Below are 72,089 nucleotides of genomic sequence, written 5' to 3'. Positions count from 1 at the left end.
TGTGTTGACATTCTCTAACTATGATGCTGATGCAACTGAGCTACTCGAGTTTTTAGGGTGGAAAAATCTTGCACGCCAGCAGGAAATCCATAAAGCCACCATGATGTTTAGATGTCTGCACGGGCTAGCTCCAAGGTATCTATATTCAAAGTTTACGTGGCGTGACTCTGCTTATGACCTCAGGGACTCTGAAAATAAGCTTAATGTTCCACTACCGCGCACTAATTATTACAGAAAAAGCTTTAGCTACAATGGCGCCACATTATGGAACAGTTTACCACGCGATATAAGGAACACAGAGTCTCTGGGGTTATTTAAACGTAAGATCAATGACATTTTTTAAGTCTAACGCACGGCATTCACGGAAAACAGCTTGAGTGTTATAGTATGTAGTTTTAATTTTAAATATCTTAGCGTATGTGATATGTATTTTTATAGGCTAATGAATTGATCGTGTCTAAATAAAGATTACAATACAATTTAACGAGTTTTTAAAACAAACCTTGTTTTAACACGGTTTTATATAGCATACATTTGTTATATTCTGATATATGTACAGAGAGTGTCGAAAAATATTTCACGATTGAGGGAAGCGAACAAGTGAAATATATTTCAACACGAGATGAGAAACTTCGTATGTCCAAGCAGCCATGTAATATTCAATTTACTATATAAACAACTATGAGAAACTCCACCATTTCACTTTCCCTACCTGAAGGTGCGATTTATTAAATCACCATAAGAATATTATCTTCAGGTGTGATAAAATATTATTTTCACGCGCGAAGATATCACATGTTTGCGCGAAAGCTTGCTAGGTGTTTCATGGCTGTTTAAATAAAAGATGTTGTTTTTTCCTCTGTTGTATTTGATAATCACATAGTTTACTGAAAAGCCTTTTTGGGAGTGTGCATTAAAGTCCAATTCAATTTAATTTTATCATACTTGCCGCGGGCCATTGTATTTTTCATTACGCCATTAAAATTTCCAATCTAAGCCTGCCGGAAAGACAATGAAAGACACTTGGAGACTCCTTAGAATACTAAGAATGACCCCATTTTCTCCAAGACTATTTTAAGGCCGAGGGCAATTTTGAGCCCAATTGGAGCCAAATATTTAAAACATATAAACTTTTGATTTTACTATATCAGCAAATTAGCATCTTGCTACATCCCAAGAAGAATGTTTTCAGATTCGTGCCACTGTTCGTTAAATTCATCGTATCAAGAAATGGTCTATTGTTCCGGCTCAAATTCACACTTAAGTAGTAAACAATAGTCCTTTTTTTTTTGTTGCGCTGAGGGACTTTGGCCGAAGCGACGAGAAAAAGTTCGTGACTAATCGGAAAAAAATTTTTGGCATCACAATTTAGCTATTTTGGAAGAGTAGGTAGCGCATATTTGCACACGACAGATAAATTGTCACCGGAGTACCCAAAGGCAAAATTAAACGCTGATTTAGCCGCTTCGGGGAAGTGGGTAGCGTAAATTTGTCTGATACAATGTTTATATGAAGTTCATATTTTTTGAACTGCGGTATTAGATACGTATGATGCACGATCCTCCTGCGAGGATCGTGCATCATACGTATGTAAATTTGTCTCGTCGAGTCAACTCTCAATGGTCTACCCCAGGAAAAAAATTGACCGCTAATGTGGCAATGCACACATCGAGAATTCAAAATACGTTATTTGCCTCATTCAGACCACCTCTCCCCGTATAAATCTTTCTCCAGAAACTGTAATAGTTCTAAACTAAAGTCGTCATAGTTCTAAACTAAAGTCTAGTCTTTCCGAGCGTTAAAATTTCCCGCTGGTATGCTAATCGGAAGCTTCGACAAATCCCTCGTGTGTTCTGAAGCTGTTGCGCCATTGTTCGAAAATGGCCATATAAGGTCATTTTTCGCCTGTCTAACAAAGCCTATTGTTATGAAATAAATTCTATATGTTTTCTATTGCTGTCCAGCCTTATCCTGACCGCCTTTGTCACACCAAAGGTTAGTTTCACCATCACTCCTCTGTGAGGGAAGAAAACTGGGAAGTTTGATCTTTTATAATTCCATTTAGTCAAAATAACTGATATTTTTTTAAGGCATATGTCTTATCAGTTTTTTCATCTTCAGTATCCATACTAACTCTTTCAGCTGCGTCTTAGCATGGCAACCGTCATTTTGAACGGCCAGCTCTTTAAACCTCTTAACCAAGTCAATTATAGTTGGACGGATGTTTAGACGAAGTGAAGGTTTTGCAGTAATAGACTAAAATGGAATGTTACATTTTGCAGTTAAATTACGTGTGTTTTCCTGTTTTTCATACCACGCTTTTGTCATCTATCCTATCTTCTGTAGTATGTTTTGGATTCGTTTGGATTTGTTCACGATGAAGGTTCCTATTTGTGAATGTTGTCACTTGAATTAATGCATGGACTCATCCTTTTGTTGCACCACTTGTCTTTTGTGTGTCCACTGTATCGGTTGACCCGCTGGTGAATTCTCACCTGTATTTCAGATAATAACCTCGTTCTTCGACAAAAAGTCACTAAAACTTTCATGGTCAAGGGAAAAGCACAAACTATCAACATCATTAACAATCAATAACATTTTAATCAAAGATGTGTAGCACGTTTTTTCAGAAAAATTCGCGATTATATCATCAAATTCCTCCTCTTGTGGCAGCATATATTAGCGACTGCGAGTTGACCTAACGGGGGGTGACAACTCTAACAAACGCTGTTTCAGGACAAAGCCAAAATTGTTCCGGGAAACACGCGATAATTCCGGGACATTGCAGAAAAAAATCGGGACTTCGAAGGAATTTTTATTTCACGTTGTTATTTACGTTAAACCCAGTAATTTAGGCATGAAATCTTCTGTAAATGAAAACATTCAAACAGCGAGTACAGCGCCGCGACTTGTGCTACACAAACCAATCGGAAACGCACCCTACTGGGTGGGCACACAGTTGGGTTCCACACTCCATTCAACCACGTGCAACCTTCACAGCAATCACGTCCAGATCCGTTACAGGTATAAACGCATCAAACAAGGTTCCTTGTATGGTTAGCGACGCTTTTTAATTTATTCCTCGCTTTGTGAGCATCAGTGAAGTCCATTTAAGAAACAAGTTTGGATTCTACAGGGGAAAAGAGCAAGCTTAGGCTATAGCGACCAAGGCACGACCAATAAAATGTAAGTAAAACGGTTTGAAATAAATATCCTAATGTTATCCGGAAGCTTTCCAACTTTACTTGTATCACTGTTGTAATGCTTAGCAAAAGTGCTGTTTTTGCTTTTTATATCAGTTGGGAAGTCATTTGAGAAATGGGAAGTCGAGGATATATGCGCATGGCTAACGCAAAACATTTTAGAGGAACATTGTTGATGTTTCAGGGAAAATAAATTGCATGGGAGCACACTGCTTTCGTCGCTAAAAGATGGAACTCTAAAAACGGACCTCAAAGACATCGGAGTAAAGGTTCTTGGTAAGAGTTCGCATTTTATAATTTAAATCTTCTCAGAAAAAACAGACGGGCGACGAGGAAAGGTGATGTCAGCAATCACATTGCTGAACACCATCGACTTACCAACCACAGCATTGACTGGGACTCTGCGCAATGCCTAACCTACAACACTGACTATTTTCAACGACTGACTCTGGAAAGCTGGTGTACTAACTTAGAACAGTCTCCCCTAAACAGATGTCAACAACTACCCGCTCCATACAAACGACTCATTCACGACATAAACATCACAAACGACCGAAAAAGAACGACCTAACTTTACCGACAGATCGAAACAGACCAATCACGACCGACTTACGTCACTTGAGTCTTACAGCCAATAACATCACGGCAAAACCAACCGATCATTTCACACGAACTGGTATAAGAACATTCTACTGACAACAATCATTCACTTGACTCTGATGATGACTTCCGCACAGGTTGTCGAAACGTCAGTCACTACCACCGACAACAGTCCTTCTCAGGACTACACTCACCCGGACGATCAGACTACACCTTCACATGTTACCCCCGGGTTCAAACCATTTACTGCAGAAAAAACAGTTATTCTGCAAAACGTTGCTGATAATAGGCCTTATCACGGTTTTCGACGCCATCTTGACGGGTAGGCAAAGCGGTCAGAAATTACAGTGTCTGTATGAGAATCCCGTGGCAAATAACTTTTTGGATGTTACAAAAACTGTAATGGGGAACGGGGAACGGGTGTACAGCGGTAACCCACCTGAGAATTCAAAATGGCGGAGTAAACGATGTTGACAAACACTGATTTTATCGCTAGGTCGCCGCTTGCAGCGAAATTAGACGACTCGCTTTTATTTAACTATTGCCCAGGCGAAGCCACGAAGCCTAGAATTCCGACGCGAGAATTCGAAGTCAACGTTTCTGCAAAGGTTGCCACCATTTGTTCTGACGTCTCTCTTCGTTTTCCTTCCTGAAATCTGCATCTTTTGGAAGAGTTTGGGTACGTTGGTTGTTTGCATTGCCCAACAGCATTTTTGGCAGATAAGTAGCAAGGAGGTAATATCTTAGATTAACAGAAATGGTGATCCAAATTCAATCTAATCTTTCATACCCTGAGGTCCAAACACGACTGTCATCCACTAAGCACGATTGGTGAGCTCCTCAGGCAACCAGTTTTGCTTTAAAAAAAAAATCATATAAATATAATACAGATTTATCAACTTATGCAAATATGCCTCATTAATATGCAAATTACCATTGTTATTGTGCTCATTACAGGTCTTCCTTTTCTTTCGTGCAACGAAATTTTCGAACTTCAAAGGCAACTCACTATAGCTATTATCAATACATTTGTTGAAATCGAGGTGTAAGAATGACAAAACTATAATACAGTCGACCCCTCCACAAAGCAAGGAAACAAAACGGCAACCAAAGAGGTTCCATCTCTCCCTAAGTTGAATGCTATCATATATATATTATTGATGAATACAACAGGGAAACTCCCTTTCAGATATTAATGAGTGTGTTGAGGGATCATACAGCTGCAGTGTTGACGCTGTGTGTAACAATACCAATGGATCGTACAAATATACATGTAAACCACAATACTATGGAGATAACATGACTTGCGAAGGTATAATATTCAAAGTATCAATGATATTAAGACATAGCTTGTACGCTGATCTTATCAGATCCAATTGAGCCAGCATGGAGTTTATCAATCAAAACTGTCTCTATAACCAGGAATGAGAGTTCTGTAAGAATACCATCCCGAGATTTTCACTATTGATTCATTCATTCGTTTTAAGTAATAAGTTAATTAATAATTTTAGTAAACTTGTTAAGATAGCTTCTCAAGCAACCAGCTCTACTCCCAATTGCAATCAAATAGGTGACATTTGCTGAGTAACTGCTCTTTGTCAGTTTTGAACTTATTGTACTTATCCTGCGCCGTATGCACATCAAGGCATCTGCATCATCAGACTAGGGTGTGTGTTTATACAAACATAGCTCAAAAATATACTTAAATGACCACTTTCAAAAATGGCTGCCGGATTAGTATTCTTTTGTTTACATTTAAATTAGCCTTTCTGGTCTCGCTTGAGATAATGTATTCTTTTGAATTTTGTACTGGAGAACGAGGCCAGAAAGGCTAATTTAAATTTAAACAAAAGAATATTAATCCGGCAGCCATTTATGAAAGTGGTCAATACATTTTCAATTTTGTACTTCACCTCATTACAGGTCCTTTCCTTCATTCGTGTAAAGAAATTTACAAAAGTAAAAGGTAAATCAAAATTGTTCACTAATTTAAGCCTAAGGTTAGGGGTAGGTTTAAAAACCCTGGACAATGATATAATATTGCATCTGTTTTTCCAAAAAAAAAAGATCAATTTTGTCTTGGAGAATATTTCGCTGACGTTAAGAAGAAAATATTGCGAAACAGAACAAAGAGGCCATGTTATACGTTTCGTTAGAATCATTTACGACAGCCATGATATATTTTCTTGCCGGTTAGCTAGATGAATCTGTCAAAGTTCCCTGCACGAGCCCTTTTTTCTACTTTGCCAATTTATTCATCATTTTACAGATATCAGGTTATCCACAGCTATAATTAACCTTTGCTATGTAATAAGTATACTTTGCTATATGAAAGTATTTCAAATATAAACCATAACTCGGGCCAGAAAAAGCCGCACAGCCCAGCACGCTTCGATTTTATTAAAAAAAAAAGGAAGAAAGAACGAAGGCCTCGATCCAGTCTAACGCGGCTTCTCTGCCGTTCGCGTTGTCAAGAACGTCTGGTGCTTAAGCTCTCTAACCTTTCTCAACGGCAACCAAGACTGTGATAGGTCAGTATTCAAAGATAAACACTCCACCTATGAACGTTTGCTGCAGAAAGCTAATATACCATCGCTATTAAACAGACGCTTACAGGATATATGCATTTTAATGTCCAAAGTTAAACACAACCTTAGCCCTTTGAATATTTGTAATACAGTAAAAACACGCGTGTAAGAACCTAGTAATCAAGAACCTTCTCAATGGCAGAAATTTTGGATTTTAATACCCAAAACTATAAGAACGCGTTTACCCGGCAAAACCTGCAGGGTTCTTATATGAAAAGTCATTCTGGATAATGAAACAATGTTGTAGCAAAATATGTCTGTAACTATAAAATAAATGTTTTCTATACATTTGATACTTCCATAAAACATGTCACAATACAGTTTCCTCACTGTATTTATGGCTCCCAGTCATGTATTAAAGCAAGTTCAAGAAAATATACTCCTGGGTATAAACTTCTAAACTGTATAATTAAGTACATTGTTCAGTACACAGCGTATTGTATATGGCGTCCCATCGGGGCCAAAATTCAACATTGCGATTTGACATTGTACTTTTAGTATTCATTCTTATTTCGCGATTGGACTTCCAAGTTTTTATTCCTTATGAAACTTTTTCCGATTCAACATTGTCTTTATTACAATTAAACTTCCAAGTTTCGAGTATTTTAAAAACATTGTTCTTCTGGTAATTCCACTTTGTAGTTGTGGATATGCAGTACTTCGCGCTATTCAACATTCAACTTTCCATCATCCAACCGCAACCCAGCTTTTAACGAAGGAGCGCAGGCTCACTAAGGTCAAGTAGCTCATGTAAGCCTCATAACTTCGTACGAGGTTATCTTGTGAGATGAAAAATGGACGATATCTCGTATTTGCTTGACTGTGTTCATAATATCCTAGCTTAAACAATAGTATGTACCTGACACACTTAGTCCATATGACATCATTCTATTAAGAACCTGTTTTGCCTAAGTTGTCAGTAAATACCCCTGATCATAACAACCTATTTTTCCAGACATAAAAAAACTAGGTTCGTACACGTGGGTTTTTACTGTATCTTTCAGAAACACAACTCTTCCTATAATTTAAGACAGGCCAACTTTTCTATTCCTATATACAACACAATAACTTACGGCAAACATTCACTACGCTATTTAGGACCTAAATTATGGAGTAAACTGACAACTCATGACAGATCAGCCACAACATTAGCTAGTTTCAAAAGCCGCATACGTAAGCGTGAACTCAGCTCTCTATTCGATGATGGCTGCAGGGGCTGTGCTCTATGTCATTCTTAATTCATTTAACTTTTTTTTTCATGCATGATATGACTTAATTTTATTCTTAAGTAAGTAATACTCTTTGTAAATAATGTTTATCCATTTTATTTGTGTCCCCACATTAGTATAGGATATCTCCCAAACTAGAAGGCTGTTTGACACGTTAACAAAGTTTCTCTCTATCCATCTATCTATCTATCAGTTTAAAATGGGTAAATGACTTCGACTTTTGTCTCCTCATTGTCACGTACTTAATGTTTTTCCCTCTTTGACTCGTATGCTCTGTTCTCTGTTCAAGGAATTCTTTTTAAAATATTCCTTGGACAGAGAACAGATCAAAACTTTTCAGCAACGCATAGTAAACAGCTTTTGATCTCAACCTACTTTAGCACAGCAATCCAGTTTCAGCTTGATCTCCTTTCCTATTTCACAGTTTAACAACACTCAGTGACGATGATATTGATTTGTCTACTTTAATAGCGCTACTATAAGACCCCGGCCTGTTCTGTTCTCTTGCGGTATCTTAAATGTATTAATGTAGTTGTAATTTGTCTAGAATTTTGAAGCTCTTGCTCTGTAAATCTTTTTTTTTTTATGTAATATACGTATTCAACCCTGCCCGCCTCGACTAGCCTTTGCTAACTGTGGACAATGCATATATTTTTTTGTAATATTGTAATATATTGTAATATATTGCAATTCATTAAAGACTAAACACCACAAGAGTGAGTTGCATTAATGTGAGCATTCTTAGATATAATTATTATACAAAAGATGACGCCTTGATAAGAAAGAACAATCTTTATGTATACTTTTAAAACCTTTTCGTAGAGGGTCGCTGTAACATATAGTTCATATTTTTTTCTTTTTGTCCCAGTCTTCATCTGCCTCTGCTTGATCTCTCTTCCATTATTTCACAGATTGCTAATGATTACCGGCATTCATTAAAGCATTTTTAGATACAATTATCATCCAAATGATGATGTCCAGATTACAAAAAGCCAGCCTCCCTATCTATAATGTTTAAAAATTTTCGTAAAGAATCACTTTGTTAAAAGAGTAACACAACGGTAAAAAGATAACAGTATTTATTAGTAATATGATAGTAACAATGACAATTTTGCAGCATTAGCTAAACAGGAAAAATATCTCACTTTCAGACGTAAATGACATTGATTAAAATATTCCCTTCGTTAAAACTGGTCAATGATACTTCATGGAATTTCAAAATCGCAAAATGCCCGCAATGCAGGTTTTTGCAACCCCATAGGGGAATATCAACAATATTCACTTCGCCTTCGGCAAGTTACCTTTGTTATTCTGTACTTTATCTCATTTCAGTTCTCTCTTTTCTTTCGCGTAGGGAATTTCTGAGAGTCAAGGCGAGGTCATTATTGATCGTTGTTATCGAAATGACAAAACACAACGACGACCGAGGAAGTTCCACCTCTTCCTGTGGTGCCACGATAAAGTCATAAGCTAGCTTTACATTTAGAGCTAAAGGACTGTCATACAATGCCTTGAGTGGCGTCCTTTGAATTCTTCCTATGTAAAACTTTGATATATTCAGTAAAAGAAAAGATGTCCAAGCTAACATTTATCACCTGACTTTTCTTGTCTTCTTACAAAATTAAGAAATTTATTTTTCAGCCAAAAGTTCAATTTTGGGAGATTCTCGGTTACAAGGTAATTCTATAGCAGTCTTTATGACTACTTTCGTTCCAAAAACGAAAATAAATAACACAAAGTGAAAACGGTCTTTTCATCAGATCACGAGTGTATAAGGCTTACTTACTTCAACTAAATCATGAGAGGGTCCACGTTTATTGTTGCATGCCTGATGACCTTGAGGCCTGCAGGGTGCGGTGGATGGACGCTTTTCATGAAAATCGATGGTAGTAAGGTAATTTTAAGCATTTCTTAATGTACCCATCATGCAAAACGCGCACAGTTCAAAACTTTCAATAACATTATCACTTCACTATTACCACTTCACTAATTCGTCCACTACATTGTAAGATACATTAGCCAAACGGGATCTAACACCAAAGTTAAATAAGGGGAATGGCACATACAAAATCGTTGAGATAACTATCAAAAATTCTCCAGCGTACAGCTCCAATCACTCAGAGATCCAATGGAAGTACAAGAATAGAAAGCAAAATTCTGAAAAGCATCGATAACGATACTCGATTCGACCATGACCACCGTGAATCAACTTCTATTAATAAAAACGTGCGAGCTGCCCTTTGTGATACGCCTTTAAGGTTTTCTCTCCAGTCGCGCGCAATGACATTACCAGCTCACCTGGATATTCGTGTTTACTGTCACATGACTGATGGCCTTGTGTGGTGCGGGGGCGGTTTGTTTACTTACCAGTATACGTCTGTTTCCTTCTACTAATGTATATTAGTGTGTGTAGATTACTGTACACATAGTGCAATGAGACCTTGTATGCGTCGACAAAGTCAATTCAAATCACTGCTTATTTCATGATGTAAATAAAGAAAAATGTCTCAGAGAAATCATTTGTTCGTTTCATTTTTTTAGTTACAGTTTCTCATTTCGACAACTTTACCAGCTTAACTTGAAACACTAAACTAGTAAATTCCAAAGTATGCGAAGTACAATTAGTAACTGTGTGCTCGGTGCATTGCAGTTCGAACCAGATGAATATTCGGGACATTATCTCTTTTCAGTGGTTGGGTGTCATTTCGGATGACGTGAAGGTATCAATTACGGATCTCTACGCTTCTTTACGGATTGCGTGAAGGTATCATTTAAACATCCCTACGTTTCTCTGCGGATTACCTAAATGTATCATTTCCGCATGTCCGCGCTTCTTTGCTGATGGTGTAAAGGTATCGTTTAGGCATCTCTGCGTTTCTTTATGGATTGTGCAAATGTATCATTTACATGTCTCTACGCTTCTTTACAGTTTGCGTAGAGAAGGGTATTAGAAGCCTTAAGATCGAGGCTTGGCCATCTTGCCGCAAACGGCAAACTGCGGTTTGCCGTTAGCAGTTTCACGTTAGCCGTCTGCCCATATTCGGGACTTAAGATTCACGGATGGTAGCACTGATGAATTATGTAAAATTAGTACAAAAACAAGATGGCTGCTGCCCAAAGGTGAGTTGTGGATAAGGAGAGGAGAACACTAACGCATGATCCTCTATAAAATTAGGCAAGACTACAAAGATCCGCTGGACATTATGCAGCTGGATTATAGTAGTTCTGAAGGCTCGTCGTCGAACGATAAAGATCTCTATTTCTTATTTCTTGAAGCAGCTTTGTATGCTTGGCCATCTGAACGGAGCCATCTAGGAAACAAATTAAACATTCATGCATTCACATATCATCAGAAATTGGCTTTTTTTTTACCTCAAAGTAATCTGACTGGCAAAACAGTTTTAATAACAAATAGCCGGCCGCCATGCTTGTTTTCATTAATTCGTTCACTTCTATTTTAGCTGACAAATCCTCTTCAAAATTACATTTCTAAGAATAAGAATTCGACAATTAATAGGCGAAAGAGTTCTAAAAAGTAGTATTTCCTTTTAAACGTGAGATTGTGATGTTTTAGGGTGCAAAAAACCTTGTGGTAATCACATACCTCTAGAGCTAGGTTCGGCCATACAACCGTAAACCTCAAACTGCAAACGTGACAAGACACTGGTCAAGTGACTTCTTGACATTCGCGGTTCGTAGGAAATGCCAAAAAACCTCCATCGTAAGCTCCCTATTATCTCTATATACTTACGTATTGAGACCACGCGTTCACGGTGTTCGAAAAACCGTTTGCGCTTCTAAAAACAACCATCTTAAACCGCTATCTTCTTCCCGTAACTCTTCACTACTTTCCATTTTTCTCGTTCTAAGTTACAACCAACGTGATTTCTCGAATCTTGAAGTTCGAAGTATTCCTAATTCCCCTTGACAACCTGGCAAAAGCTTGGTTACATGGCTGATGCACGTTATGAATTATGAATGATATTTCCTCAATTTAGAAACTTGTTAAAGTTGCCAGAGGTAGCCTTTTCCTTTCTCTCCTATTAATTAACATATCCTTGTAACCTGCTATTTCCCAACGCCACGCTGATTAACTGACTTCACTTTCTTCTTTTTACAAAATAGTCTAGCCATAGTCACGTACCTAATGTTTTTCCTCTTGTTGACTCTTTCGTTCTGTACTCTATCCGAGAAATCTTAAAGTTTGAAATATTTCTGTAAGACTTGGTTAAGATTTTTTTCTTTAGTCAGTCTTCTTAAGCACAGAAATTCATTGACATCCCTTCCTATCCCATTATTTGGTAGCTTATCAGGAGTTAGAGGCATTCTTGAAAGTATTCTTAAATATAATTATAATGCAAAAGAACAGAAAGAGCCAGCTGCTTAGAAAGAGCCTGCTAGCTTCTCTCTATTTGACGAGTTTTTAAAACAATACTGGTTGTTACACAGTTTTATACAACAAACATTTGTTATATTACGATGTACATACAAAGAGTGTTAAAAAATATTTCACGAGTGAGCGAAGCGAACAAGTGAAATATCATGGCTCAACACGAGATGAGAAATTTCGTATATCCAAGCGGCCCTGTAATATTCAATCTCCTATGTAAACAACTATGAGAGATCGGTTCCACCATTTCACTTTCCCTACCAAGAGGTGCGATTTATTGAATCATCATAGTAATGGTATTACCTTCATATGTGATGATATATTGTTTTCACGTGTGAAGATACCACACAATTGCGCGAAAACTCACCTGGTGTTTCATTGCTCTTTCTATATTAGACATCGTGTTTTTGCTCTATTGTATTTGATGATCGCATAGTTTGCTAAAGAAAAACTTTTTTCGGGAGTGTGCATTAAAGTCCAATTCAATTAAATTTTATCATACCTGCCGCTGCGTATTGTATTTTTTAATTACGCCATTACAACTTTCAATATAAGCCTGCTGGAAGAACAATATAAGCCACTTGGAGACTCCGTAGGATGCCTTTAATGATCCAATTTTCTCCAAGTTCATTTCAAGGCTGAGGGCAATTTTGAGCCCAATTGGAGCCAAATGCTTTATAAAAATTTCGACTTTATAATTTGCTATATCCTATATCAGTAAATCAAAGTTTAATTTCTTTCGTTTAGTATCTTGCTACATCCCAAGAAGAATGTTTTCAGACTAATGCCACTGTTCGTTAAACTCATTCATTAATCATGAATTGTTTTTTAAAGGAGATTAGCGAGGTAGTTTGAATAATTTAGTCCTATCCTTTGAATTAAATTCTTGTTATCCCAATTGACAAATAAAATTTTTATACAAAGAAGTAAACAAGGCAATGTCATCCAAGTTTCATTGGTTAGAAGGGGCTCAGGAAGTTTTGATTAAGGAGAAGTTTAAAGTCTAGTGTAGATAATTAACATAAGTTCTCACATCTCTGGGGCATTTATGCTGGGAAAGTGATCTCCGCCATGGATAATTCAAATTCTATATGTTTTTTTTTGCTGTTCAGCTTTATCATGACCGCCTTTGTCACATCAAAAGGTTAGTTTCACCATCACTCCTCTGTGAGTGAAGGAAACTGTTCGGAAGTTTGATCTTTCGTGATCGCATTTAGCCTAAGTAACTGATATTTTTTTGAGGGATATATCCTGTTAGTTTTTGCATCTTCAGTATCCATACAAACTCTTTAAACTCCTTAACCAAGTCAATTATATTTGGACGGATGTTTAGACGGAGAGACGGTTCTGTATCAGTAAACTTACTTGGAATGTTAGGTTTTGTAGTTAAATTGCGTGTGTTTTAATGTTTTTCATACCACTCCTTATTCATCTAGCCTATCTTCTTTAATATATTTTGGATTCTTTTGGATTTGTTCACGATGAAGGTTCCTATTTGTGAATGTTGTCATCTGAATTAATGCATGGACTCATCCTCTTGTTGCACCACTTGTCTTTTGTGTGTCCACTGTATCGGTTGACCCGCTGGTGAATTCTTACCTGTATTTCAGATAATAACCCCGTTCTTCGACAAAAAGTCGATAAAACTTTCATGCCCAAGGGAAAAGCACAAATTACCGACATTATTATTAACAATGGCAGCATATATTAGCAACTGCGAGTTGACTATATCAGTTGGAATTGTTAAATGATCAGAAATGCTGAAGACTAAGAAATGGACCACAAACCAGTTTATGGATCTACATGTAGCCTTTGAGCAGTTGTCTGATCAGCTGTAGGAAATGATGACTTCCAGTCTAGTAAAGCTCTTCTGTAATGGTCCATGGGTAGCTTAGCCTTTCCCCTCTACAGCCCTAAATGCAGGTTTAAGCCGAGAGTTTACTAAGATAGGACACTTTCTACCTAAAAAAAAAAAACAAAGCGAAACAGTAGCTTGCGTAATCTGTTAAAAAAATAGAAGGAAGTTTAACACGTATGGATGATCACTTGTTTAGAAATTGTGGCGATCCTAGTCACTATGTCATCTCTTTGTAGTTACTTCTGAAGAATGCCTTTTAGAGGGTTCCTTATTCGGTTTCTTGCTCAAGTGGTTCTTCTGTGATCTCTTCTTAAATTCAGTCCTCTTTACTAAAGTAAGAGCTTGCTCCCTGACTGAGTAAAATAAATACTTCTCCTTTTTGACTTCTTCTACTCTATTGACATTTATATTTTCGGTTAAACAATGAAGTATTGGGATAAAATCGCATCATTTCCGATCTTAAACTTCTTAGCTAAAGATACCCACTTCTCTTTGGAAGAATGGAAGCTTCCTGCTAATGCTGTTGGCAGTATAGGTCAATGCGAATTGTATATTTAAAAAAAAAGGGAAAAAAACCCTTATCTCACATATCCTTTTTCGATTTATTTATTTATTTGTTTTTATTTGAAGACTTCTCTGAAGCAGATCAATGTCGTACTTTGGGCTTCACGTCTGAAAAAGCATTTAATGGTAAACGCCTCGTAAACCACGTGATTCACATCGTTGAAGTCAAGGTGAAGAAGTTTTGCGAAGCTTTGTGTTTCATGGAACCCGATTGCGTCAGCATTAATCTTGATAACAGAGTGAGAAGAAACGGAAAGTACAAATGTGAATTAAATAATGTTACTCATGAAGGACACGAACGCGAGCTGATAAAGGAGGAAAATTATTTTTATCATGCGGCTGAGGTCAGTGTTATTTTATGCAATGGTTCCAGTAATGTAATTACGATCCCGATTATATTTATCATTTATTATATTTATTACCACAGTTATCATTTCTGGCTTATTCTCTACGTTTACATCAAGTTAGCAACGCATCAGTTTCTGATGAGATTCTTTCATTTTCTCTCAGTTTAAAATGAGAGACAAACTTGTGCGTAATTCAATGGTTCAACTAGAAAAGCTATTATTTTAGCGGTTTTCAATTTTTCTCTTTTCGGCTTCAGAACGCTTGCGTTCAAAACTTCTGCAAGAATAACGCCACTTGCCAAAGCGGTTTTACCGACAAAGGATACCGCTGTTTGTGTACTGCTGGATTCAAAGGTCAAAACTGTGACGAAGGTAAACTTAGTAAAATAGTTAGTCAAAAGTTACAAATCAACACAGGCAACTGTGGGCTCATAATGTAAACGATGGCCTCCATTTGCCTCAAAAATAAGCTCGCAAAATTTCCCGCATTTTTTTTTTTTAAATATTTGAGCATATTTTCAAGCTAAATAACGGCTGCTGTGTCTATTAATATTGATATACATTTCCAAGGTGCAGAACAAAACAGTAACAAGCAGCTTGCGGTCCACCTTTAAGTTGAGATATATTGTTCGCTCTGCTATGAAAACAACAAAACACTATCCCATAGTGGATCAACTTTCAGGAAAATACTACTGGAGAGGGACTTAGGTGCGAAAGATTGGAGTAAATATACACCAGTGGAATAATGCTGAATCGAGGAGGCTTCAAAGTAGACATTTCGCAACCAAAAAAGGAGGTGATACGAACTGCGTTCAACGACTGCAGCCCTGAAAATTATACATGATTAATGGTGATCCAAATTCAATCTCTTTCATACCGTGAGGTCCAAACACGACTATCATCCAGTAAGCATGCTTTGTGAGCTCCTCAGGCAACCATCTTCGCTATATAAAAAATTCATATAAATATAATACAGCTTTATCGATTTATGCAAACATGCTTCATTCATACGCAAATTACTATTCTTATTCTGCTTATCACAGGCCTTCCTTTTCTTTGGTGTAACGAAATTTTCGAAATTCATAGACAACTTATCATGGCGGTTGGAGGCGCTCTATTAGTTCTTCAGCTGTATTTCATTTTATGCTCTTTTACTGTGCCCTCATGCTTTGGCACCGTTTCTAGTTTATTCGGTCTAAAAACTTGTGAAATCTCTACTGAGTTTGTCTGGCAACCAAGTGTAGTTATGCGACAAGAAGTTTTGATGAGGCTTGTTCGCATCGATTAGTTGGTGAAGCAAAGTTGCAATTCAAAGGCTTCATCAATACATCATGGTATTTCTTTGAACAAGTATCTGATAACCACAACCCGTTTCCTATCTAACGATGTTGAAGTAAACCCTGGTCCTTCTATACACTTTTTTCAATCAGAAATGGAACAGTGATGGATGGTAATTTAAATTCTGCCGCCATTGACAGCCCATTGAAGCGTGTAAAGGGCCTTAAAATGGTTCATTTAAATGTCAGAAGTCTCCTGAGAAACATCGATGAACTTCGCCTTTGCGTTTGTGCTAACGGACCTGACATCATAACTTTATCCGAGTCTTGGCTAGATTGCTCGATTTTAAAGGAAAAAATTATCATTGAAAATTATAGTTTGGAGCGTCATGACAGAAATAGAAATGGAGGTGGAACAGTAAGTCACATTCATAAGCGCTTTTCATCCAATCGTACTTCATTATGCAATCAACTTGACATGGTTCTTTGTACTCTGAAATTACAACGTTCTTGTCCTCTTATAATTCGCAGTATTTATCGTCCACCAAGTGACTCCAATTTCTATTCCAATTTCAAGAATCTCTTGGATAAAGTAGACTTCGTGAACTCACAATTATATCCGCTGGGAGACTTCAACTGTCCAATTAAATCAGCCTAGGGAAAGGAATTTATCAAATCTATGAGTGATATCGGTTTAAATCAAGTGATCAAAGAATACACTAGGGTCACATCAGCATCTTCTAGCCTGATTGATATGATTTTCACCAATTCTCATCATCGTGTTACAGAGTCAGGTCTAATTAAATTGTCCTTTAGTGACCATTACATGATATAATGCTATTATTGGTCCTGTAAACTGCCTAGATCTAAACCGAAGGTCCTGAATGTACGCAGTTTTAAAAACTTTGACCCTTTGGCATTTGTTTCTGACCTCCGAAATTTACCCTGGGACATAATTTATTTATTTGATTCCCCGGAGGATGCTTGGTTTGCAATGCAAAATTTGCTAAAGGATATTAGCAACAAACATACCTCTTTGCGTTCTATCCGTGTACGTGGCTCGTAACCTCCCTGGATGAATGGTGAAATACGCCGGACGATGAAATCGCGCGATGCAATGAAACGCAAAGCCGTCAAGACGAAATCAGACAACGTCTGGAACGCTTTTAAACGTTTAAGGAACACTGTTTCAAGATTAATCGAGGAAGCCAAGCGTGATTATTTTAACAACTTATTAACTAATAACACTAAGGATACCTCGAACATATGGACTACTATAAAGAAATTGTTACTGAAAAAAAAGAAAGTGTCAGTTCAAGAAATCACTCTCGATAACATCAGTTACACAGGGAATGGCGACTATCCTTAACAAGCTTTTCACTACAGTGGTCGAACGTCTCAAGTCTACGCAACCCAATCAAGTCCATCTAAAGAATGTTTCCGATGCACCTAATTTGGTTTCAGTAAAGAACTTTGAATCTAAGGACATCTCAGTTGACTTTGTGCGTAAGGAATTATCTTCTTTGAAAGCTAACAAGTCTTCAGGCCTCAAAGATATTCATACTTGTTTTCTAAAAACTGGAGCTGACGTCATTGCCGCACCTTTAACTTACATCTTGAACTTGTCACTGTATTCTGCTATCATACGCTGGTCATGGATATCTGCCACAGTGACACCTCTTCATACAGATGGTTCTGTCTCTGATCCTAATAATTGCAGACCCATATTCGTCTTACCAGTGGTGACGATTTTCGAACAAGCAGTTCACAGTCAGATATATCAGCATTTATCATCAAACAAGCTGCTATCCTCCCATCAATCAGGCTTTAGACCTGGCCACTCTACGACGACTTGCCTCTTAGATGTATCTGATTTTATATTGAAGAATATGGATCAAGGCTGCCTTACTGGTGGTTTGTTCTTGGACTTGAGCAAGGCGTTCGATTTGATTGACCATTCCATCTTGAAAACTAAACTTGCTCACGTTGGTATAACTGCACACGCTTTACACTGGTTTGATAATTATCTGTCTGGTAGAACTCAGTCTGTCTGCGTCAATGAAACCACCTCTGAGCCCATGGATTTGAACTCTGGTGTACCACAAGGATCCGTTTTAGGACCATTGTTATTCGTTATCTTTATCAACGATCTTCCAAAGTGTGTCAAGCAAAGCAAGGTTGTTTTATATGCGGATGGCACAGCACTGTTCTTCGCCAACAAGAGATCATCGAACGTGTCCTTCAAGAAGAGCTTAGCTCCTTGAGCAATTGGTTCCGTGATAATGGTCTGATAGTTAACTGCTCCAAGACATATATCAGGGTGTTTGGCACAAGTCAGTGTCTGGCTAAAGCTAGTAGGCCTGTCTTAAAAATCTCAGAATCCTTTCTTCCGGTAAAAGATTTTTCTAAATACTTAGGAGTCATTTTTGATTCGAACTTGGACTGGCATGGACATATTGATACTATAGCTTTGAAATTTTCTTGTAGACTTGGACTCTTGAGTAGAATTAGAAAATATATTACCATTGATGTTTGTAAGCAATTGCACAATTCAATTGTTCAACCATTATACGAGTATTGCGATATTGTATGGTCTAATTCAAATAAAACATATTTGGATAGGCTGTTAAGATTACAAAAACGAGGTGCTCGTATTATCCTTAAGCGCAAGGTTGGAGAAGTAAGCTCTGAACAGCTCTTTAAGGAGTTAGGTTGGTTACCAGAGACTGAGAGATGGACTTTCCACAAATTTAGAAGCTAAAACACTTTAAATCCGTCAGGGACACAAATAAAATTCGAACGCGTACCAATCTTCTTTTATTCCACGGTGATTTACTCGAAGGATTACACGGTTCCTAAAAGGTAAAAGGAATTTGAAACAAAAGATGCAATGGAGAAAGGAAACGCTGAATTAAAAATGAACCAAACAATAGGAATAGTACTTACAAAATACGTTTTTCCCCGATAAAACGTAGAACACACTAAGAAACTTGAACTAACTCGACTTACTCAGAGTCGTCACTAAAAATGGCGAGCATAACATGTGTGGCTTAGTGGCGGCGGGCTGGGCCCTAAACTAGCGCGTGAAAACTGCCGAGCGCAACGACAAACTTGAGCTTACACAAATTTCTACAAGTTTTCCACTGCATAAATGGTTTCTGTCCATCCTACTTATCGAATTGTTTTTCTCGTAATTTGGATATACATAATTATAATACTAGGCGACGTAGTAATATTCATTTCAATAGGATTTCATCTAAATCAGGAAGTAGATCATTTTCTTATACAGCTGCTGAGCTTTTTAATGATTTACCAAATCATGTAAAGAATTCTGAATCGATAAGGAGTTTTACCTCAGACCATTGGTTTGCGAAATGATTGTATGTAATTTTAGTTGTATATATATTTAGCCTTCATACTTATTTATCTATTTAATTAATTTGATTTATTTATATGTATATTATAATTTATTCTGTTCACTGAGCTTCAATGTAGATTAGTGTCAACTTTTTTAATTCTATGTATAATAAATTTATCATTATTATTATTATTATTATTACTATTATTATTAACTTATTATAGTTATTATCATTACATTTGCTAAAATCGTAGTGTAAGAATGACCCCCTCCACGAAGCAATGAAACACAACGGCAACCAAAGAGGTTCCATCTCTCCCTACGTTGAATGCCATTACATATGTTATTGATCATTACAACAGGGAATCTTCCTTTCAGATATTGATGAGTGTGTTGAGGGATCACACAGCTGCAGTGTTGATGCTGTGTGTAACAATACTAAGGGATCGTACAAATGCACATGTCAACCACGATACCATGGAGATGGATTGACGTGCGAAGGTATAACATTCAAAGTATGAATAATATGAAAACATAGCTCGTGCGCTGATCCTGTCTGATCCAATTGAGCCAGCATGGAGATTATCAATCAAAACTGTCTCTACAACCAGGAGTGAGAGTTCAGTAAGAATTCCATTCCGAGATTTTGAATGGTGTTTTGTTCACTGTACACCTCTCTCCGTCCGACTTTGTTTTAAGTGATAAGTTAAGTAATAATATTAATAAACTTATTAAAATAGCTTCTCAAGCAACCAGCTCTTCTCCAAACTCCAATCAAATAGGTGACATATGCTGAGTAACTGCTCTTTGTCAGTTTTGAACTAATTGTACTTATCCTGGGCAGTATGCGCATCGAGGCATCTACGTATACATCATCAGACTAGGGTGTGTGGTTATATAAATAGAGCTCAGAAATTTAATTAATACCTTTGTAATTTTGTACTTCATCTTATTACAGGTCCTTTCCTTCATTCGTGTAAAGAAATTTACAAAAGTAAAAGGTAAATCAGAATTGATAACTCATTTATGCCCAAGGTGTGGGCTAGGTTTAAAATATAAACCATAATTCGGGCCAGAGAAAGCCGCACAGCCCAGCACGCTGTGAGTTCATTGAGAAAAGGGAGAAAAACTTGAGAAAAAGTGACGGCTCGGCTCGTGCGCCATGATCTCCAGCCAAATGTATTCCCATCTGGTCCTATCAACAAGTTTATAGGAACACAGTTATCACGCTACGTAATCAAAAGTAAATCAGTAAATATATGAAACAAATGATTAACAAGTACAAAAAAAACTGCTTTATCGTAAATGTTTTTGTTCTTGGGCCATCGTAATTTGATCAAAAATAAGAAAACGACGGCTTCACGATAGAAAAACCGAACATTTTAAGGCCCTTGCTAAAAATGAAAATACTTCAGCCATTGCCGACCACGTCAAGGCCACTGGACATAATATCAAGTGGGATCATTTTGATATTTTGGCAAAACAGAGGCAAAACAGACTACCTTTGTAAAATCAAAGGCAAAGAAAGGCAAAACAGACTACCATTGTAAAATCAAAGAGTCCTTACTTATTCAAGAACTTGAGCCAGCTTTCAACGTGAACGTCGTAAGTGAAAAGCTGTTGCTTTGTTAATCTGCACTAGTGTTATTGTTTATTGTTAAGTTTTTTGCTTAATCTTGGTTACAGTCCCCTAACCTTAGTTATATAAACATTGCTGTTTTCAATTTCAACGGTTACTTTTGAAAATGTATGTGGAGTACATACGAAACGTCAAGTCATAATCAAAATGTGCAAGTTTAATATGTTTATCACTGCTGTTTGTGTCTTATTTTTGATCAAAACTGTTTTACTTTAGGTCAAAGGAAAATAGAGCTTATCAACTTCTAGTGGATCATGGGAAGGTCAACGTTTACTGTCACATGACAGATGACCTTGAGGGCTGCGGGGGCGGTGGATGGACGATGGTAATGAAAATGGACGGCAGCAAGGTATCTTGTCTTTCGTCACTATTACTCGTGAGTCGAATGTTTTACTTAAAAGGGAAAATTTGACATGTGACTTCTTGACGAAAGGAGATATCATCTTTATGCGCTACATGTGGGGAATCTATCTCCTAATATGGTCATTATACCCACAAAGTGCAGTATTCAAAATTTCCATAACTTTTACCACCTCCATAACTGAACCTTCTACATTACGTCGCCCTAAAAAGATCATCATCGTCAGACGAGAGATTAAAGAGGATGAAGATACCTGTAAAATCGTAAAAAAAAAACTCTTTCAAGCTCTAAGTGGAAAGACCTAGAAAACGATCGAAATATCTTTGACATTATTTAAAACGTCAATGTGATAAAAATTTATTGAGCTACGGGTTGGTTCACAATATTCCCATTATCCATTATTCTAAAACTATTATGTATATTGTACTTCTTCTCCCTTCTGTCCTTGGATAATAACTTTTGGCAGGAATCCGTTTCCGCTCTTTTTTTCATGCATCGAGACTTTCTTTAATTTCCCTTCTAATAACATCTTGGACGACAGCAAATTTATGACTAAAATATTTACCATGCAGAAACCACTACTTCATGGATGGCACGTTGCTTTTTTTAATCTTCCATGCAAAGGCTGGCGTGAACTGAAGGCGGATGCCCCAAAGATTGGCTGCGTGAACTAAGTGTAGACTTGCAAAGTCATAAAGAACAAAGTCATAATCGATCTCAGACGATTTTTATTCCAACTCGGCTATACCTTTAACCTTTATATCTAACAACCTGAAAGAACGATCCAAAATAAGCAGTCGTGAAAAAGATGTTAGAGACTCAATGCCGAGGGCTTCTAATTCTCGTAAACTAAACAAATCACGTTCCCCAGTCTCGCTGTAGAATATTTCGAACCATTCTCCTCGTTTTAGTTGTTATCTGCATATGAATTAAATTATCATTCAACTCATTTCAACTTTTTCATCTACATAGTCAACCTTTCACTTCGATTCGCAACTCTGGAGTAACATGAGTGACTTCAATCCTCAAGGAGGGGAGACTGGGCTTGACTTTCAAGAGACCAAGCTACCGACCTACTGGAACACATCCTTCTCCAAGATCTGTCTAGGGATGAAGATTGGTAATCTGCCCAGGTTCATTCTCGTCAAAAAACAAGCCAGCTGTTTGTACTCACTGATCGCTGACGGACAATATCGTGACACGTCACTGGGTCGTAACACGTGGAAGTTCCTGATTGGCTCCGAGGCATCCTTGCAATTACATTGTAACAAGGAAGGGTTCAATCCCACTTCTAAGAAGAAAGGAAATGCCAAAGCTAGAATCGGTATCATTGCTAACGACAATAGCGGTTGCAAAACTTGTGATTCCAGAATTGGCTTTGGCACAGGTGGGTATGGAGACGACTCCAACAAGTGTGGGAACGAAGCAAAGCACAATTCAGATAATGAAGACAAACACATCAAAGCCATGGGGTACATCTTGGTTCAATGACAAGGAAATCGTTCTAATCTTCAATAAATAAACAAGAAGCCAGCCCTAAAGGACTTGTATATAAGTAGATGTAGCAAAAGAGGTCTGAAAAAGAAATTAAACACCGAGTCTGAACCTATCTAGTTTCGTCCTGGTAGGATTTCCACCTCCTTCTCCCCCAAAAAGTACAATTTTAGGCAGCTAAAAGCGCTTCGTTGTTAGTCCTGCAAGGAGGGGGGATAGGAAGATAAAAGAGGGGGTGGGAGAACAAAAGCCCTAATGGTAATTGAATAGATAGTGGCTTATACCTACTGTAATACACTCAGATATATCAGACCAATGGAATACGTATAAGTGGTGAACAGTCCACTATTTCGTGTGAAAAGGGGAAAAACTAATAGAATATCTTGCTGCGTTTGGTCCTTCAAGAATTTTTCTTTTATACTCTTTCCTTTCTTTAGAAATTTCTGAAAGTTGCCGAAGAAGCTTCTCCTTCTTTTCCTGGTTTACCCATCACACATCTTTGTTAGATAATCTTTCTCAAAGGCAGTCAGTTTAAAAAGAGTAAACGACTTTAACTTTTGTCTCCTTATATTCAAGTACTTAATGTTTTTCCCTCTTTGACTCGTTTGTTCTGTTCTCTGTCCAAGGAACCTTTTAAGAGATTCCTTGGACGGAGAACAGAACAAAACTTTTCAGCAACACGTAGTGAACAGCTATTGATCTCAGCAGTACTTTAAGCACAGTAGTCCAGTTTCAGCTTGAAAACCTTTCCTATTTCACAATTCAACAATACTTAGTTGTATTTAAGCATTCTTAGATATAATTATTATACAAAAGATGACGCCCTGATAAGTAAGAACGATCCTTATATATAATTGTAAAACCTTTTCGTAGAAGGTCACTATAACACTTAGTTAATATCTTTTTTCTTTTTGTCTAAGTATTCATCTGTTTCAAGGCTGAAAGTTTCTAAAGTAGCTTTGGTGCTGCGTCGGTGGGGGTAACAAGGTGATTTGGTTATGTCAACTAAGTTGAGATTGTAAATTGGCCACCGAAACGAAAAATAAGCTGACGTCTCGAGCGTTAGCCCTTTGTCAGTGCGAATGAAGGAATTATGGGTTATATGTGGGTTTATATGCAGAAAGCGGAGCTACGCCATTGGTGGGAACATGGCAATGAGAAAAACAAGAGCAAATTAGTGGAATGAAAAGCGTTCGTTGATACCTGTGGGATTAAGAGTGCCGATTTCAAAGATTAACTTTTGTTCAAGAGTTTTACGGCTTTCCGTGTGACTAAATGTAAGGTAGAACCGCAGATTCCCATATGTTGTTTAGAATGATTAGACAAATTAAAGTGTGTAGTGACTGATTTTGATGCGTCATTGTCATTCCTTTCTACGTCTCGAAGGTGTTCTCGGAATTGGTCACCTAGTCATCTTCCTGTTTCGCCGTTGTATAATTTTTTTTGCAATAAGTGCAAGTTATGCAATAGATTACGTTGGCGGTGAAGCACATGAAATGATCGGTGATCTTAATGGTTCGCTTGGGTCCCGATATTTTCTCGGCGTTGTGAATGAAGGGACAAGTTTTGTATCGTGCGCGAGCGCATTTAAAAGTGCCAGGTTGGTCATTAGTTTGGAAAGAACTTCTGACCAAAAAATTGCCTATGTTTTTTTCGCGTTTGAATGAAATAAGTGGAGGTTGCGAAAAGATAGCGCCAGTATCTGGATCGTTTTGAAGTAATTTAAAGTTTTTAAGAATAATGGATTTAACTGAGTGGTTGTGAGGGTGAAACGTGAGAGTGGACAGAATACGGTCGGAATTTTCCTTCTGTGACATTTGTAGTGCTGACTGTCAATTAATAAGTTGGTCGTGGTGGTGATCCGCTTGAACGACAGAAACAGGGTAACCACGTTTTTCGAGAAACTGGTACATTGACTCGGATTTGTGGGAAAAATCAGAGTCATCACACCTTGTATGGCACTTTGTTTAAAATATCAGCAATAGTGGTACTATTGTCATCTCCAACATATGTACTGAATTGGGTTCCACTGTCAAGGGCATTAGTCCAAAGATCAACTGCTACATCTTTCTCCATGGACTTCGTGGACCTTACCTGGTTTTTTCTACAGTCGAGTGTTTTGGCAACTTTTCCTGATTTTTTTGTGGATTCACATACTCTGCAGGCTATTCATCTCGTTGCATACGACAGAACCCTTTCGGCTTTTAAACCCATTGATGCTCCGTGACCATTGTGTGAGTTTTGCCATTTACCCCTTTTCGTCCAACCCATGTTGTATGATACTGCAATTCCCAGCATATTATCTCCCTGATTGTTACATTTTCTGCATTTTCCTTTTCTTGTTCCAAATACACGTCAAAACTTGCTTTTGCTATCTTTTCAATGCTTTTACCTATTTCCCTTTCTCGCATTTTGAGCAGTTGGCTATTCATTGTTGGAATGTTTGAAGTAGCCAGAAAATTGTTCAGTTGTGTTTGTCCAACTCCAACGTGATGGGAGCCAAGAACTGCTCTAGAATTAATGTCACTGGCTTTTGGCCCTCTGCTACCTGTTCTGTGATGATTAGATGTATGAATATTGTTTATTTTCCACACTTGGAACATTGAATGTTGAAAACACTACTTCGGCCACTTCTTATTTCAACAAACAAGTTGTTCAAAGACAGTGGACCCGGAAACCAAATTTGTTTGTTTATCATTTGACTTTCTTTTGCTTTAATTAGTTTTACTGGAGGCGGGATAAAACAGCAGACTGGTTCAGACTGGTTAATAAATCTGATTTAATTAACAAATCTTAACTAAATTACTTGATCAGCAGGGATTTGCTAAAGCAAAGGCATAGAAAAAACCAGGAAAGATTTATTACTCGACGTTTCGGGGTCATCGTGACTCCATTATCAAGAGACTAGTTTAAAAACATGCAAATAAGGAAAGGTACAAGAATAGCATAAATTAGACTTAACGGCTTAAACAAACACCTTGGCGCGGATGGAATCCGTTTGCACGTTCAGTGTTGGCTTACGCATGCGAATATACAACATTTCATTAACAAGGCAATCAAATTTGCCGTTACATTTCGTGATGACATATTGACATATTGTGCTGTACAAACACTACCACCTCCAGCACAATAGTGAAATGCCTGAACGCTTGATCGAGCAATTCAACGTCATCACGAAATGTAACGGCAAATTTGATTGCCTTGTTAATGAAATGTTGTATATTCGCATGCGTAAGCCAACACTGAACGTGCAAACGGATTCCATCCGCGCCAAGGTGTTTGTTTAAGCCGTTAAGTCTAATTTATGCTATTCTTGTACCTTTCCTTATTTGCATGTTTTTAAACTAGTCTCTTGATAATGGAGTCACGATGACCCCGAAACGTCGAGTAATAAATCTTTCCTGGTTTTAACTAAATTAAAAATGAATAAAGGTAACGAAATAATTTGGATATATCAACAAAATTGAAATGGTAAATTGGCCACCGTAATGATTACAAAAGCTGACGTTTCGAGCGTTAGCCCTTCGTCGGAGCGAATAGAGGAATTGGGGGTTTTGTGTGCTTTTAAAGGCAGAAAATGGAGCTACGTTATTGGTGGGAGCATGGCAACGAGAAAAACACGAATAAATTAGTGGAATGAAAAGCGTTCGTTGATCCCTGTGGGTAACCACGTTTATCGAAAAACTGGCACATTGACTCTGATTTGTGGTGGAAATCAGAGTCATCACTACATAAACGACGAAGTCTTAGAAAATGAGAAAAAGGAATGGAATTAACGTGAGATGGATGCGAAGACGAATATAACAAGTAATTATGCGAGTCTGTAGGTTTGTAATACACACTAGTGCATAAACCGTTACCTTCAATTGAAACTTTGATGTCTAAAAAAGATAAAGAATTGTCAGAAATTTCCCAGGTATATTTCAGGGCCGGGTGAAAAGAATCGACTGCGGTTATGAATTGAGCGCCGATACAGTCGTCGATGTAGCGACCGTAGAGTTCAGGTTTGGACCCGTTGTATTGGCTGAAAAATTGATGTTCGACAAAACTTACAAAAAGATTGGCATAGCTAGGTCCCATTTTGGTGCCCATGGCTACACCATTGGTTTGTTTGAAGAAGTTGTTTCCGAATGAAAAACAATTGAGTGTGAGAACTAGTTCGGCTAAGCGTAGTAGTGTTTCAGATGTAGGTTCCTTATCAGTACGTTGATCAAAATAATGTTTAAGGGCCAGAAGGCCTTCGCCATTAGGAATGACAGTGTAAAGAGACGTAATATCCCTGGTGAAAAGAAGTTTCTTTTGGCAAAGGAAATTAAAGTGTCGAAAAATGTGAAGAGCGTGTTGGCTGTCTTTAATATATGATGGTAAAGTTTTGACGATGGGAGCCATAATTTTGTCTAGATAGCTGGAGATAAGTTCGGTAGGGCAACTGCAAGCCGAGACAATGGGCCGACCCGGGTTGTTAGTTTTGTGAAATTTAGGTAAAAAGTAAATACGAGAAGTTGTAGGAGTGGTTATGATGAGATTTTTTGCTGTGGCCGGCAATTCTTGTTTAGTTATGAGTTGCTTGATCATATTCTTGACGGAGTTTTGATTTCTGGCAGTGAGGTCTTTGTCGGTTAAAGATATAGCCGGGCTAGAGTAAAAATCGTCTGAGATCCATCATGACTTTGCACCTTAAAACTTTGCTGGTCCGCACTTAGTTCACCTAGCCAATGTTTGGGGTATCCGCCTTGTTCACGTTACCCTTTGCAGGGAAGATTAAAAAAGAAGAAGTGTCCTCTATGTAGTAGTTGTTTCTGCATGGTAAATGTGTTTGTCAAGAATTTTCTGTCGTCCAAGATGGTGGTATTAGAACGGGTAATTATAGAAAGTCTCCATGCATTAAAAAAAGAATAAGCGGAAACGGATCCCTGCCAAACGTTATTAAACCAAGGAAAGAAGAGGGAAGAAGCAAAATATACACAATAGTTTGAAAAGAATGGATATAGGGAATATTCTGAACTAACCCGTAGCTAAATAAGTTTTCGTCACATTGACGTTTTATATAATCTCAAAGACATTTCGATCATTTTCTAGGTCTTTCCACTTAGAGCTCGAATGACTTTCTTTTACGATTCTTTAATCTCTCGTCTGACACTGATGATCTCTTTAGGGCGACGTAATATAGAAGGTTCAACTATGGGGGTAGTAAAAGCCATGGAAAATTAAAATAAAGCAGTTTGGGAGTATGATGACTGTATTAGGAGAGAGTTTCCCCACATGTAGCTCATAACGATGATAACTCCTTTCATCAACAAGTCACATGTCAAATTTTCCCTTTTAAGAACGTGTCTCTGTAAGAATCAAACATCTTGGGAAATGAAAATTTTCAAACCGTCTTTAAATTTTACATGTAAACTTGGATACCATGGATATGGAGTGACCTGCGAAGGTAAGTAAAGTAAGAGTAAACAAGTTCAGGGTAGACTTTTTTTCAGTAGACTTTTATATCCTAAGGATGCGGGTTAGGGTTAGGGTTAGGGCTTGGTTGGATTTTACGACTTTTATATCCTAGGGATGAAAGGGGCTGAGGAAAAGCAGTGAAAAAGAAAAAAATAAAGAAAATTAAACAATCGTGAAGTTGGAAGCTATTACACATATCATTGATAAATAAAACAAGCAATATTATTTTCAGATATTAATGAGCGTGTCGCGGAATCACACAGCTGCAGGGTTGATGCAGTGTGTAAAAATACTAAGGGATCTTACAAATGCACATGTAAACCTGGATACCATGGATTGACGTGCGAAGGTAAAATTTTCATAGTATGAGTAATCTGATGAGATAGCTCGAGCGCTGATCCAATTGATCCAGCATGGAGGCCATTAATCAAAAATGTCTCCACAACCAAGAGTGATGGTTCTACCATATGAATACCACTCCGAGATTTTGTCTGGTTTTTTCGTTCACTGCACGCCAGGATGTTGTCCTTTTCTGCTTCTTTCGTTTCGCCTCAATTTTCTGTTTTTATGTAAAAAGATTTATGTTACAGATTTTTATCAATTTATTAAAAGCGTGAACATCGTCAAATTAGGCTGTGTATTATACAGATATACCTCAAAAATATGCTTAATACCTTTGTAATTTTGTACTTTATCTTAGTACAGGTCCGTTTCATTTGTGTGCAGAAATTTACAATAGTCAAAGGTACATCAATATTGATAATTTTTTTTAAAGGTTGGTTAGTCTCTGGGTGTAAATGTAGAAATACAACAACACAGTAGAAATAAGGTCTCTTGGGCACAGAAAAAACTGGTGATTTTAAAGCAGAGGTCGTCATAGGAGGATGGTTGTTTAAGATTACATTTTTCTTTTTTTACAAAAAAGGGTCATTTTTGTCTTGCAAAACATCATGAGGGTTGCCACTAAGAGCGCATATTCTTATTTTGCAACATGTTTATCAATTCTGCAGTATTAGGTGTACTAACGAGACTTTGAAGAGCTGTGTTGTGTAATAAGTAAACTTACTGTGTGAAAAAATTTCATATAAAATCCCCGTATAACTCTGACAGGAAAAAACCTCACGCCCCAGACCACAGACACAGACACAGACCTGATCACATCGGCACAGACCTGATCGCAGAAATGAAGAAAAAGAAAGAGCAACGCTCGGTTCGTACGTCATAATCTCAAGTCGAATATTCTTAACCTTACCAACTAGTTAATTGGAGTATAGTTATTACTCTAGGTGGTCAAAAGTAAATCAACAAAGATATGAACAATTAATTAACACGTAGAAAAATACGGCTTTACTTCATGTCACAGGAAAACAGAGCTTATTCACTTAGGGTGGATCATAGAAAGGTCATGGTTTACTGTCTCATGACTCCTGACCTTGAGGGCTGCGGGGGCGGTGGATGGACAATGGTAATGAAAATGGACGGCACAAAAGTCTGTTGTCTCTCTCGTTCTCTCATTCTATTCGTTTTAGTTCTTATCTGCATATGAATTCAATCATCGTTCAACTCATTTCAACTCTGAACCCATGTATATAGTCAAGCTTCCACTATGATTCGAATCTCTGGAGTAACATGGATGACTTCAATCCTCAAGGAGGCGAGACTGGTTTTTTACTTACCAGAGACCAAACTACCGACCTACTGGAACACATCCTTCTCCAAGATCTGTCTGGGGATGAAACTCGGCAGTCTCCTCAGGTTCATTCTCATCAAAGAGCAAGCCAACTCTTTGTTCCTACTGATCGCTGACGGGCAATATCGTAAAACGTCACGGGCTCTTGACACGTGGAAGTCGCTGATTGCCTCTGAGGCATCCTTACAAAAAAATTGTAACAAGGAAGGGTTTAATGTTGTGGGAAGCAGATCTCATTCCAAAGCAAGAATCCGTATCATTGCTAACAACGCGGAAAACGATTGCAACAGTTGTAATTCTATAATTGGCTTTGGCACAGGTGGGTATGGTAAATACACGTATGGGAACGAAGCAAAGCACGATCCATATAATGAAGACAAACACATCAAAGCCATGGGGGTACATCTTGGTTCAGTAACAAGGAAATCAATCTAATCTTAAAGAAATGGACCAGAAACTAACCCAAAAGACTTGTAAATAAGTAGCTGTAGCAAAACAGGTCTTAAAAAGAAATTAGACACTGAGTCTGAACTTATCTTGTTTGTCTTTCGCTTCGTTCATTGTAGTCCAGAGAGGAGGGCAATGTGGGGAGATGGGAGAACAAAAGCTCCTGAGGTAATGGAATGGATAGCGACGCATACCTACTGTAGTCCACTTAAATACATCAGACTGATGAAGCACGTATAACTAGTTAACATTCGAGTATTTCATGTAAAAAGGGGAAAAACTAATATAATGTAATGCTGTGTTTGGTCCTTCTAGAATGTTTTCTTTTGTAATCTTTGCTTTCTGAAAATTGCCAGAAGAATGTTCTCCTTCTTCGCCCCCTTTACTCATCACACATCCTTGTAACATAAACTTTCCCAACGGTAATCAGTTTGAAATGAGTAAACGACTTCACCTTTTGTTTTCACATTCTCAAGTACTTAATACTCTTCTCACTTTGAATCGTTTCCTCTTGCTCTGTACAAGGCATTCATTAAAGCACCCTCAGATATAATTCTTATCCCAACGATGATGCCCTGATTACGAAGAGTAAGCCTCCTTAAATCGTGTCTAATTTTTAAAACTTTTCGTATAGAGTCTCTATGTTAAAATATACGCAACACAAGAGTGGAAAAACAATAATGGTATAAATAAAAATCAGAATTAACTCTTTTTTTCTAGAAACCGATGGAATAACCATGGCCTATGTAAAAAAAAAAAAAAAAAAAACAAAGAAAAAAAGGAAAACAGTCACCAATATTACTATGTATTAATAGGGACATTTAGCTGTCAGGACGGCAACGCCAAGAACTTTTGAAGAATGAATTTCTTCTTTGATTAGAACTTCGAAAATGGCTGCATGTGTTTGCTGTCTCATACGGCGCCACACCCCAACTTCAGCATAACGTATGAAAGTAGCGTTGAGTTCCGAATGGAAATTAAAATAATATGCCGTTGAAGTCTCCGTTCGCAGACAACGCAACGTTTGGCGATTTCACGTTGTTGTTTTGCAAAAGACGGTTGAGAAATGTACAAAGTTTTAAAACGCACGTGCTAAGCTATTGTTCTGCCGGTTAGATCCTTTGTCTTTTCACGTCCTCGTTACCGTCGCCGCCGTAGTTTGCTTAAGGTCTCTATTATCACAATTTTTACTCAGGTAAATAAATACATAACAAAAAATCTTAAAAATACGCAGAATATTACATTAAAGCTGTGGCAAATATATTGTTGAGCTCTATAGAAGAAAAAAAGAGCCCGAATTTTTGTACTGATACCTGACAATCAATCTACCAAAGGAAACTTCTCTTGTAAATTAGATTTTTGCTAATTCTAGGGAAATAGATTGTTTGACTTGTGTTGCTGTTAGGCAAATATTGTTATTAATCTACTCCTCAAGATGCTTAGTGAAGTGATGTCTATAATTTGTTTGTACCCAGTTATTAAATACTAGAAAAATAGAGTTATGTCTAAGCTTATTGGGCTGTATAGCAAAAGATATTATATTAGGAAAAAAAGAGGTTTATATCCAAGTTTAATTGATTAGAAGAGATTAAGGGAGTTTTGATGTTCAGATCAGTTTGCTCATCGCTCAAGAGGTCGGTCTCAAAGTGCCAACTGCGCCATGAAAACGTCGGCTGTTATCAGACCTCTTTTGCCCTTGTACCTTATGTTGTGTGCCTTTATTGCGTCACAAGGTTACTTCCTCCAGCGGCTTTTTTTGTGGGAGCGATGATGAGGGTAAATCGGTAATTTACGAATGACATTTCTTTTAAGAATACTTGGCAAATATCACCTGTCATCCCTTTCAATGAGGAATAAGTTCGCTGCGAGAGAAACGTGTTTTTCATTGGAGAAATCCTTACATCCTTGGTTTTACACCACTATAAACTTTTTCAAATCGCCCATCAAGGAAATTTATATGACTGGACGGATGGGGTGTTAGTTACTTTGAGAAAAATAGACCTGAATGTTATTTTAGGTCAACAGTGGTTTTCATGTTTCAACCATTTCGTTTTTGCTTTCAAGTTTTATCTTTTTTGTTTTTGTCTTGTTTTGTTTTGTTTTGTTTATTTTGTGTTTTTTTTTTTCATTCTTTTGGATCCAATCAGTGAAAAGCTCATTCTTGTAGATGTTTTCGTCTGAATGCAGGTGTCTATAGCTTTGTTACGCCGCTCTTCTTGTTTGTGTCTGCTGTCCCGGTTAGCACGCGGATAATGTCGGGTTTAAGGTGAAGTGTAGTCAGCTTTTTACTTCAGAAATACTAAAAAAAACCCAATTCCTTGAGGGTGGTAAAGTTTGCAATCGTTAAATTCTTAATTAAAAATACTGTAGCGCGTTTATTTCAAGAAATCAGCGGATTCATAATCCAACTTTTCCACTGGTGGTGGTACAGATCTATGACTGCAAGACAACTAATAGCGTACCGGTGGTTTGAATGAACCAAAAAAAGAGGAGGCTGGTCTAACCCTATGGTAACAATTGGAAATGCTGTAGACTAGGTTTATGACATAGGAAAGAAGAAGCGACAGCTGTCGAAAAATGATGTAGGAACACGAATAATTGTGAATAGAGTTGGTGTAGCCTTTCTGAGAGCGAATAAGTTCTCGCTCTGTATTACTTCAAATTAAAGCAATTCCTAGCCTGGCTTTATGTCTTCATCTCGCTTTATTTGATATACTGCAGCTTTGTTGAGTCAGAGCAAAGGCCACCTTAAACTTTACATATAGCTAATTTTGAGGTGTATTTGTCTCAGAAGTTCATGCTAATTGAAAACTACTCTCAGTATGGTGTATGTGTCACAATGATATCGAAACATAACTATTTTGGTGCTCGTCTTCTCGCGCATAACTCGCTCTGCGCTTGGCTTGAGCTTGCCCCACCTGCCTTAATAATAAGATGGTAACATTGACAAATTTTATTGAGACTATTATGATCTCCTTGTACCCATCACTTCAACTTATCGTTTATATCTTAGACATAGTATGTATGAATTGTTCGTTAATTTCAATACTTTTTATTTTCTCCCTTAAATGATAAAAGATTAAAGACGTGGCGTGTAAATAATTTAGCATTGCAACTCAATTATTATTGCCAATCTTTTTCTTATCTAGTAGATTTCTTTCACACGCTTAAACTTCTTAAAACCTTAACTTTAGATTTTTTTTTCTTTATTTTTCAAATAAGAAAAACCAGTCCAGTATGTTTTTTTAACTGTTGTTGGAAGTCTACCTAAGGGCTTAGGTAATGGCATTTTATATAGAAACCGTATTATTTCTTTGAGGAGTTAGCTATGTGAAACAATTGTTTAATCGCCGAACAGCAGCTGCTTGAATAAAGAATGTAAACAAGCCAGGGTTGTGGGTAACTGAATATCATTTGAATGATATCACTTTTTTCACGTCCCACCAAATGGATACATAGTTACGAAAGTTATAACCCCCATACAAGAGGAAACATTTTACTGCATCTATTCGGCCATTTTCAACACTGCCTTTTAAACCCCGTAGATGAGTGACATCCTTTCAAGATCATACCTGCTGTGCGACATTGTATTTTTCTCTATGCCAAATAAACTCTCGAACGAAGATTATTCACTTACGATCCCACATCTTTGAGGAACGTATTATTGGAAAGTGATCTGCGCCATGGATATTTCACATTCTACCTGCTTTCTGTCGCTGTTAAGCCTTTTCATGATTGCCTTTGTCACATCAAAAGGTTAGTTTCACCTTCGCTGCTTTCTGTATGAAAGAAACCGTTGGGGAGTTTGATTTTCCTTTAGCACATCTGGTCTGAATACAAGGTCTCATCCACAAGTTCCTCCGGTATTAATCTATATACCCGCAGATGAATTCTTACATATATTTCGACAAAGAACTTTGTTCTCCGACAAAAAGTCAATCACACTTTCATGGTCAAGGGAGAAACACAAATCATTCAATTATCGTATGGAAACAGCTTTTGAATATTAGTTAAAAGTCCTGCAAATAGGTTCTTCAGTAGTGCAGTCGCTAAATAGCTCTTTGTCGGTCGAGAGAAAACTAGGTGCAGCTTCCTCCTCACGATTGCCCAATAATTTTAACACATAATTTAGTTTGACACCGTTAACTAAACTGATCTGACAGATGCCACCGAAAAGACAGCTGGTTTCACTTATCTGTACCCACTATTAGTTTTAATAATTTTGATATTCAATCCTCCTTACGGAATTTAGAGCTTACACGGTTTGGCTGAAAAAAAGGAGAACTTCCTATTTTGAACTCCTTCATAGATCTAGTTTGGATTTATTGACACAAAAAATATGTTTTATCCAATGATGTTTGGTCGAGGAGTTTTCGAACACCAACTTCTTCGTTGGGGGCAAAACAAATCAGTGACTGTAAGACGAACGAATAGGGTGGTTTGAATAAAGCTAAAAAGTAGGAGACTGGTTAAAACCAATGGTATAAAATGTCATTTCCGCTGAAATACCAAAACCATTAGAAATATTACAGACTTGTTAGATCTCATGGAAGATTAATACTTATAACAGGCGACAGCTGTCAAGAAAATGAATAATTGTTGACAAAGTTTATGGAATATTCCTGGTTTATCAACTTAATGTGAACGAGTTCTCACTTTGCGCCTTTTGAAGGAAATTCCTAAATCTGTCTTTGTGTCTTCATCTCGCCATTTTGATATACTGGAGCTTTTTTCAATCATACTAAAGGCCAATTAAACTTCCAATAAAGCTTATTTCTGAGGCTTATTTATTTCTGGCGGTAATTCTAATCAGCAGGGATTTGCTAAAGCAAAGGCATAGAAAAAACCAGGAAAGATTTATTACTCGACGTTTCGGGGTCATCGTGACTCCATTATCAAGAGACTAGTTTAAAAACATGCAAATAAGGAAAGGTACAAGAATAGCATAAATTAGAATGAGCGGCTTAAACAAACACCTTGGCGCGGATGGATGCTATTCTTGTACCTTTCCTTATTTGCATGTTTTTAAACTAGTCTCTTGATAATGGAGTCACGATGACCCCGAAACGTCGAGTAATAAATCTTTCCTGGTTTTTTCTAATTCTAATCAACGCGATAAATCACGTTTATGGGGGATGGCGCTGACTATAAATCTGTTGCGGAGGGAGACTTCAAACCCCCCTTAATTTCGTTTCCTTGACCCTGGTGGTCATCGAAGTTGGTCAAATTTGTTCTGTCCATGTTCCCTTTAAATGGCTCGAAACACGACCATATCTGCTATGTCACGTGACTCGAATAGAAAACATAGGCTACTTTGTGAGACAAATTAGATCCTTTTCGAATTTTAACATTGCTTTTTGCTAAAAAAAATCTTCATAATCGAAAGTCTGGAATACGCATTTAATGAAAAGTTAAATGTTTCAAAACTTATGGACCTTTTAAATGGCTAAATATACACTTAAAGTTGTCTTGCTCGTCATCAGCTTATCAGAAAAGTATTTCCATCCTACAGATTTTGCAAAGTATCAATCTCTATCCGTTCCACGAAAAACTCCTCTCGAAAGTCAATAAGATACGGATTTTTGAAATCCGCTAGAGTTTGCTCGGTTGGAGAATGGCACTAGCAACAGATGTTCATTTCATCGCGATAATTTGTTCTGGGGAGAAGTTTCTGGATCATTCCTCAAAAGCACGAATTTCAAAACAAAAGGTTGACTTAAATGAGATTCGCTCCTTTTGAACAAGAAACAATCTGCCACGTGCACCTTAATTAAATGACGCTGGCACTTGTAAATTTTTCATTTATTTTTCAACATGTGATAGCATTTTGTTTCTAGTCTCTTAGGCGTTCAGGCGTGTTGGATATACCGTAAGCTGTTGAGTTGGGTAGGTTGGAACATATCGAATGCCGGTATTCGGGAACCGGAACCGGAATACTCGGAATACCCGGAATTCCCGGAGTTCTAACTAAAAGAAGAAACTCATTTTTTAATCGACATCTTCCGTGGCGTTGCCGTCCTGACTGCTTAAAGTCCCTTTTAGCTCAACTGGCACGTGATTTTTCATTAATTTTTCAACATCTGATAGCATTTTGTTGCTAGTCTCTTAGGCGTTCAGGCGTGTTGGATATATCGTAAGCTGTTGAGTTGGGTAGGTTGGAAAATATGGAATGCCGGAATTCAGGAACCGGAACAGGAATACTCGAAGTACCCGGAATTCCCGGAACGACCGAAAAATTATAAATTTAAAAAAAATAAAAGTAAATTCATGAATAAATAAGAATATTGATGATTAAAAATAAATGGTAAATCTACAACTTAATTAGATGATTTAATACGAAATTTTTTTCTGAGGTTCCCAAAAACAGAAGAATCTCTTACCGGCACTGTTCATAGAGATGCAAGTACTAGAATTAAAAAAAAAGGCTGCGTCAGGCTAGTAGCCCATACAGCCTAAGCGACAAAATGTTTCTACTCTCCCTTCCCCCTGGATGGGATACTAGTCCATCAGATGGTTACTCCCTGTTTTAAATTCGCCTCCATCCAATTACACACTTATGGGATGTCTAGGGCGCCATGACCATTAGGCCGCCACGCTTTTCCAGCCAGAACCATTGCAGAAGATTAAAAAATGCAATATTTTCAATTAGTTTAATAGCTCAATTGTAAAAGAGCTCCGAACTGTTACAAATCAATACTCTACCTTAAATAATTACTAACCACACATTGGGAGCTCTCAAAGCAGCTACCATTAAGACCAGCCGTCTACAGTTAAAACTGAGAGATCGTCAGTTACTCGACACCTTTTCGCGTTAATTATATATGCCTTGAATATATACCTTTGAATATAAACCTTGTAATGATGGATTCTTCTAAACAAGGTTTCTACTCAAAGGTGTATATACGAGATATATATAATTTTTTTCGAACCCTCAGAGAAAAATTTCGTATCAAATTATTTAATTAAGTTGTGAATTTACTATTAGTCTTTAATCATAACTATTCTTATTTGTTTATTAGTTTACTATTATTTTTTTTAAATTTATTATTTTTCGGTCATTCCGGAATTCCGGGTAATCCAAGTGTCCCGTTCCGGTTTCGAATTCTAGCATTCCTTATTTTCCAACCTTCCGTTGAATTGTCTCTAACCAAGTGCGAATAAAGTCAACCTTTAGTCGCTGAGGTTCCACTTTTGCCGTGTGAATTAACTAATTCTGTTTTCACACTCAACATTTTCCAGATCGAAACGACCGAAAGCCTGTGCTACTTCCGACAACGGCTAAATTTTCAGTCAACATTTGTGTCCCTTTACGACCGGCGCTGAATGAAATTCCGAGCGATAAGCAATTGCACCGTGGGATATGAATATTAACATGAAATACACTAATACCAAATCTAACAAATGTTTAAGGGAACAAGGAAAAACACGTCCAAGAGATACATTGAACTGTGTGTGAGTTCCAGCTCACAGAAGGGTGAACAAAGTTGTACAGCTGGCTAAAAAGACCTAACAAGCTCTCTTAAGTTTGACGAGATTTTAAGGTTACTTCCCAACTTTTTGACTAAATTGAGGCCAAACATTTTACCCAACGTTTCCGAAGAAAGTAAAAATTAAAATATGCAAAAGCGTCCGAGTTAGTTAGAAAAACGTATTTTCAAATAAAATTAAGAAATCAGGATGGTGTCATAATCTCCTACCTGGGCGAACCCCTTGGGGGAATTCTCGCGGCAACCCCTCCTCTTCATATTATTTGCACATTTTGTTTACATCGTGAATAGTAGTACAAGTATATGAAGAAAAGAAAAAGATCTTTGGTAAATGCGACTTGTGCTGGCGACCAGATTTCGAACGAAGGACTCGTCGTCAAACCAAAATTTGTCATGCATCAAGTTAAAAACGAGGTTTACTTTTATTTACTCAAGTAGCAGCTTTGACACAAAAACATTTACAATGGCCTCGAATCGTAATTTTTTTAAAGCTGTCTTTCGATTCGGGTTTTTTTTTTTCTTTTTTTTTTTGTTTTCCATTATTTTTTTGTCCTCCACAACGCTTTACTGAGCGATCGAGATGTAAACGTGTCAGCAATGCGTTACTTTTCACGAGAAATCTTGATCCATTGTCATTGACGCCAGGAGGTCCCGTTGTCTCATTGGTTTCCGATTGCAAGAGGCGAGATAATCTCCCGGTGTGGCGCTGGTTGTTTGCAAACCTTTAGAAGGTAAAAGCTCACATTTTGAGAGGAATAGATACACTTTAGGCGAATTTAAAGAGGGATGTAGATTTTACCAATTTTCGTGAAATTTCGCCAAAGTATTTCGTCCATTTACGCAATACGTCTCGCATATTTCAAACTACTCTAACTTTAGATGCGGATATCTGAAGAACCAAACAGTATATCGGAAAAGCCCGACACAATTTTGTTGCCTTGAATATAAGACTGTGCAGCCATTTTAATCGTGCTGCGGGATCTGATACCCGATAAATTCAACAGGACCTTCGGTCGTTTCACGCCTTACTGGCTCCTAAAACTTCCTAAAAAAATCACTTAAATTAAATCTTTATCATAAATTACATTTATTAAGCTTTCTTCTGATGCATACTTGTTAGGATTTCCGGATTTTCTTTAAACTGGCGCGCGTATGAATTTTCTCCTGAAGGACACCCGCGAAGGTGGGAAGTAACCTTAGAACAAGACTAGTTGTAACACATACTTTTTAATTAAGGATACTAAAGCACGTTTTTCCATAAATAATCAGCGAATGTGTCATCAAATTCTTCCAGTGCAGATCAACGACTGCCAAACGAACAGGGTTTAAATGCTTTATCGGTTGAAATTCTACAATGATTGGAAATGCCTCAGACTAAGTAACTGGACACAAACCAGTTAATGGATTTACCTGTAGCCTTTGAGTAGTAGCCTCAGCTGTAAGACAAGATGGCTTCCAGTCTAGTAAAGCTCTTCTGAATCATAAGCTGTCAATGGTTCTTTGTTGAAGTGGCCATGGGTAGCCTCTCTCTACCAAGACCAGCCAAGCCCAGACATGCAAGTGTGAGCCGCGAGTGAACTGCAACATTTGCTACCTAAAAGAACAAAAACCAAAAGGACACTAGCTAGTTGTGACGATATGTTTTCGCACCCAAACTGGGAAACTGAACCTTCGCGGACGGCACAACAATAACTGGGGAAAATTAACTCGGTAGAGACCACTCGACAGCGAGAATGGAAACTCGTCACGATTTCCTGGTACACTGAGAAATACTTCTAGCCAGCCTGTACGAACGTCAAGGATGATACAAACTTTGGTTCCACAGTGAACTTTATGCTAAGTGAGGTCAACGAGTGATATGACCTCTAGCGCACGCAAGCTTGTAATCAAGGATGTAATCAGCAAGACTGTATAAGGTAGCTGCTTATAAGCTAACTGGTGTGAAGTGCTATTGTTATCCAAATCAACTATATTTAAACATCAAAACAAAAGAAGTGGTAACGATCTCTTCGAAGTTGAACGAAAACTACTTAAACATTCCCAACTGTTTCTGCGACGAAAAGAATTTCAAATTAAAAGGGCGGATGCAATAAACTCGATACCATTAAAAATAGGAAACTTAGGTGAGAATTCACAGCTCTGGCATGGAAAATGTACCTATCTTAATTGCGGTAGCGCAGGTGGCTATTCAAAATTTACTTGTGGCTTTTTATCTTTTTAAAACATCGCAATGAAAGAAATTCGCATGAATTGAAAACTCTAAAATTCTGAAAACAACGAATAAATATGCTTAAACATCCACTGGGGAAAATCACTAAATTTTCCCGTAACATTGTGTAATATGTTAAAAAATCATCAGGAAAATAAGCTCGTTTAAATGTCGTTTGTCTAGAATCGTGGCTATTCTCGTAAGTTTCAGTGTCATCCATGTTTCTGGTTACTGTTGGAGAATGCATTTTGTAGGGTTCTTGAATTGGTTTCCTGTTGATGTGGTTCTTTTGTGATCTCTTCTAAAACTCAGTCCTATTTACTAGGCAAAGAGCTTACCCCCTGGCTTAGTAAAATAATAACTTCTCCTTTGTGACTTCTCCCATTTAATATGACATATTATTATCCAACTACACTTCGTAGAGTACAAATAACGCCATAGACGAGTACAAATATCACTTGGCATTTGTACTCTAGAGTACAGGTTAAACAAGTTTTCTCGCATCGCGCAAGCGAAGAGGTTGAATTGTAGTTACGAAAAAAAAAAAAAATGGCGGACCATTTGAATCATATTTCCGATGATGAAGAGTCAGAATGGCTGGCAAATATACATCCAAGTTTATCAGAGGAATCCAACGAAGAAAAACTGTTAGATGACCTGGAATTTCTTCATTTATTGAAGAAAATAGAAACAGCAACACGACAACGCACCAATTCCGTTCCGCTTCGCATACTTCTGTCATACACTCCCCGTAAATAAATATCCGCCAAATTCGCCCGCACTGAAAGAACAGTTTGGCGTGTTGGATAATAAATAACTTATTAAAGGTTTTTTTGTGTGGTATCGCTGAGTATTTTCCGTTATTTGTATTTTGACGCCCTACGGGCTCGTCAAAATACGGCACAACTCATAAAAATACTCAGCGATACTACGCAACAAAACGTCTAATAAGATATATATATTCTCGGTTTAAGGTGGCTCGTACCAGTTTCCTCGCGCGGGGAACAGGTCACTCTTGCGTAACGCGCGCGAGAGAAACGTGCGAAAGAAGCGCGAGATCAAAAGATGAAAATTCAAAACAAAGATGGCGGCGCGTGAAATTTTTTCTACTTTTGTGAGAAGTTTACCTAAGAGCTTGTATTTGATGTGTTGCGCGGCCACTTTGAATGCAGGAGATAGAAACTAAGATGAAGACGATTTTCGGAGAAGTAAAGGTTGCTTCACTTCACATTTAAAAGAAATATTCAACCGATATGAAATATTGCGAAGGCGAAAAAAGAAGAACTCAAGGATAATCTACCTGAAGTGGAAGAAGACTTTGAAACTTCAAGGAAAATAATATGATATAGCCAGAAGTCATGTGTAGGATTTTTAAGATGAGCTCGGGAGGCTGTCTTTGACAGTTGTTTAATGATTTTCTTAGCAGTAAACGTCTGTAAACATCAGATCGTAGGTGGTCGCGCGAGCACACGAAATTGTCAGCGGTAGCTCAAACAGATCATGAGCAAATGTCGATCTTATAGAATCCAGATTTTTAAATGCGGGAGAACGCGCGTGGAAATTGCTGAAATCACGAAAGCTATTGCATGAAAACAAGTCCGATGACCCCTTCTTTTTATTGTTCCAATATGATAACAACGTCGAAAAGAATCATCGAAAAAAAAAAAATAGAAAATTCTACGGAAGGAAATTTGCGATGTGTGAAAATTGTCCTTTTTGTAGATTTTCTGAAATTCCGCTCCGTAGAATTTTTTAAAAATCTTTGTGCATTTCCCTTTTCAAGTGCCAAAAGTAATCACTGAAAACCATCAGGGGGTCAATGGGTTAGTTTTCGAATTACTTAAGCCACACGCTAAAAAATGCGTCTGAATAAGCCTATGAAAGCGTTGCCATGGAAACTGCTAGTGACGAAAGGACACTTATTTTTGGATAACCAACGATTATGTAATTCAACCCCGTAAAAGTGTTCAACTGGCCCTGGTCTGTCTTTCTGTTGTATTCTTTCAAAGTTACAAACAGTCAAAAAGATGAAAACCGGTACAAGCCACCTTAAACAATGAATTATTGGGATAAGATCGCGTCATTTTCGATCGTAGACTTCATAGTTAAAGATGTGTGTTTCTCTTAGGAAATTAATGATAACAGATTGGGTATTTCTTGCCAAAGCTGTTGACAGTGTAGATCAATGCAAATTAGACAAAAGAGGAAAAAAAAAAAGACTTCTATCACAAGTATTGTATTTTGATTCACTTAATTCTTTGTTGTTGTTCCAAGACTTCTCTGAAGCAGATCAATGCCGTACTTTGGAGTTCAGGCCTGAAAAAGCATCTATCGACAAACGCCTCATAAATCACGTGATTCGCATCGCTGAGGTGATGGTAAAGGAGTTTTGTGAAAATATGTGTTACATGGAACCTGACTGCGTCAGCATTAATCTTGATAACCGCGTGGGAAGAAACCGGCAGTACAAATGTGAATTGAACAATGTTACTCACGAAGGACACGAACACGAGCTGAAGAAGGAAGACAATTATTTTTATCGTGCAGCTGAGGTAGGCGCTATTTTATACAATGAACACTGTTTTAGGAAAACATTTACGATACTGATTATATTTATATTCTGTTACATCTATTAGTACAATCATCATTTCTGGCTTTTTCTCTCAATGTTCATATACATATCAAGTTAGCAACCCATCAGTTCCTGATACAGTCCTTTTGATTTGCTTTTAGTTTAAAATGAAAGAAAAAATTCAATAGATTTGATGATTTAACGGAAAAAATTAAATTTTAGCGTATGATATAAAAATAAATTATATTTTCTGTTCTCTCTACTTTAGAGCGCTTGTGTTCGAAACCTCTGCAAGAATAACGCCACTTGTCAAAGTGGTTTTACCGACAAAGGTTATCGCTGTTTGTGTACTGCTGGATTCAAAGGTCAAAACTGTGACGAAGGTAATAGTCGTCAATAGTTGGCCAAAAGTTGAAAAATTGGTACTTGCACTTGTTGGACCATAACATAAACGATGGCTTCCATTTGTCCCAAGAATAAGCTCGGATAATTGCCCAAGGACATAAAATCATGTCCAAGAAATATATTTGAACGTATTTTCAAGCTAAATGACGGCTACTGAGGCTATCAACATTCATATTCATTTGCATAGCGCAAAATAAAACACCTACAAGCAGGTTACAGTACAACGTTAAGTTGAGATATATTTGTTTCGTATGCTATGACAAGTGCAAAACCCTCTTCCGTACTGAATCAACTGTCAGGAGAATGCCACCGCAGAGGGAACTTATGTGCGAAAATTGGAGCAGATATACGCTATCGGGAAAATGCTAAATTGAAGAAGTTTTAAAGCAGACATTTTGCAGCCAAAAATAGAGGTTGACAACAACTGCATTGCAAGAGAACCGCGTAGTAAGAAAAGGGTTAAAACACACAAAACGTCATTCCAATTTCCGTTGAATAACAACTTCAGCCTTGAAAATACTGACTTTACACATATTTAATTGTGCTCCAATTTCAATCGGTTCTTATAAACCGTGGAATCCAAACATGGCTTTCATCTAGTAAGCATGACTGAACGAACTGTTCTGGCAAGCAGCATTACTAGAAAAGTTTCTATTTAGCCGATTATTTGACGCAAATATAGTACTGATTCATTAATTGATAAAACTATGCCTCATTTTCATGCAAATTGATATACAATACAACGAGAAAACAAAGAGAATCCTTTTCAGATTTTGATGGGTGTGTTGAGGGATTACACAGCTGCAGTGCTGACGCTGTGTGTTACAATACCAAGGGATCTTACAGATGTACTTGTAGACCAGGATACCATGGAGATGGATTGACGTGCAAAGGTAAGATTTTCAAATTATGAATAACGAGGCTAAGGGTGGACTTCCATTTCCCGGGAATGAAGGAGGTTAATGAGAATTAAAAGGAAAAAAATTGAAAACAAAACCTAGACGATCATGACTTTTAACCCTTTCCACAAAGCAATGAAAAACAGCGATAACTTAAGAGGTTCCATCTCTCCCCGCTTTAGTAATCTAGTACATATGTTATTGATGAATAAAACAAAGAACATTCTCTTCAGATATCGATGAGTGCGCTGAGGGATCACACAGCTGCAGTGCTGACGCTGTGTGTAACAATACCAAGGGATCTTATATATGTACATGTAAACCTGGATACCATGGAAATGGATTGAGTTGTGAAGGTAAGATTTTAAGAGTATGAGTAAACAAGCTAAGGGTGGACTTGTATATCCCGGGGGTGAAAGGGACTAATGAAAATTTAAAAAAAAAAAGCAAAAAAACCTAGACGCTCGTGAATTGGAACCCTTTCCACAAAGCAATGAAACACGGCGATAACTGAAGAGCTTCCATCTCTCCCCACTTCTGTAAACTAGCACATGTTATTGATGAAGAAAACAAAGAAAAATATTATTCAGATTCTGATGAGTGTGCTGAAGGATCACACAGCTGCAGTGCTGACGCTGTGTGTAACAATACCCAGGGATATTACATATGTGCATGACTAAACAAGCTAAGGATGGACTTGTATATCCCGGGGATAAATGGGGCTAATGAAAATTATAAGAAAAAAAAAATTAAAAAAACCTAGACGATCATTATCTTTGAAACACAGCGATAACTGAAGAGGTTCCATCTTTCCCCACTTTGGTAAAAGAGTACATATTTTATTGATGAATAAAACAAAGAAAATTCTTTTCAGATTTTGAGAAAGTGAAAGTGAAAGTGAATGATTCGATACCTTAATTGCAACATAGGCTGAATTGCTAAGGTCTACAGTGTTACCAAGGGTGAGATCGGACGTCAGCATTATCAGGCGCCTCTGGCAGCCGCTTTAGTCCATGTAACGACCTAACCTTCTCCCCCCACACATTCCACCCCAGGGGAGGACATCCATCACACAGTAATCTCGTGTGTGAGAAACTAACGTCTCCTACCCCTAGCCCTGCAGGTGACGGAAACTCCATTCGTCCTTAACCGAGAAGACTAGAATATCTATCCATTTCATTGATGTTATAGAAAGGTAGCAAATTCTCCTCAGTTATTTTAAGACCATGAGTTATTGGTCCGGCCGGGACTCGAACCCTCGACCTCCCCCACAACACAATCCGGCGCTCTAACCAATGGGGCTAACCTGAAGGATCCCACAGCTGCAGTGCTGATCCTGTGTGTAACAATACCAAGGGATTTTACATATGTACATGTAAACCTGGATACCATGGAGATGGATTGACTTGTGGATGTGAGATGTTCAAAGTATGAGTAAACATGTTTAGGGTGGACCTGTATACCCCGGGGATGAAAGGGACTGATGAAAATTAAATAAAAAACCTAGAAGATCATGAATTTGGACGCTTTCCAAAAAGCAACGAAACACATCGATAACTGAAGAGGTTCTATCTCTCCCACTTTGGAAACTATTGCATATGTTGTTGATGAATAAACAAAGAAAATTATTTTCAGAATTTGATGAGTGTGCTGAAGGATCACACAGCTGCAGTGCTGACGCTGTGTGTTACAATACCAAGGGATCTTACAGATGTACATGTAAACATGGATACCATGGAGATGGATTGACGTGCAAAGGTAAGATTTTCCAAGTATGAGTAAACATGTTTAGGGTTGACTTGTATATCTCGGGGATGAAAGGGGCTGATGAAAGGTCCAGAAAGAAAAACCTATGCTATCATGAATGTGGACCCCTCGCACAAAGCAATGAAACATAGCGACGACTGAAAAGGTTTCATCTCTCCCCACTTTGGAAACTATTACATATGTTATTGATAAATAAAAAAATGTGCTATAGGATTACTTAGCTCCAGTGCTGATGCTGCATGCAACAACACCAGGGGGTCTTACAGATGTACATAACATAACATAATCTTTATTTCTTAAGACAAAATCACATATCCTAAGTTACAACATAAACTCACAAGGGAGACTAATTACATGTCATATTTATAAATTATCCTATTACTAAAAACGTTCTTAAACCTTTCAGTGTGGATTCTAGGGACAGAGACTGACGTATTTCTAAGATTGTACCTCATGTTCATTTCCTTAGGTAAAAGTTGGAAAAAACGGGCATTCGGGGTCATTCGATCTTTTTTGGTAGAGTGCCTTGTCCGCCTTCTCTAGCAAATCCCTGATGTCTACATTCTTGGACATAAACTTCTTTTTCAAACACCGGTCCAAAAAATTCTGTATTATAGAAAGGTCGGAGTCTGAGGCACCATAAACCGGCAGGGGACATTCCTCCTGGGACATTCCTTCCTTACGTAAAGATCCTAATGTGAATAACGACTTGTTCGCCTTAATTACCTTCGCGCGCACGTGACTACTATATTTACAATTTTGTTGGAAAGTAATACCTAATATGGATAACTCTGCACACTGCGGTATATCCCTAACTGGTGCGATGTTCTGATTGAAACTTTTCTTACGGAAAATAATCTCCTTGCATTTTGTTGGATTGCATGTCATGTGATTGCGGCTGGACCAGCTAAGAAACTGATCCACCAAGTCAGTGCGACACTGGCCTTTTCCCCAAAAAGGGACGATAATTGTAGAGTCATCAGCATATTTAAACAAGGCTGGGCGACCTTCTAGATTGAACTCCAAATCATTAATAAACGCATTAAAAAGATATGGCCCGATGACACTACCTTGTGTCGTACCCATATTAACCTCACGCCACTGTCCCTTAAAACCTTTATAAACTACTCGCTGCTGGCGTTTCTCGAGAAAACTTAAATACCAGTTCACAATAAGGGGATTCAATGGCAACTGCCCAAGCTTAGATGACAAGAGTTCATGATTGACACAGTCAAATGCTTTGCTAAAGTCCATTGCAAATATTCGGACGGCTTTGCAGTCTTGCTCGTCTAAATAGCTGTAGATGATATGCTGCATGCTCAAGAGCACATCAGTGCATGCAAACCAGAATACCATGGAGAGGGATTTACGCGCGAAAGTAAAAGTTTCATAGTATGAGTTAGGTGATAACATAGCTCGAGTGCTGATCCAATCGATCCAACATGGAGGTTATCGATCACAAATGTCCTCACAACCAAGAGCGATGGTTGTACCGTGAGAATAAGACTCTGAAATTTTGTCCATTTTTTTAATTTATTTTAATAAGATTCATGTTACATATTTTAATAAACTTGTTAAAGGCATGAGCATTATCAAATTAGGGTACGTATTCATACAAATATACCTCAACAATAGGCTTAAGACCTTTCTAATTGTGTACTTTATCTTATTTCAGGTTCGTTTCAATCCTGTGCAGAAATTTATAAAAGTCAAAGGTACATCAGTATTAATAATTTTTTAAAGGTTGGTTAGTCTCCAGGTGTAAAGGTAGAAATACAACAGTACAGTAGAACCAAGGTCCCCTAAGAACAGAGAAAACTGGTCATTTTGAAGTAAAGGTAAAGTAGAGTTTAACATTACATCTGTTTTTACAATTAAAGATCATTTTTGTCTTGCAAAATATCATGAAAGTTGCCACTATGAGCGCATAGTCACTTATTTTGCCAATATGTTCGTCAGTTCTAAAGTATGAGGTCTACCTACGAGACCTTGAAGAGCCTAGTTGTGTAATAAGTAAACTCAACATGTGAAAACATTTGACATAAAATCCCCGTATAACTCCGGCTGGAAAATTGCCGCACGTTCCTACGCACTGTGAGCTACTTGAAGAAATGAAGAAAAAGAAAGAGCAAAGCCCGGTCCGTACGTCATGATCTCGAGCCCTACCGATCAGTTAATTCGAACATATTTATTACTCCACGTAATCAAATCTAAATCATTAGATATGTGAAACAAGTAGCTAACACGTATATTAATACGAATTTACTTCAGTTCACAGGGAAACAGAGCCTATTCACTTCAGGTGGATCACGGAAAGGTCATGGTTTACTGTCACATGACAGATGACCTTGAGGGCTGCGGGGGCGGTGGATGGACAATGGTAATGAAAATGGACGGCAACAAGGTATCTCGTCTCTCATATTCGTTTATTCTTCTTGTTTTAGTTGTTATTGGCATACGAATTCTATCGTCATTCAACTCATTTAAACTTTTCCATCTACATAGTCAACCTTCCACTTTGATTCGCAACTCTGGAGTAACATGGATGACTTCAATCCTCAAGGAGGGGAGACTGGTTTTGACTTACAAGAGACCAAGCTACCGACGTACGGGAACACATCATTCTCCAAGATTTGTCTAGGGATGAAGATCGGCAATCTGTCCAGGTTCATTGTCATCAAAAAGCAAGCCAGCTCTTTGCACTCACTGATCGCTGACGGGCAATACCGTGACACGTCACTGGGTCGTGACACGTGGAAGTTGCTGATTGGCTCCGAGGCATCCTTACAGTTGAATTGTAACAAGGAAGGGTTCAATCCTGTTTCGAGGGACAATTATGGTTCAGAAGCAAGAATCGGTATCATTGCTAACAACGAAAACGATTGCGACGGATGTGATTCCAGAATTGGCTTTGGCACAGGTGGGTATGGTGATAACTCCAACACGTGTGGGAACGAAGCAATGCACCTTCCAGATAATGGAGACAAACACATCAAAGCCATGGGGTACATCTTGGTTCAGTGATAAGGAAATCCATCGAATCTTAAAGAAATGGACACGAAACCAACTCTAAATGACTTGTAAATAAGTGGTTGAAGCAAAAGAGGTCTGAATAAGATATTTAGTCACCGAGTCTGTACTTATTTTGTTTCGTCTTGATAGCATCCCCCCCCCAAAAAAAAAAAAATTCAAAGTGTAATTTCAAACAGATAAAAACGCTTCCTTGTTGTTTCTGGAAGGGGGAGTGAGAGGGGGAATGGGAGAACAAAAGCTCTCCAGGTAATTGAATGGATAGTGGCTCACACCTACTGTAGTCTACTTAGATACATTAGAATAGGTATAAATGGTTAGCAGTGTAGCATTTCATGTAAAAAGGGGAAAAACTAATAGAATGTCATGCAGTGTTGGTCCTTCAATAATCTTTTCTTTTGTAATCTTTCCTTTCTTTAGAAGCTTGTGAAAGTTGTCAGAGGAAGCTTCTCCTCCTTCGCCCTCTTTACCCATCACACATCCCTGTGAGATAATCTTTCTCAACAGGAATCAGTTTAAAATGAGTAAACGACTTTCCCTTTGACTCCTCATTGTCAAGTACTTAATTTTTTTCTCTCTTTGACTCGTTCTGTTCTCTGTCTAAGGAATCTTTTAGAGTTTTCTGCAACACAAAGTCAATAACTTTTGATATCAGCCTACTTAAGCACAGCAATCCACTGTTTCAGCTTAACCTCCTTTCCTAATGTAAGCATTCTTAGATATAATTGTCATCCAATAGATGACGTCCTGATAAGAAAATACAATCTTTTTGTATAATTCTAAAGCCTTTTCGTACAGAGTCGCTGTAACACAGTTAATAATATTTTCTTTTTGTCTCAGTCTTCATCTGTTTCAGCTTGATGTCCCGTCCATGATTTCACAGCTTACTAATGATTACCGGCAATCATGAATGCATTCTTAAATGTAATTAGTATCCAAATGATGGTGCCCTGATTACAAAGAGCCAGCCTCCTTATGAATAATGTTCAAAACTTTGCGTAAAGAGTCACTTTATTAAAAGATACGTTACACAAGGGCGAAAAAATAGCAGTATTTGTTTGTAAAATAATAGTAAGAATGACAATTTTGTAGCATTGGCTAAACAAGAAAAATATCTTTCAGAAGTAAATGAAATTGATTGAAATATTTCCTTCGATAAAACTGGTCAATGACTCATCACGGAGTTTCAAAATCGCAGAACATTCTGTTCACAACTGTTTTCGAATCAAGATAATTCAAAGTAAATCGTAGGTATGCTGATCATACTTTTCATCTTATTACTGTCTTGAAAACACCCGGATAGAAAAGTCCAAATATCCTTTGCCTCGATGAAACTAAAATGCTTATATTCTTGTGGAAGTCCCTTTCATCAGGGATTCAACACCTTCAAAACCACCCTCTTGATTCATCCGAATTTACCGCACTATCACCGATCGCCATATTTAAGTGCGGAATTGAACTCAATTTTTTTTTTTCAGAAAATACTATCCCAGTCCCCCTTGAGGTAAATCAGCTACCATAACTTATCCAGTGCTTCCCAATAACGTTTATGACTTAATCTTTCATTCTGGCAAGCTTTTCAATCTCTCTCTGTAATCAGTTGTGAGTTTTTATGAAGGAAAAAATAGCTTCAACCACTAATTCCACACTTTGGGCAAATATTGCACCCTTGCTTCAGATCGGCTGGCTAGTAAACCCCAGCTTGTCTTAGACAATATAGGGGAATTAAGACGCTGCTAGGTCATAAGCTTTTGTCCTATGCATAACATTAAGACACACGAAGCTCTAGAAGCTTCTAGAGGACTTTAGGTCATGCAGTGAAATAAAAAAACCTGTTGAACGTAAGATGTTTGACCATCCTTCAGAAAGATTTCTAATAAAGCACCAACTGTATACCTTCTGTACGTGACATGTTGAAAGCGTTATGTACATCGCTTTTTCATTACTTTCCTCTCACAGAAACTGTAACAATTTTTACAATCCTGATTATATTTTTCTTTCATCATATTTATTACAACAGTTATCATCTCTGACTTATTCTCTACATGTATATCGAGTTAGCAACCCATCAGTTTCTGATGAGACTCTTTGATTTGCTCTCGGTTTAAAATAAGAGGCAAATACAGATTTACAACTTATACAAATGTGCCTCATTTATACGCAAATTACCATTGTTATTCTGCTCATCACAGGCCTTCCTTTTTCCTCGTGTAACGAGATTTTTTGAAATTCAAAGGCTACTCACTATAGCTATGATCAATATATTTGTTGAATTCGAGGTGTAAGAATGGCAAAACAATATATGTAATATAGCTGACCCCCTCCACAAAGTAATGAAACACAACGGAAACCGAAGAGGTTCCATCTCTCCCTAAGTTGAATGCTATCATATAAATTATTGATGAATACAACAGGGAAATTTCCTTTTAGATATTGATGAGTGTGTTGAGGGATCACACAGCTACAGTGTTGATGCTGTACGTAACAATAGGCCATTTTACAGTTCTACGCTTTGTTGCCAAGCCTTTGATTTGGAGTGAGGCTGAAGGTGACCTTGTTGTGATAGAGACCAGCATCTATTTAGCATGATAACGAAGTAACTTACATTTGAAAAGCAGCAACATCTGTATCATAACAAGGTCACCCTTAGCCTCACTCCCATGCAAACGCTTGACAACCAAGCATGCAACTGTAAAATGGACTATACCAAGGGATCGTACAAATGTACATGCAAACCACAATACCATGGAGACGGATTGACGTGTGAAGGTATATATTACATTCAAAGTATTAATTATATGAAAACATAGCTCGTGCGCTGATCCTACCTGATCCAATTTAGCCAGCATGGAGTGACATTTGCTGAGTAACTGCTCTTTGTCAGTTTTAAACTAATTGTACTTACACTGAGCAGTATGCGCATCAAAGCATCTTCGTATACATCATCAGACTTAGGTGCGTATTTATAGAAACATAGCTCAAAAATATGATTAATACCTTCGCAATTTTGTACTTCATCTTATTACAGGTCCTTTCTTTCATTCGTCTAAAGAAATTTACAAAAGTCAAAGGTAAATCAAAATTAATAACTCTTTTTAAGCTTAAAGTTAGGGTTAGGTTTGAAAAACCCAGACAATGGCGTAACATTGCATCTGTTTTTAAAAAAAGAAGATAACTTTTGTCTTGCAGAATCTTTCGTTGACGTTCAGAATAAAATATTGCCGATACAGAACAAACAAGGCATGTCATGTGTTTCGTTAAAATTATTTACGACAACCATGATGTATTTTCTTGTTACCTAGATGAATCTCTCAAAGTTCCCTGCACGAGCCCTTTTTCCTATTTTGCCAATTTATTCATCATTTTACAGATATCAAGTTACCCACAGCTATAATTAACCTTTGCTACGTAATAAATATACTTTGCTATATGAAAACGTTTCATATAGCCCAGCCCGCTATGAGTTAATTGAAAAAAGGAAGAAAAACTTAAGAAAAAACCATGCTCGGTTCGTGCACCATGATCACCAGCCAAATATTTTCCCATCCGCCCCTATCAACCAGTTACTTGGAACACAGTTATTAAGAGCGTGTCCACGAGAAAACCGGGCAGAACCGGGCAAGAGCGATAAACCTCAAGTCACCGATTTGGCTCAAACTTGGCACAACTGCTAATTATTATGAGTTAACAAATTTATGAAAATAATAGGTCAAAATATCTAATTTCCTGGGTAAAAAAAAGGTTCCCCCTGGGAAAACCCCCAATTTCCTGGATTGTTTCCATAATTAATTAGCTAACTTTGCATTGTTGCTGTGACAAACCGAAAATCCATCTGCAAATTCAATCAAATGGATTGTGTTTTGTATCTATCAGACTTTAAGAAAATTGAATTATTTTAAGTTTTTCACTTTATTTAATCCCTTACCTCTCCCAGTAAAGATTACTTTTTCTGGTTTTAACAAAGTCCAAAAATAAGGATATTTTGAAGCCCAATATCTCCAATGACCAACCACTTCTGATCATTATTCCTACATGGGCAATGAAAGCCAAAATCATTAATAAAATTTTGGGGAAGGTGATTTCATAACCCGTGCTGACGTGATATTTACATCTAACTCCCGCTTTTTAGTCAGTATCATAAAAATTCCGTAAGCCACATCTTTGTTTTATTGACTTATAGCTTGAAATTTGGAAAAAAATTCCAGAGAGTATCATTTAAACATGAAGGAGGAGAGAATCTTTGAATAGCGCAGGTTGAGCCCTTCTTGAGAAATTCTTTTCGCAGTCATATTTGGATTATTCTCGAAGAAACGCAACAGTTGATGATGAATATCAAAGGCGTATGTAGTCGAAATTTATGACAAAAGAAATCTAGGAAGAAACATGATAGTACATACTTGTCTCTGTGGTGCCTCAGTTGCAACTTTTGGCTTGATATGATTTGTTAGATAAGTAGCCATTATGTCAACTATTTACCAGATTCGATTTGCTTCGTTGCTTTGTGGAAATATTAAACGCAGTGAGAGCTCTTGGAAAGATCGATTTTCTCGTAGACATGCTCTTAATATACGTTTTCAAAAGTAAATCCATAAATATATGAAACAAATAAATAACACACAAAAAAAAATTGATTTACTTCAGGTCACAGGAGAATAGAGATTATCAACTTCTGGTGGATCATGGGAAGGTTAACGTTTACTGTCACATGACAGGTGACCCTGAGGGCTGCGGGGACGGTGGATGGACGATGGGAATGAAAATAGACGGTACAAAGGTATCTTGTCTCTCGTCACTATTACCCGTAAGTCAAATGTTCCACTTAAAAGGGAAAATTTGACATGTGACTTCTTCATGAATGGAGATGTCATCACTATGCGCTACGTATGGGAAACTATCTGCTAATGTAGTCATCATACTAAAAAAGTACATTATTCAAAACTTCCATCACTTTTACCACCTCCATAACTTCACCTTTTACATAATGTCACCCTGAAGGGATCGTCATCCTCAGACTACAGATTAAATAGGGGGAAGATGCTTGTAAATTCTTAAAAGAAATTCCTCTGAGCTTTAAGAGGAAATACCTGGAAAATGATCGATGTATCTTTGAGATTATTTAAGACGTAAATGTGCGAAAAACTTATTTAGCTTCGGGTTGATTCACAATACCACCACTATCCGCTCTAAAACTATTGTGTATATTTTACTTCTTCCCTCGTCTGTCCTTGGTTAAATAACTTTTGGCAGAAACCCGTTTCCATCAGAGAAGCAAGTTTTTAAGTGGAGAAATCCTTACATCCTTGGCTTTACACCACGTTAAACTTTTTGAAATCGCTCATCTAAGAAATTCTGTTAGATAATTAGACCTGAATGTTATTTTAAGTCAACAGTAGTTTTCATGTTTTAGCCATTCCGCTTTTGCTTTCGAGTTTTATCTTATTTTGGATCCTTTTGAATCCAATGTGTAAAAACTCATTCGTGTAAATGTTTTCTTCTAAATGTAGGTGTTTATAGCTTTGTTATGCCGCTCTTCTTGTTTGTTTCTGCTGTCTCGGTTAGCAAGCAGATAATGTCGGGTTTTTAGGCGAAGTGTTGTAGGCGTACTCTGGGGCCTTAAGCTGTCGTAACTTTGAGCGACTTTGGGCGATTTAAGGCGACTTAAGAGGTCTTAAGCAAAGATTGGCAGAAAAAAATTGCAACTTTAGGCGATTTAAGGCGACTTAAAGCGACTTAAGGCGATTTTATTTGACTGAGGTGATAAAATAAAAGTTAGCAACAGTTTTTCCATACACGTTAAAAATATTTACAGAATCCCTTGCAATATACGCAATAGTCATTTTGGTTACTCCTGTGTGCTCGTAAGTCACCATAGTCTAAAATATCCAGATTTCAAACCAATTTAGCTAAAAATAATGAGACAGAATTAAGACAATAGTTATTGTTAAATTATACAGTCAAAGCTAGTAAACAAATAGCCAGGAAAACACTATAGGTTATTTGCCCAACATCAAACAAACCTATCAAAAATATACACATAAAGACACGCTTTTTTTAATTTAAGAAAAGAGACATGATTCACATAAAACTATCAATAAATTCTCCACATAATTAATTAAAAATAACTTGGTTATTTAATCATTTCACACAGCTTCACAAATTATAAATACTGTTATCTTGGTAAACTTGTCTCCAATATTTTTACCACTTGCACTGTCAATTTGGGCAAGAAAGTTTGGCAAGTCGTATGCCTTTCCAACAGCATCCAAAATTGCTCGGTCCTTTTAAGAGACCCAACCAATTTGTTGTTCTCCTGCCTCAGTTAGACAAAACACCCCAATACCATATTGAGAACCATGTGCTAAGGTCCTTCGTAAAAACGCTTCTCTTCCAGTTTCTCCAACTACTTTTCTGGTCGCAGAAAACTTCGACGTCCCAGTTATAGGGAATCTAATCTTTTTGGAAGATCTTTCTTTACTGTTGATCGGATCAGCAGGACCTTCCAAGCATTCACTTGTTTCTAACCTGCAGTGTTTCACCTAAAAAAAATTAGGCAAGTTTTACTTTTAGCTCATTATGGATTTCGGGGGTTAATTAACCATTGGCTCATATCTTATCTACACGAGAGAACACAAGTAACGGTAGTTGGAAATAGGTCGTCGAATAAGTCAATTATTACTTGTGGAGTTCCTCAAGGTTCAGTTTTAGGACCATTACTCTTTCTCCTGTATGTTAACGACAATTGCTGCAGCTCAAAGAAATTGAGATTTTATTTATTTGCTGATGACACAAATATTCTTTATAGCCACAAAGACCTCAAAACTCTTGAAAAATAAATGAATGTCGAACTAAATAATGTGCACCAGTGGCTTGTATCTACAATATACATTAACGATAGCCAAACAAATACATTAACTCACCTGGAATGTAAAAACCATGTGAAATATCTCGGTGTCCTAATCGATTATAAACTGTCATGGAAAACCATATTGACTCTACAATATTGAAACTTAGCAAAACCATTCGGTTACTGTCTAAGATAAGGCATTTTGTTCCTTTCCATACCCTTCTTAGTATATACAACTGCCTTGTTGTTCCTTATTTACGATACGGTTTAATTGCATGGGGACGAGCTGGCAAAACTAAATCAAATAAGCTTGTGATCCACCAAAAACGTGCTCTATGTTTCATATGTTTCGCTAACATCGAGGGTGGAAGCGGAATAATGAATAATGAATAACGGCTTGAAAAAGAAAAGGAATAAGGAATTACGGCTTAAAAAGAAAATGAATAATGAATAACTAGGGTTGAATCGGGAATAAAGAATTATACCAAAAAAGAATCGCATAAAGAAGCGATAGAGATCACGCGCTCGAAATTTCCAATCCTCGTCAAATCTTTGATGTCTTTGATGGTTTTTATAACCTTTCGGTGCCTTCCAGTCTCAGATTCTAGTCGCGGTATTCAATTACAGATCCTCCTTTGCCAGCCGATTGCGTAACTTTTTCTCGATTTCAGTCCTGATTGGTGCGTGCTTTTTATGTTCGTTATGTCATCACTGTCTGGTTCGTCTCTTTGTGACTGTCTGCCTCGAGTCACGTGTCGGTGTGTTTTTAGAGTGTCGAAGAGTAATCGAACAGTAATCTACAAATGGGAAAAAAAACCAAGAGAGATCCCGACAGACGGTAGGTTAAATTCAAGTTTGATATCGTAATCGACATTCGGTTCATGTTCAGTTGTCTGTTGTATATTTGAGACCCAATCGCACAACATACAATTTAAAAAATATTGTATTTGGGGAACTTCATCAAAGAGGCAAAATTGATAACTATTGTCTTCTGCTATTCTGATTGGTTAAGCACGAACATTACCTACAATCTATTTGATGCAAATGGATTTTATTTTTGTAACGAGCTCCTTCCCTATTTTTGAAATCAAAGATATTATATTTGGGAAACAGCCAATGCCACGGAACAATGAAGTTTGCTATCGTTCTTATGTGGAACATTACTTAATATTGGTACAACATTTATTTCTTTCATTAATTTCTTGTGATTGTCTTGGTTGATTCTGAGGTCGATAAATTCTTGTTGTTATTGTCATTATCTTTTTCGGAACTGGCCATTTTGTCTTATCCGTCATAGCGATGGACTCGTGTCGTGAAAAAAAAAAAACATTTTGATGTCTTTTGTTATCGATTTGTTGGCAGCAATTCCAAAATCCTTGTACACTTCGAATCAAGTTCGAAGGATTTGTACTTGTCTATCGATATAATTTAACTTTATTGAACCATGTGCGTAGGTAAATCAATGTCTAAACTGAAAATTGGTGTTTTATTCCTAGATTTAAGCGTTGTAGGTTTCAGTCAAAGTCCACATCACGTTCATCGGAAAGATATCATTTTGAGATTACCGAATCGCGCCGGGATTCCTATAATAAACCAAGGTCAGTATAAATGTTGTGGTCTGTTTGATTTCGATTAATTTGTGTTCACCAAGCTCTCGATACCTTCTCCAGTATTTTAAAGCTTAGGAGAATCTAGCGAAAAGTACAGTTTCAAGAAAACAGTGCTTAAATATTTTTTTAAGAAAATAACATCCGTCTGCCCCTTCAACGCCTTTCGCTTTCAACTTTGCGCAATACACTGGGATCAAACTGGACAAAACAATTCAGGATCGGTTCATATAATAACTTTTGAAAATTAGCACCGATTACGCGTGGAACTAGCTTACAGTCGAGGCTCATGCGGAGGAGTCTCATTAAAAATGTTTGCATGTGAAAAGATTTTCCCGCATGAGCCTCGACTACAGGCTAGTTCCAGTTCAATACCATGAATATGGATATTGTCGAACATTAACAGACCTTGAACTATTTTCTACATTGACATATATTCTGTGAAGTCATCGGCAATCGATCGGCAAGCAAAGAATTCGGCCCTGGCATACGGAAAATTCGTCGGGAAATACGCTTTTCAAAGGTTCATCCCTTAACTGTACATGTCGTAAAAAAATGAGCCTTTTCGATCCTTTGGTGGTACTTTGACTGTTTCTAGCAAACGCACCGCTTACCGTTCAACTAGCTTCAACGTGTTAAAGAACCTTTTTTTCTTGTCGCGGATAATGTTTTCTATATGCTTTTTCCTCTGCGTATGGGACAAATCCATTAGAACTGCGCTTCTGTTTGTAGAAAGGATTGTTTTAAATCTCCCATTTCAAAGGGGATTAATTGATTTAATAATGAATGATCTTTCGGGAAGAGTGTTCGACAACATACTGTCAGAGACAAAAGCAAAGAAGATACTGGTCAATTGCCGTATGCAATATCGTTCTCGTTGCAACAGCGTGAGCCAGATTTAAATGTTGCAACAAGTACTCTGCTACAGGGTAACACTCAACAAGTACTTTGTCAGCAGTCCGTCCTTCATTGTGAAATTTTGTTCATAGCAGGAGAAGTTGTCGCTGTGAAACACGGTCCACGAAATGAGAAAAGGGGGTTTTTCTTGGCTCTACTTCTAAAGGATCTCTTAGTCGAGGACAGAACTCCAAATGAACAGCAGTTTACCGAAAATGTAATGGATATTATGTGGCTGGACAATAGCGAAACTGAGGACATGTTCTTGTTCAAAGAAGTGTACGAAGACCACAAAAATTCGCCCTATTCCATTGTGGACCGTGTTTGTGTCGCTATCACCTTTAACGAAAATGATTGAAAATGCTATCAACTTTCGCAAGAAGAAGTTGATAGAATTGCAAGGATTCTTAAAGGTGGAAACAACAGTGATATCGAATCCGACGAGGAAACTGGAAAAAGCGAAGTTGCTTCCGCATCCAGGGATGACCATCGCAGACGTGTAGCTTGTAATAGGAGATCTGGACGCTGCAACACGTTTGAGCCTAAATTAAGTTAACACTTTGCTTAACGCAACACACGTGTTCATTGGTATAAGTATTCTAGGATCTCAAAGTTAATTCTTTCGTTGTGTTATTTTTAAAAGCTTAATGTAATTTTGAGAAAGTTGAGTGACAATATTTCCACATCAGAAAGAATCAGTAAAATGTGGTTTCGGGTATTTACCACCAAATCTACCAAGAATTCATGCTATTATATTGTTGAATAACTGTGTTGTTTTGATCTTAAATACGTTATCAATTAAAATTCCAGTGTTTTTTGGGTTACGTTATAGAGACGAAAGACTGAATCCGATGATCGAAAATAAGAATATCAAACATTATTAAAAACTGAATCATTGGATAATGCAATTCAAGACTTTTTATTGGTTTAGCCATTATGTTATATGAGCCAATATACCATAATCTACAAATATGGTAAGCATATGTGTCAGCTTAAAATTAAAAGGGAACTAAAAAATTTAATAAAATTTGTTAATTTTAATTAACGTTTTTAATAAAACAATTTTTCCACTCGCGCTTGTTGGATATGAGATGATTACAGCCAACTCGGCGCTACGCGCCTTGTTGGCTATCTATCATCTCATATCCAACGCGCGCTCGTGGAATAATTGTTAATTATGATGCTTAGATATCTACCAATAATTTTCGCAAAGTAAATAGGACTATGGAAAAAGGTATGTGTCGAACGCCATCGTAAGAGCTTTCCGTCGTCACTGCTTAAAGTCCCTATAGTGTAGATGTTTAGTGTACATTTTTGTAAAGTGTACAGTATGTAAAAATAAATGCCACACCTATAAGGCTGATGTCTAAATAAACCTCAGGCTGGATTTAAGTAAATAAATACGGTAATTAGATTGAACATGACGCTGACGGTTTTAAATCATATTTTAATTGAAGTGAAATCATGTATTTCACAATAAAGCGAATTAGAAACTGCCTAAAAAACTCGAATATGGAATAATGAATAACGAGAAAAATTAAAAAATGAATAATGAATAACATCGAAAAAAATGAAAGGAATAATGAATAAGTGAGATCCAATTATTCCGCTTCCACCCCCGAGCTAACAGGTATGATCACGCCATTCCTCTGTTCCTTTACCTATTCACTTTTGTTATTATAAATTGCTAGCTGAGACAATGCATGATGTAAATAATGATGTTATTCCTTCACAATTAAAGGATTTGTTCATCCCCAGAGCAAAAATTTATTCATATAATACGTGATCTTCAGCCTCCAACAACTTTTACATTAAAAAATCAAAACTTGAAATTGAACGAAAATCGTTTTCAAGAATCGGTGCAAAACTGTGGAATGAGATACTAACTAAGCTCCGAACACTACAAAAATTCATCTTTAAAAGAAAAATTCGTACGATTTTGTTCAATATATTAGAATTAGAAGACTCCCACGAAGATTTAGAATCGATAATCTCTGAAGTTAGTAAATACTCTTAGTAGCTATCACCTTTGTCTCGCCGATCCTACCTTATCCATTTTATCTTATGTATTCACCTCTCACAACATTATGCGCTGTCAACTTGAATTAACCACATACTTGTTTCTGTAGACTTAATTTTTTCGTATTCACCATCTATTTATTCATCTGTAGTTTTAACTGTGTGTATTTTTCTCTTCTTTTACTGATTATCCTGGCCCGCCTCGATTAGCACTGCTATCTGCGGAGCCAGGGGAACAAGGATTTAATATTATTGTTATTGTTAAATAAACGTGTATAAATAAATGTGTATAAGTATGACTCAAAGGTGAAGTCCATCGGAACAACATGGGCACAGCTCAGGAGGACCGCACAGAACCGAGTGCGTTGGAGGAGTGTTGTTACGCCCCATGTTCCTCAGGAGATCAAAAGGCTTAAAGAAAAAGAGGAGAAGATTTTTAACCTGGTGGCAGTATTACAGGTATAAAAGCATTCATTGTTACCTTACAACTGTCGAGAAACTAACGAGTCACGACGAAATTCTCCAAGCTGATAACTGGCTTTATAGTCTCCACCATTTTAATTCTCCCAGTAACCTTTGCGCCGCTAACTAGTTTCCATGCTTCGAAGTTAGGAGCGAGACAACATTAGAGGGATTCTCTCACCAAGTACGCCCTTACTATCTTCTATTACCGAAAAATTTCCTTTACTTTACCTCGAATTATGTCACTGGTAGGATTTTCATTTCCGCAATGCAAGCACGTAACCAGTCAATAGACACACGACGGACTTTTTCTACGCATGTGGATTGGAAAGAATCTCTGTACAATTTTCAGCTGGCTCGCGTGCGTATTGTTCTCGCGTGCACTTTGGTCACTAGACAAAACTTAAGTCAAGTGATCAAATACGATTGGCGGCCATGGTTACTGTAAAAGGCTTTTCTCGGCTTAGAAGTGGTTCATGTATGTTGATCATCAAACTGACGAAGAGTGAATGTACCAAAAGACTTTCAAAGTCTTAAGATATATAAATATTTCCCCTTTAGTAGGTTCGTCGAGCTACAGAGTTCAAATGTTATCAGTTGGTCGAATACCATGGTGGAAGTAGCTAGTACAGATCAATGTGTTTATGCTGGAGAAATGGCTCACTTTTGTCACTCTTTTATTTTGGGTAAGCTAAATGGATAAACTTTAGCTTCAGTTTAGTTTAGTTGACTTTTGATAACAATATTTTTACTGCTAAAGGTATCAGTTAGGGGCAAGAATTGAGCCTTTCTCCAGAATACCTTTCTATCGTTTTACCTTGATGATTTGGTACTGTAGGTTCGATGATTCAATATCTATTATATCCTGATAACATTATACAGTGTCAACCTTTTTATCAACTGTTTCATCATGAAATACAAGAAAGAAATTTTGTAGAAACAGAAATACTGTGTCAGTAAGAAAATGGAAGAGTATACATTGTCATGATTCCTACATTGACTACATTGTAGGAATTACTCATGCCTGCACAGGGGTTAGACAGGTACATTACTATTTTCATATGGGATTTCCATGAATATGAAAGCCATTACCCGCCTCACAATAACAATAATTAAACTCATATTCCATTGCAGGGTTACCTCCCCCCTGGAAAAGGTGTGGCACTTTGAGCTTACAGTATCTTACCCAAGAACACAATGCAATGGTCCAATACTAGACACCAGAACTGGACTCATTTTGATCCACCATACCTCCTCCTCTAATCCTTATGATTAAAGTGAGGTGAATGGGGCCAGTTGGGAAGGGTGGAATCCTCATAACATTGCGTAACCATTAGCGACTTAACGGTTAAGTAAGGCGACTTAAAGCGACTTAAGGCGACTTAAGGCAACTTAAGGTCCCAGACTAGGCCTTGTTCAGTGTCAGCTTTTACATTCAGAGATACTAAAAAATTCCATTTCCATGAAGGTGGTAAAGTTTGCAATCGTTGACTTCTCAATTAAATATATTGTAGCGCGTTTATGTCAAGAAATCAGCGGAATCATGATCCGTGTTTTCACTGGTGGTGGTAAAGAAATAAGACTGAAAGACGAACTAATAGGATACCGGTGGTTTGAATGAACCTAAAAAAGGAGAAGGTTGGTCTAGCCCAATATTAACTATTGGAAATGCTATAGACTAGGTTCATCACATAGGAAAGAAGAAGCGACGGCTGTCGAAAAATGATGCAGGAAGACGAATAACTGTGAACAGAGTTGGTGTAGCCTTCCTGGATCATCAACTTATTGCGAATTAGTTCTCACTCTGTATTACTTTAAATTAGAGCAATTCCTAACCTAGCTTTATGTCTTCATCTTGCTTTATTTTGATATACTGGAGCTTTGTTGAATCAGACCAAAGGCCAACTTAAACTTTACATAAAGCTCATTTGGAGGCATGTTTGTCTCAGGAGTTAATGCTATAGAAAAATTCACTGCCTGACGAGTGAATTCCACGTTAAATTTCACGCGGAAAACCGATATCGCACGAATCGCGAAGCGATGAGTGCAATTCCCCATGTTCTAAACGAGTTTGGGATTGGGTCCGAATTGGGACCGCAAAGCATCTATGGATTGTTTGAAGGGACAGATTTTCCAAATCAATATGGCTGAAAGCGAGAGCAAAGCCAAACTAACTGTTAAACTAACTCAGGAAGATATTCCTGGGGCAAAACTTCCAAGGGATTCTGTTGAAAAATGTAGCGTTGTCCAGTTGAAGAGGTGGCTGCTTTGCAGAGGTGTATCCTAGAGTCAAGTATGGAATTCCTAAATTGAATGCTCGTTCAGTTTAAAACAGTCAAAATCAATGTGTTCATTTCAGTAAAAGTGTGTAATTTAAGAAAACTACACAATGAAATAGGCAAATCAAAAATTTAGTGGGAATTAGTGGTTTGCCCAAATTATGTTGCACACTTTTTAGTACTATCAGAGTGGAAACAATATATTTGTGAAGGTAGAATGGTTTTCAAAAGCCTGTGAAACACGTACTAAGTTTTGTACATGTTTAGTGCTTTTCTGCTTAAATGCTTTTGTTTCTATTGTTTAATATTGGCACTATTAGAAAGTAAATAGTATTAATTGTTTCACAGGTTTTTTAAAAACCACCCTATAGGTATTTGCTATAGCTAAGATTAGATAAACTTTGTCTTGAAAGAAACAGCGATCTGTTTTGTCTCTACACATTAACTCAGTATTTTTATACATTGTACACAGTTATGTTCATATTTGACTGAGTAAAATATTTACTAACTACATGTGTAGTGTGCTTGGATTATTGTAATGACTTATAACCAGTCTGGTTACAGTCCAGTGGTATGATGGCAATATCATAATACATTATCAAACACTAGTTTATCAATGCTATTTTAATGCAAGGCAATAAAACATAAATCCATACCATTGTTAAGTATTAAAATGTTGCTTTATATTCACATAAATTTTAATTAATCAAAGGAGGGTAAAAATTAGAAAGTCCAGCCACTACAAATAACATATCAGATGCTATGGGGGCAAGAGTAATTGGAATTCGGTGGTCAAAGATGTGCCAATTCTTTATTCTCTCCATCAATCGCTCAACATGTACTCTCAAACTGGCAACAATCTTGTTGTGGTTGGTTTCTTCTTTTGAGAATTGTGTATCTTTAACCAAAAATGCTGGTCTAATCAGTTCTGCTCCCACAGAAGCAAGCTCATCAGTGCAGTTGAACCCTTTGTCTGCCATAACTTGATCATAAAGTTGTAACTTGTCCAACAGTCCACTTTGAGCTGTTATTTCCTTGTCAGAAGTTGAACCAGGAAATAGCTCACTGACAAAACATAAAGCACCACTGGGTGTTATACCAAGCAAGGCTTTCATCGTCGTTCTAGACTTGTATGACGAGTAGCAAGCAGATTGAGAATTAAGTGCTGAAGGTTTCTCCATCTCAAACTCTGTACAGTCCACAATAATGACACAGTCTGGATAGAAGGATTTGAAAATGTCAGGCATGTAGAGTTTGAGAACTTCCCTGGGTGGAATAGTAATAAGTGGCTCAAACTGTCCCCTCAGAAATCTCGTCCAGGCCCTTGAAACTTTGGATACAAGGGGTCTTGAGACACTAAACCGATGAGCAAGGTCCTTTTCCAGCAATCCAAGCCTTAATCTCACTAGTGTCAAAGTAAACTCTTGGAACTTGGTTAAACATCGAGGTCTGCCACACTGAATTCCTGGGTGCGTTCGTTCATGTTCATATTCAATATGCTCTGCTGCATCTTTAACCATGTCGAAACATATCAGCAGTGCATTATAGTCTGGTAAACCAGTATAAAAGGCAATGTCTTCAGCATTGTCTTTATATTTCTCAATATCGAAACGAAAGTTTTCAAGAGAGTGTCTTAGTCTTTTTGTTTCTTGCTCGAGTTTTAAGTTTGCCTCGAGTAGGTTTGCATTTTCTTCACTCAACTTGGCATTTTTCTCCAGCAGCTGATTCTTTTCATTTGTCAATTCACTGATGTCCTTTTTAAGCTTTTGCAACTCCTTTAACATTGTTTCGATTTCCAATCCTGTGAGAGATGTTTGTGTCTCACGATTGTTCTCATGTTCGACTGTCACTGATGCTTGTGCCATGTCTTTCTTTTCCTCCCTCTTCTTCTTTTTTGCTTCCTGAATTGCCAGATTTTCTTCGAAGCTGATGACTCTTTTTAGCTGTCGTCTAGTGCTTTCTGCCTTTTTCCAAGGAAATATAGTCGGCAGATGAGCTCGACTGAGTTTCTCGCCACCTTCGAAATGGTCTGAGCAAATTCGAGTATTTGTGGAGTCTAATTTTAGCGAATCATTCTTCAAAATGACTTTGTATTGCTTTCTGGTAAACTCATCTTTCGGTAATCTGTAGAAATGCAGATGTGAAGCGTTCCTAAAGCTGTTTGTACAGCCAGGAACGCAACAATTATAGTGAGGCATTTCAGAATTACTTTGTAAATATGACTCGTCTGTCCCTTCAATCAATCCATAGATGCTTTGCGGTCCCAACTCGAACCCAATCCCTGACTCGTTTAGAACATGGTGAATATCGATTTTTCAAGTGAAATTTAACGTGGAATTCACGAGTCAGGTAGTGAATTTTTCTTGAATCGCATAACTGAATAAAAATAAGAAAACAAGAAATTAAAACGGCAATGTTATTGTTTGTTTTTATTCCGTACGCGCGCCCTTAAGAAAGTCATTTTAAAGTCAACTGTCAGAACTGTCATTGTTACGGGAATGGAAAGCAAGGTAAGTCGCTGACGTTTGAACCGTCGACAATTTTAATTGTACCTCGTGAATTTTTATTGAATCACATAGCTAAAGCCACCAAATCACAGGGCGAAACCAGATGCTTTGTATTTTTGTGCGCCACGCCAGTGCGCAAACAATGGAAACCCTTTCAAAGTCAGGTGTCAATATCTAGCGAATGGAGCGAACAAGATATTTTTAGAATGAAAACCACTTTTATTTCAAACTCGTGGAGAAAGCGGTGCCTCACATTTTACAATCTTCAGCAAAAAAACTAAAAGTACAGAATACGGAGTTATTTAAGAGAGAGATTTGCCTGCTACCACTCAACTTGGCAAAATGTGGCGCCGACAATCAACAACTGAATGGTCAAATCCTCAAGCGAAATGAAAATTTCAAGCGTTCCGGTATCAAAGCAAGATCTACAAAAAACCGGTAAGTGCTTTACAGTTGTAAAAAAAAAGTGTATTCAAAATATAATGATTTAGAATGGAATTTCTCGGTAAACTCTAGCGAAAATCAGTTCAGTTAAAAGTCACAATTTTAACTGTTTTTCTTTCATCGCAGGGAGTCGCTCGTTGGTGTCAATGCTGGACTGAAAGTTTATGGAAATATTTACTGGAGAATTATTAAAAGTTACTCCAGTAAACATTCCGCCAACTGCTCCTGCCATCAGGTAACTGGAACGACTGGCATTGCTGTCAAGGTCACTAGTAGCTGCTGTGTTGCTTGGCGTGTCTGAGCAATTGAGAACAATCTCCCGTAAAGTATGACTTGAATAGCCGTTGGTAGTTGTCGTGCTTGGCGTGGGTTGAAACCGGCCAACTTATTCGACATTCGCCGCTGTTTTTCCAGAGGATTATGGCTGTAGCTGGATATGGAATCCGGATTAGAGTGGCCAGTGAGCTCTGATATCTCCACTGGGTCGAAATCACCACGGAGCGCTTGGATGACTGTTTTGCGACCACTCGAATTTGTGAATTTGCCGTCTGGTGTTTTTTGAAACCATGTTTTATCTAAAAGAGACCAGTTCGTCGTCTGTATAGGCTACAATGGTTTGGATTTCGGGAAAAAATGGTTGACCTTTTCCGGCATTGATACCTGTTTTGGTTTTCTTTCGTAACGCTTGTTTGGTTTTCCTCGGCGAGAACTGTCGTTTGGCTTTCTTCCCTCGTCTCTGGCAATTTGATTGTTTTTCTATGCGTTTTCTCGTACTTTTGAGCGTGAGTGGTTTCCTCCAATTTTCTAAAAACTTCAATTTCAATTCAAAATTTGGAAGACAATCCTTTTCTATAAATTTGTTCATATTTGTTCATATTTTCATAGCACTAGTTGTATTTACGTTTTTACGTTCGTAACAATTTTTGCACGCGACTCACGTCAGCGATATCGCTTTATGCATTAGTGCGATTCCACGCTAAATACCCTCTCTTCCGGTTGACGTATTGACCAATCAGAGCGCGTGTTTACTTTAAGCTATGAGATTCTAAATTAAATCCCACTAGGGTGTATGAATCACAATGCTATCGAAATAAGTTGATTTTGTTTTTTTGGTACTCCTCTTCTCGCACATAACTCGCTCTGCGCTCGCCTTGGGCTGGCCCCGCCTGCCTTAATAATGTGGCAACATTGACACAATTTTATACAGGCTATTATAGTCACCTCGTACCCATCACTTCAGTTTAGCATTTATGTCTTAGATATGGTATCTATGAATTGTTCGTTAATGTCGATACTTTTTATTTTCGCTCGAACATTAAATAACAATAAGGACCTGGCGTGTAAATGACTTATCAGTAAAACTCAGTCATTATTGGCAATATTTGTCTTATCTTGTACGTTCTCTATCACACGCTTAGACTTCTAGAAATCTACCTTTAGATTGTTTTTCTTTTTTTTTCAAATGAAAAGGAAAACTAGTCCAGTATATTTTTAACTGTTTTTAAAAGTCTAACTTAGAGCTTACGTAATGACATTTTATATAGAAACCGTAAGATTTACTTGAGGAATTAGCCGAGTGAAGCAATTGATTAATCACCGAAAGGCAGCCTGAATTAAGAATTTAAACAGGCCAAGGTTGCAGGTAGCTGAATATCACTCGAGTGATATTATCTTTTCACATTCCACATGATCGATACATAGTTATGATGACCTTTAAAGTTATGACCGCTAAACAAGAGGGGACATTTGACTGCTTCCTCTCGGCATTTTCAATACTGCCTGTTGTAGCCCCGTAGCGTAATGATCTCCTTCCAAGATCATACCTGCTGTGCGATATTGTATTAATCTCTATGCCGAAGAAATTTCTGAACGAAGATTATTCAAATACGTTCCCGCATCTCTTAGGAGGTTATTCTAGAAAGGTAATCCGTGCCATGGATATTTCATGGATATTTTTTGTGTTATCTGTCGCTGTTTAGCCTTTTTATTACTACCTTTGTCACATCAAAACGTTAGTTTCACCATCACTGCTTTCTGTATAAAGGAAATCGTTCGGGAGTTTGATTTTCCTTTAGCACATCTGGTCTAAGTACAAGGTCTCATCCATAAGTTGCACCGCTCCTCTATTATCAATTGGTAGACCCGCTGGTGAATTCCTATTTGTAACTCAGCAAAGAACCCTGTTCTCCGACAAAAACTCAATCACAATTCATGGTCAGGCGAGAAACACAAATCATCAACTCATGGTATAGAAAAATCATTTGAATAGTTGTTAAAAGACCTGCAAATAAGTTCTGTAGTGGTACACTCTTTAAATAGCCCTTATTCGGCCGAGAGGAAACTAAATGCAGCTTCCTTCTCTTGATTCCCCAACTACCACAAATTTTATTTCGACACAGTTAATTGAAATCTGACAGATACTTCCTAACAGACAGCTGGTTTCACTAATCTATACTCACTATTAGTTCAAATAACTTGGCTATTCAATCTTCCTAACTAAATTAAGAGCTTACATTTCAAATAAGAATATCCTATTTCGAACTTCTTCATCAATCTAGTTGAATTTATTGGCATCAAAAATATGTTTATTAAATTATAATTGGTCGGAGAGTTTTCAAAAGGCAACCTCTTAGTTGGTGGCAAAACAGATCAGTGACTGTAAGACGAACGAATAAAGTTATTTGAATAAAACAAAAAAAAGGAGGAAACTGGTTAAAACAGCTGTCGAAAAGTCAGGCAGGAAGACGAATAATCGTTGACAGAGTTAACGGAATATTCTTGGACCACCAACTCAATAGGAATAAGTTCTCACTTTAATTGTACCTCTTGAAAGAAATTCCTAATCTGTCTTTGTGTCTTCATCTCGTTTCATTTTGATAAACTGGACCACGGTGGTCATCGAAGTTGGTCGAGTTTGGTCGATCCATGTTCACTTTAAATGGTTCGAAATGATATTTCACGTGACGAGAATAAAAAAAAGGCATCTAGTCAGACAGTTTGGATCGTTTTCGAATTTGAGCATTGCTTTTTGCTAAAAAAAATCTTCCTCATCGAAAATCTGGAGCATGTGTTTGAGGAAAAGTGAATGTTTCAAAAGTTATGGACCTTTTCGGTGGCTACAAATGCACATTTTCTTGTATGAATCACCATCGGTATATCAGAAAAAGTATTTCCATCTTCCACATTTTGAAAAATGTCAATGTCTATCCTTTCCACGAAAAAGCTCTCCTCGAATGTCAATTTCCTCGGATCAGGCCCTTATTTCGTTGGTAAAAGTAGCATATTATATTCCTAGCAGTACCTGATTTTTTCCAACTTATGCTCAAAAGTATGCTCGTTGTTGAACATTGTGCTACTTTTTCTTAATGCATGCTTAAAAATAAAAAAAGACAAAACAAAACAAAACACAAAACTAGTTCAAAAACCCCAATCATATATTTATAGTTAATAAAGCATCACATTTTCCTAATCTTGAGTGACACACATGCTGTCCTGATGACTTCTCTCTAGTGCTACGGTAATAGTTTGTTCTCTCAACTTCGACATCTTGATCTTTTTTTTTCCCCACTGGCATGGATTTTGGAAGCATAAAAGGATGAAAAAATGCTTTTCTTTGATGAAACAACTTCTCTACAAGCAGTGCAAACTATCGTGTTACCTCTAACACTCATATGCTGATCAGGAAACTGATTAGTGCGATCATGTAATGGGACTTTTTTCACGTCAGATATCCCCCTGGTCTTTGATATACTATTGGTTTTCTTCAGGCTCCGATCTCTCGCTATTTGGGCGGGTTCTGGCCTATCAAAAGCTGTTCTCCTTTTAAGTTGCTCGACGCCATTTTGTTGCCTGTGAAAGCGGGAATTGGGACCGACGCAATCGTTAATTCTGGTGTTCCCGGTCCTCCAGACGACCAACAACGCAGTATTGCGGTGACTTTCTTCCCCTCCCCACAAGACGATAAAAAGAGACTGAGCCACGGACAGAACTTGAAAATAATCAATCTTAAAGGCCCATTTTCATCCGAGATCCTTTTCAGTCGTTTGTTTTTGTTTTGGAATCGCTCTATTGTTAAATGGCGAACTCTGATAGTCATTCACAAACACTATTAAAAAGAAAAACAAAGATTTGGTGAAGAACACAGTAGAAAAATTTGCAGCTAAATATTTGAGACTGAAAACTCATAAATCGAGTCTGTGTATAAAACTTGTACAAAGCTTACTTGATTTTGAAGGAAATTGTTCGGCTTCAACACTATATGAAATATAAACAAATAACCAATATTCGCCAAAACTGATTTACTTTACGCATTTCAATTATAGAATAATGACCTGTACAAAAGAGATCGCTTACATACATATCTCAGGATCTCAAGTAAAAATCAGTCAAATAATTATTCTCACCTCGAAAAAATCTCCCCGGAGTCTCTAGTTCCATCGTAGGAACAATGCAATAACATTTCTGCAAAAGCACTGTCTGTAGTGTTACCGAAACCCATTGTTGTTTTCCTTGCCCTCCATAAATCATACACAGACTCTCGAAGTCGAATAACCTTTGCCGAGCCGGGCAGACCCGGCCTTCCTCTAGACCGCTTCGTCGGCAGCATCAACTTTTCAAATGACGTTTTTCACCGTCATACATGTAAGAATTAAAAACTATTTACTGATATGGATACTACGACAGTTTGTTGTTCGCACATGATTCAAGATGGAACTTTGAAAGCCCTAATTAGTAAGATGGAAGAAGATATCAAAGCGATTCCGCAACTTTGAGGAAAATAGCGTATTATACATATATGAAAAATGATCTGGGCGCGCAAGGCATCTCGAATGAAAATGGGCCTTTAAAGACCAAGAACGTCATGACTCTGGTAATGTTCCCTTCAAAAAACTAAAAATATGCCGATTATGCTAACAATGCTACTTTAAGAAAAAGTGCAAAAATTTATGCTCGTTTTTCCAAATTATGCCAAAATTTGAAGACACTGTATGTCAGTATCTTGAACTCCGGCTTCCTTCAGGGCATCGAAAACCGAGCGGGCCGAAGTTCTCGGGTCCGGCCCGAAGAAAGCAGACTTCAGCCGTTGTAGCATTAGGGATTTTAGGGACTTTAAGCAGTCAGGACGGTAACGCCACGGAAGACGTCGATTAAAAAATGAGTTTCTACTTTTAGTTAGAATTTCGAAAATAGCTGCATGTGTTAACCGTCTCATAGGGCGCCAGACCTCAAACTCGACATAAGGCATAAAAGTACCGTTGAATTCCAAATGTAAATCAAAATAATTTGCCGCCGCGGTTTCGCTTCGCAGACGAAGCAAATTTTGGAGATTTCACGTTGTTGTTTTGCAAAGGACGGCTAAGAAATGTACAAAGTTTTAAAACGCGCGTGCTGGGCTATTGCTCTGCCAATTAGATCTATTGTTTTTCCACGTTCTCATTGCCGTAGCCGTCGGGGTTTGCTTAAAGTCCCTAATATTAAACAGTCAGGACGGAACCGCCACGGAAGACGTCGATTAAAAAATGAGTTTCTACTTTTGGTTAGAATTTCGAAAATGGCTGCATGTGTTTACTGTCTCATAGCGTGCCAGACCTCAAACTCAACATATCGCATAAAAGTAGCGTTGAGTTCCAAATGTAAGTTAAAATAATTTGCCGCCGCGGTTTCGCCTCGCAGACGACGCAGAATTTGGTGATTTCACGTTGTTGTTTTGCAAAGGACGGCTAAGAAATGTACAAAGTTTTAGAATGCACGAGCTGGGCTATTGTTCTGCCAATTAGGTCCTGGTTGTTCTAAGGATGGACAACGCTATACACTGGATAAATATCTATCCAGTGGATAGCGCAGTACGTTTTGGTGACACTTATCCGCTGGATAGCGATTTATTCGTTGGAAAGCGTTATCCACCCACTGAACAACCGGACCTAGATCTATTGCTTTTCCACGTTCTCGTTGCCGTAGCCGTCGTGGTTTTGTTTAAAGTCCCTACTGTGGTTTCTCTTGAGATAGATTGTTCTTGTCGCGGCCTGCATTCTCGTTGTCGTTGTACCAGTAGTTCCAGCCGCTCTTGCCGCTCGTAGGGTGTATAGTTAGGCGGTCACCATTAACTATACTTGAATCTTGCGAAGACTCGTTGTCCGGAATACTTGTATCGGTAGCGGCGGAAAAATGTCG

The 72,089-nt window shown here is 37.6% G+C and overlaps 3 protein-coding genes across 3 annotated transcripts; 2 read left to right on the top strand and 1 right to left on the bottom strand.

Annotated features, from left to right (window-relative positions):
* The first annotated feature begins 13,046 nt into the window (after positions 1 to 13,046).
* Positions 13,047 to 24,256, top strand: LOC111343815 (uncharacterized). Its single transcript, XM_088725291.1, has 7 exons — positions 13,047 to 13,154; positions 14,499 to 14,776; positions 15,037 to 15,151; positions 19,793 to 19,915; positions 20,373 to 20,415; positions 21,270 to 21,402; positions 22,387 to 24,256. The coding sequence occupies exons 1-7, from the start codon at positions 13,082 to 13,084 to the stop codon at positions 22,903 to 22,905; spliced, it is 1,284 nt and encodes a 427-aa protein (XP_088581417.1). The 5' UTR covers positions 13,047 to 13,081; the 3' UTR covers positions 22,906 to 24,256.
* A 9,060-nt stretch (positions 24,257 to 33,316) lies between these two features.
* On the top strand, positions 33,317 to 49,904 carry LOC111341345 (uncharacterized). Its single transcript, XM_088725518.1, has 8 exons — positions 33,317 to 34,246; positions 42,461 to 42,738; positions 43,027 to 43,141; positions 44,296 to 44,418; positions 45,698 to 45,820; positions 47,505 to 47,544; positions 48,101 to 48,233; positions 48,335 to 49,904. The coding sequence occupies exons 1-8, from the start codon at positions 34,174 to 34,176 to the stop codon at positions 48,851 to 48,853; spliced, it is 1,404 nt and encodes a 467-aa protein (XP_088581644.1). The 5' UTR covers positions 33,317 to 34,173; the 3' UTR covers positions 48,854 to 49,904.
* Positions 49,905 to 63,576: 13,672 nt separating this feature from the next.
* LOC111346503 (uncharacterized) lies at positions 63,577 to 65,273 on the bottom strand. The gene has a single exon (XM_022953793.2). The coding sequence runs from the start codon at positions 65,163 to 65,165 to the stop codon at positions 63,666 to 63,668; it is 1,500 nt and encodes a 499-aa protein (XP_022809528.2). The 5' UTR covers positions 65,166 to 65,273; the 3' UTR covers positions 63,577 to 63,665.
* Between the last annotated feature and the right edge of the window lie 6,816 nt (positions 65,274 to 72,089).

Source organism: Stylophora pistillata, chromosome 6 (assembly GCF_964205215.1).
Source record: "Stylophora pistillata chromosome 6, jaStyPist1.2, whole genome shotgun sequence".
Classification (NCBI taxonomy): Eukaryota; Metazoa; Cnidaria; class Anthozoa; order Scleractinia; family Pocilloporidae; genus Stylophora; species Stylophora pistillata.
Note: the sequence above shows the minus strand (reverse complement) of the source record. Positions and strands in the feature narration are given on the sequence as shown.

What these genes read in the sequence shown, in the direction of transcription:
- LOC111341345 (XM_088725518.1), top strand. Translation starts at nt 34,174, where the DNA reads ATGGATATTTCACATTCTACCTGCTTTCTGTCGCTGTTAAGCCTTTTC. An exon ending in AGGTCAAAACTGTGACGAAG is followed by an intron (nt 43,142 to 44,295) that starts GTAATAGTCGTC and finishes CATTCTCTTCAG; the next exon opens with ATATCGATGAGTGCGCTGAG. An exon ending in TGAAAATGGACGGCAACAAG is followed by an intron (nt 48,234 to 48,334) that starts GTATCTCGTCTC and finishes CCATCTACATAG; the next exon opens with TCAACCTTCCACTTTGATTC.
- LOC111346503 (XM_022953793.2), bottom strand. Translation starts at nt 65,165, where the DNA reads ATGCCTCACTATAATTGTTGCGTTCCTGGCTGTACAAACAGCTTTAGG.
- LOC111343815 (XM_088725291.1), top strand. Translation starts at nt 13,082, where the DNA reads ATGGATAATTCAAATTCTATATGTTTTTTTTTGCTGTTCAGCTTTATC. An exon ending in CGCCTTTGTCACATCAAAAG is followed by an intron (nt 13,155 to 14,498) that starts GTTAGTTTCACC and finishes TTTTATTTGAAG; the next exon opens with ACTTCTCTGAAGCAGATCAA. An exon ending in ATTTTTATCATGCGGCTGAG is followed by an intron (nt 14,777 to 15,036) that starts GTCAGTGTTATT and finishes TTTCGGCTTCAG; the next exon opens with AACGCTTGCGTTCAAAACTT.